This window comes from Arachis hypogaea, chromosome 18, assembly GCF_003086295.3.
Source record: "Arachis hypogaea cultivar Tifrunner chromosome 18, arahy.Tifrunner.gnm2.J5K5, whole genome shotgun sequence".
NCBI lineage: Eukaryota > Viridiplantae > Streptophyta > Magnoliopsida > Fabales > Fabaceae > Arachis > Arachis hypogaea.
The window spans coordinates 113,449,304-113,521,392 of NC_092053.1; the positions used below are offsets into that span (position 1 = coordinate 113,449,304).

The following is a 72,089-nucleotide window of genomic DNA, read 5'->3' on the forward strand; positions in this document are numbered from 1 at the left end:
TTACCCTTGGTCTTGAAATTCATATCTAGGTCTCCCTACAACTTGAAACCTAATATTTGTGGCTCAAAATCGTTGACGAATAAAATGTTTAAGGTGATGAGGTGGTCGTGCAAGAGGTGGGAGGGAGCGAGAAAAAGAGAGGTAACACTTATGGTTCGTAGAGGAAGTGCCACCATCTTCTTTTTTCTCCCTTTCTTTTTTTGAATCCTACTCCTTTCTCTGCTTCCTTTTTTTCTTTTCTTTTTCATTTATTTTTTTAATTTTATGATTATTTTTATCAATGACATTTTGGTCCAAAAATAAAGGTATGAGAAAAAAAGGATCATTTTAAACAATGAGCAAAAGGGACAAAAATGTCCCTCACCCCTCATTAAAAGGCTCACGGCCGTATTTCTCTTTCTTCCTCAAATTCTTTTCTTCTCTATGGAAGCAGACCAGTGAAAGTGAGAGAGGAAAGAAAAAGATTTACTATTCATTATCACCTTCAAATCCACTTTTCTAACAAACCAGAGCTTTAATGATGACTCGTTTGCAACTACACGCTCTCGTCTCCCTCTTTATTTCTATACAACTTTTGCAGTGAGTAACCATGAGAACTCATTTCTATTTCTCATTCTTTTTTTTTTCACGTTATGAGGTGCGAGGGATGAAAATATATGATTTTGATTCCTTAGAGGAATCTCCTCTAGCTCGAATTCGAGAGGGATTTTATCCCAAGTTTATGCAATATAAGGTAAAGAAATCCTTTCTCTCCATTTTATCCCAATTTGTATGAAACCTTAAGTTGAAAATTGAATGAAATTGATTGATAGAGTTTGTTGAGGCTTGGATTGGCCAAAGGCTTAGGATCACTGCATTTAAGGTACGGGTTTTGTTGTCAAATAACCATTATATAATGTTATGTGAAACCCTAGGCTAGTTGACATAAAGATATTGATGAATTGTTGTTGATGATAGTTCAATAAAATATACTTGTTTTAAATGATGAATTTGAATGGTAATGACCGAAGGCCTCGAATATTTGATTATCCTATGGCATGCTATGATGTTGATATTTGTTATTTCCTAAATTATTGAGAATGAGGTTGATGACGATGATAGGCTAAACTTGTTGGGAGTGGACTTATGATGATGATACTAAATTATGATTTTGGGTTTGGTTAAAAATTATATGATGATTGAGATAGTAATTAGATATTTGGTGAGTTATTGAGTGAAGAGATAGATAGAACAGGAATAAAATGAAAGATTATGATTTGGTCTTGAATGTTGGTTGAGTTTTGATGGAAATGATTCCAAGAATTGGTTAAAAGTGGAGTGCCTTGGTGTTGTAGAAAATTCTGCACTCTGGCAGATTTTTTATTAGATTCGACGAGTTATAACTTGGTCTCCAAAGCTTAAAAATTGGTGAGGTTTATTTTGTCATAAAATTGAGAATGTCTAATTTATTGTCTTCAAAAAACAAAGGCAAAATAATTTTTGTAGCTAAAGTTATGGTCTTTTGAAGTTTGGAGGTTAAAATGTGATTCTACAGAAATAGCAGCAGTAGCAGGTACGGTGCTTATACACTATTTTGCTGATTTTTCTAAAATTTTGTTTTTGATGTAATGAGCCTTTCCAGTGAGCCTATGCCTTCCCGTAACACCTATCTTGCGCCTAAGAAATACTCTAAGGCATTTAAATTTGTTGAGGATAGTTTTAATGAATTTAATATGAATAATCTCCCTATAATGGTTGTGATTAATGAACAACGGGTAGTGTTATAATGAAATTGGGTAAAGGAAAGGACTCAGATTCAATGAGTTGAGAGGCATTTTATGTGTTATGTGTTGTTCTCATCGTGAGAAGAGGGTAAGGCCTTGTCAAGAATCCTCTAAATATAATGGTTATTAAATGAGATATGATTAGTGTGAGATGATAGTTTTGTCCCACCCACAATGAGGACGGTGGTTTTGTCCCACTCATAGCTTGAGGATGATTGTTTTGCCGATAAATATGATTATGGAAAATCATGATTATGATTATGATATTGGTTATGACTCTGGTTGTTTTTATTATGATTATGATTGTGATATAATAATTGAATTGGCAAGGATAGAGGATTTGTCCCGCTTGCATGATTATAATTGAGATATGACTATTCATTGACAAGGAAATGTATTTTGTCCCGCTTGCATTACTGATGAGACACATGAACCTAGCAAGGATGGTGGTTTTGTCCCACTTGTTCAGTGCTGCGGTGAGACACTTGCACCTGGCAAGGATGGTGGTTTTGTCTCACTTGCTCAGTGCTTTGGTAGAGATGTTGGGATGGTGATTTTGTCCCGCCCATATTCTTTCTTATCGTAAGGGTGGTTAGGCATGCAATCCCTAGATTAGCTAGCCTCCAAGAGAAGGTGACAGGGCACTCTCCCTCTGAGACCGACTTGTGATAAATGTGGGATGTTCCTCTTGGGGATGCATGATTGAAAGACTATATCCGGATTAGTTACCGGATGTATCGGGTCTGGCAATATAACAGACACATGAGCTCACGGCCAGTACGACAAGCGTGCATCATATGCATTTATTTGGGTGTACATAATTGTTTGGTTTGCCTACATGTTTATCTATTTGCTACTTGTACTAGTTGAACTATTTGTACTTTGTAGTGATTGATGATGGGTGTTTTGCTTGTGTTTGTTTTCCTAAAAGGATGACGTAAGATAAGATGATAGTTTTGATGGGTTTCGTTAATTTTAAGGTTTGAGATGGTCAATTAATGAGAAATGCATTATGGCGATGTTGGATAAATGTTGATGAGTAAGTTGTTTGATCTAGAGTTTTTAGTTTGTATCTTTAAGTGAATTATGATACTAAGGACTTAGTTAATGAATTGACAAATTAAAATGTTAACTCAATTGTAATCAAAATTATAGTACACACTAGAGGTTTTCTTTAAACGGTTTAGTTAAAACCATACGCTTTGAAATCCTATCGAGTTAGAGATTAGGAATGCTTAGAGGCTTCATGTTCCATATATAGTCGTTATTTGGATTCGTTACCCTGCTGGGAACCTTTGGGTTCTTACCTATTGCTATTTACTTCTCTTTTTCAGATCTCGACGGTCTTCTGTGATAACCAAGTTGATCTAGCGAGTTTCTACTTCTTCGGAGTGACTAGTCTAATTTTGGTGGTTTTCTCTCGTTACCTATATAATTACCATGTGTATTTATAATTTGAAAGACATGAATTTCGTGTATTATGATCTATTTTAAAAACTTGTATACATACATATATGTATTATAATTTGTATTAATTGAATTCGAAATTCTTATTTGAAATCTTTTCATTCATCTAGTCATGTCAATTCTATTTTATTTTGGTATAATGTATATGTAAAAAAAAGTATGGCTCATAGGCTCCTACTTATGTATTATCAATATTATTGATATGTTAAATTAAGAATTACAGGTTAAAGATCACTATAATGTTCTAGCTAACAGCCTATTATGACCTAGGCATAATGAGTTCATTAGTTAAAGTGTTACAATTTTACACTGCACCAATTTAATATGAGCTTATACATTGAGTCCAACTATTCTTGTATAGGAAACGACTGCTTCAGTAACATAGCATTCCCCTATATATGATACATCCTTCAAATAGACACATCTAAGTTTGTGGAACTAGATACTTTGTTTCATTGAAAAATTTCCAAGACATCCTTTTCTTTTAATAACTCTCTAATTATCCCGCAATAGATATCAAATTCGATTCGACCCGATCATTCAAATTAGAATACCAGTCATTCGGTCTACTAACTGATTTGAATTATCATTTAAACCTGTTAAGCAATTTACTCAGTCAAATTTGATCAAACTCAGCAAAAACTGGACAATTCCTAGTTAAACTCGAGTTGACCCACTAGGTTAGAGAAATTTGAAGTTACGTCCTCCTAAAAAGAAAAACCAACGTTTATCACTATACTCAGGGCTGGGCGAAAAAATCCCAATCTTGGATTTTAAACCCAATCCAAACCAAATCATTTTAAAAAAACCAGTTTTTTTTAAAAAAAATCCAAACCACATTGCATCAATTTTATGGTTTGGTTTTTTAATCCAAACCATTTAACCAACTTAAATCCAAATCCGGATCCAAATCCGAATTAGGATCCAAAATTGGAAAAACCCTAATTTGGTGAACCAGTTCATAGTTCACACTACACACAAATCATCGCGCTTCTCCTTCAACTGTGGCGTCTTCTCCTTCGGCGCTTCTCCTTCGGTCTTCTCCTTTCTCATTCGCCGTTGTCATTCTTTGGTTTCACCGTCTCCGTTTCCCCGACTTGCCGTCACAAGTGTAGGCTTTCCATTCGCCTCTGCTCGCACTTCTTGCCACTGGGTCATAGCGTTAGTACCATTACCCCTGCTCGTTCTTTTGCTAGAGGAATTTCGAGTTGTCGTGTCTGATTTTGTAATTGATTGCATTGCAAATTTTTTTTCTACCCAGGAGCACATCAAAGTTGGTGAAACTGAACCAGAACAAGCAGTTCCAGCACAAGCAGAACAAGCAGTAGCCCCTGTTCTAGTTTTCTGCTTCCAGGTTTGTGTCCATTTTCCTTTTTATTTTATTAAGTTTGATTAATTTTGGTTAATTAGCTTAGTTAGATTAGTTACTATTAGTTGATTATAGGTGGTTAGGTTAGGATGATTTTTTTTAGATTGTTAGGTTTATGATGGAATTGCTGTTTTGATGAGAAACTGGGCCGAGATGATTTGAACATTGTTTGCTTGTGTGAAAATTTACTATTTTATTGCAAAATTACTGAAATTGTTGCTGGAACTGGGCTGTTTTGATGAGAAGCTGGGCTGGGATGTTTTACTTTTATGTGGTTGCTAATTTGTGCTGAGAACCTTGTATGATTTGAATGCAAGTTCATTTTTTCTTTTCTTTATAATATGAACATATTTGTTATTGGATTATGTTCCTGGGCTCCGACCTCTTCAATGCATAGAACTGTTTCCTAGAGAACTGACAGCTGGTTGGGTTTCTTGGGGGAATGAACCCCTTCACTTCTAAGATTCTAGATATTTTGTCAAAAGATAGATAAATAATAGATACTATACTTCTTTGTAGTAAGGTGCTAACCAAGTGACCACAGGTTTAATTTTTTCTTCTTCTCTCCTCGCGGGGTGGCATAAGGTTATGTGCTAGGCAGGAGTTTTGTGCATTATGGTGTTCAATAGATAGATGATTATTGTACAAGTGAAATATGACCAAATTTTGTTCATGCCTGAATTTGTATCGTCTATTTCTAGTGCTGCTTTTTTGCTGCATGTTATGTTGACTGAATGTTATTTAGTGTTTCAACTTATCTGATTATAGGAATTATGACTGTTGCTCCTATTACATGTTGTTTTTCATCCCTTTATTTTTTAACTCGAGACTATTAAATTTTTCGGAGCTTGTTTGAATATTTGTATCTCTCATCCAATGCCCTATTTTTGTTTTGTCCCTTTTTGTATTCTTTTTCATTCTTATGTGGTTGGGGAAGAAACGTAAGGAGTCAGATGCGTATAGCTTTGGATTGGTTGCTTTAGAGATTGCCACCGGGAAAAAAGGTGTTTGAGCTTATAGAGAATCAAGATAGTCAAAAGGGGTTAGTTGAGTGGGTTTGGGATCATTATGGAAGAGAAGAGCTGCATAAGGTTGTGGATGAGAGACTAAAAAAGGATTTTGATGAGAAACAAGTGAAGTATTTTATGATTGTTGGTATGTGGTGTTGTCATCCTGATAAGAATATGAGACCATCAATAAGACAAGCAATTCAAGTGCTTAATTTAGAATGAAGGTCCACTGGCACAGCTTCCAACAAAGATGCCTATTGCAATTTATTATATCCCTACACCTTCTGTCAGCTCTGATAATGCTTCCATTAGTGTTAGCCTCCAAACTGGTCGTTCAGACCTATTTGTTAGATGTTTCATGAATAATAGATTATGAAATTATGGCCTTCCAAGGTAGAAGTGCAAGAAAGTGTTTTGGTATCATTTCCCAAAGCTTAGTATATTCAGTTGTTCAATAAAATTGTGTTGACCCAGACTATATTATATCATGATTATATGTGAATTATGATATTGATTATCATATTCTTTGGAATTGGCTTCTTTCTTGAAGATAACAATTTTCCTTTTATTAGGTTTTTAATTATTTGATTTAGATTTTGTGATGGTGGATTTTTTCCTTGAGAAAATTTTACATGGCAGTAGCTTATTGAGTGACATAACATACACAATTAATTTTATGTTAAATATTATTGACTATAATATATAGAAATTCTTAGATATAGCTTTTGTTTAGACTGTTTAAGTTTATGTGAAATAGCCTCATAATCCATGTTCATATGTCTCTTTGCAAATATCATGTTATTTTCATAAAATGCAAGAAACTAAGTTGGTACAATCAGTTGTTTGTCTCTCTTTGGGCTGTGTATAGTTTATGAATCATGTTGAAATCATTCTTAATATGAAGTTTTAATTTCATAATCTTTGGGCCGTGTTTTCTTTGCGAGATATATGAACATGGATTAGTTTATGAATCATGCTGAAGTTTTATTAGCTGCTGGACTAGTTTGTGTTAATTTTAGCATGTTTGGCACCAAATTTTGAGTTATGTAAACCTTGCTTTATATGCAGAGCAAGATGACTGAAAACACTAATATTGAAGCAGCAGGGATGTCCGCTAGCACTCAACCATCTTCTCCACCGTCAGGTTTTCATAAGAATCGCTCAGCTGTCTGGGATCATTTTGATGTAGAGAATGCTACCGAGAAGAAGGATAAATGCAAATATTGTAGTAGCTTAATACAATATGGGAATGGAACCACCTCAATGGGTGGTCATTTGAGAAGATGCAAGCAAAATCCTAATAATGATTCGAACAAAAGAAGAAAAACAACAACCACCCCGACTATAGATGAGTGTGATATTTTAAATTCACCCAGTGCTTCCAAATTTTACCAAGAGGAGGCTCGAAGGGCACTTGTGGAAATGTTTATTGGAGAAGAGGTACCATTTCGCTTCGTTGAAAGCCCGAAATTCCGAAGATTTGTACATGCCCTACAAGCAAGATTCGAAGTTTCTTCACGGACTACATTAGCACGTGACATTGGAACTCTTTATGCTGAAGAGAAGATGAAGTTGCAAGATTTTCTCTCCGCAAATTGTGGTAGAGTATGTCTAACCACTGACACTTGGACTTCAATTCAAAATTTTACTTATATGAGTTTGACAGCACACTTTGTTGATTTGGATTGGAAATTACATAAAAAAAATACTTAATTTTTGTCAAGTGACAAGCCATTCAAGAGAGGTTATAGGAGCAACAATTGAATCTTATTTAAATAATTGGAATTCGAATCGGGTATTTAGTGTGACAGTTGATAATGCCTCGTCTAATAATGTTGCAATTAAATATCTGAAGTAGCGATTGAATTCTTGGAATAGCATTATTTTGAATGGTGAATTCATTCATATGAGGTGTTGTGCACATATTATAAATTAAATTGTAAAAGAAGGGTTAAAAGAGATTGATGAATCAGTCTTGAGGATTCGTAGTGCAGTAATATGTTAGATCTTCTCCATCTAGAGCTAGTAGGTTTCAAAAGTGTGTTGAACTAGAAAAACTCCAATATAAAGGCTTGCCTTGCATGGATGTTGAGACTAGGTGGATCTCTACCTATCAAATGTTAGAGGTAGCTTTGAAGCATCGCAAAGCATTTGAGTTGCTTGCTTTGAAAGATAATACCTATATAGGAGAGATGAATGGAGGAAAATGGAGAGGTGTTCCTTCTGATTCAGACTGGGAGTATGCTGAGTCCATTGTACCATTTTTGCGAGTGTCAGTGATGCCACTATACGTGTTTCTGGTACCTTATATGTTACCAGTGATATGTATATGAAGGAAGTATTTGCAATTGGACAATTTATTTGTCATTCTTGTGATTCTGTTGATTTTAGTACTATGTCAATGGCAGAAAGGATGATGGTTAAGTATGAGAAGTATTGGGGCAATCCTGATTTGGTGAATATGTTGTTATTGATTGCTATTGTACTTAATCCAATGCAAAAGATTGAGTATGTCAATTATTTCTTGGATTACTTATTTGGAGAAGAAAAAGGAGGCGAATTGAAGTCAAAGTTGTCCAAGTGCATAAAGTTACTTTATCAATAATACCAAAGTTCTGAGGAAGCAAGTGAAGCTGATACGCAAGATGTTCAAGCCAACAACATTAATACCGATCTTCATGGCATGGGCTTTTTTCTGCAAGCAACCAGTCGTAGAACAAATACAAGATTTGAACTTGATAGATATTTACAAGAAGAATGCGAGCCATAATCCCATAAATTCGATATACTAAACTGGTGGAAGGTCAACTCAACCCGATTTCCAATTCTTGGAAATATGGCTCGTGAGGTATTGGCTATACCTGTTTCTACGGTAGCTTCGGAGTCTGCATTTAGTACTAGAGGAAGAGTCCTCGATCCATACCACAGTTCCTTAACACCTAGAATGGTAGAGGCCTTAGTCTGCACAGGAGATTGGCTTAAGGAAGATCTCTTCTCTGCTTTAGATGATGATGGTGAAGTTCTTCATCAAGTTGATCAAGGTATAGAATTTTTTTCATATTTCTTCTCATTTTATTTTATTTTTGTTTTTGTCGTCTTTCTATTTTAGAATTTAGGTATTAGTTACCAATTAAAAGTTGTTGAATATAGACTTGATAATTAATTTGATTCCCTTGGCAGATATATTTTCCTCTAATGATGGTGCTTGTTCTATGGCGGCATCAATTGATAATCTTGATGATGACTAGGTATGCTTAATATTTTCATTTGGTTTAATACTTTCATTCAAAGATTTGTTTTAAAATGACAAAGGTATATTTTGTTATTTGCATATATATTTTCCTCAAAGGTTGTGGTTGTTTGATAATTTTGTTGGCAACTTGGTATCTTTTGATACTTTGTGGTTGTTGTTTTAGAGAGATTTTTTGGTGGTATTCTTTTGCTATTTTGAGAATGATTAAATGTTATATAGATTAGCTATTGTCATTAGATTTATAAAGAACCAAATTCTAGTTGTAATGAACCTATATACTTTAAAATGATTTAGTATTAATTTTACTTTTTAAAAAATTATGGTTTGAAAATTGATTTTCTAAAAACTGGTTTTAAAAGTAGATTTTTTGTTAAAATATCTGGTTTTAAAATTGGATTTTTGGTTGAAGAAACTGGTTTTAAAACTGGATTTTATAAAAAAAAAAACTGGATTTTAAATTTGAATTAAAAAAATCGGATTTAAAACTGGTTTATAAATAATATCAAATTTAAAATAAGTAAGTAAAATCGGATTGAAATTCTAAAACCGATTTAGAACCGATTTTTATTTTTTCAAACCGATTTAGAAACAATTTCTCTCTTCAATCTATTTCTGGTTTGATTTCATGAACCATAAAACTGGTTCTGAAGTGAATCCAATTTAGATTTATAAAAATCCAAACCATGCCCATCCCTAACTATACTAAGTTGTTCTTTGTTATACATAATGTTTTCTATAAAATATATTCACAAATGGAATTAAATTATATCTATAAATTTAAAAGAAAAAATAAGAATATTTTTATTAATTACAACTATTTCAATGATTATAATTTTATTATCATTTGAATAAATACTTCCAATTTGACCTCCGCCCTTTTCTTTCTTCGTATTTGACAATCTCACTCCACATACACCGAGGAGGATGCTTACCTAAAGAATTAAAATAATAATGGAATACACTAATTTCTCTCAATCCTCAATGTGCATAATTGCATATTATTGAATCATTTATTTGAGATTCTTATATATTCATAGTACAAAGAATGAAATGAGAACAAAGAACAAATTAATAAAGAATAGCTAACAACAAAAAAACGACTATAAACAATGTTTGCTATTTATGAGGGAAATGAAAGAATGAATGGAATGATATATATTATATATAATAATTAATGCCTCCAAGGTTTAATAAAAAATATATTCAGCTTGAAAGTGTGCAAGGCTTCAAGAACCACAACATGTCCAATGGCTTTGTTTCTCCTTTTCCATCAACTATTGTAGCATTACTTCTGCTGTTCATTGCTGGGAACTCTTTTGCGATTTCCTGGTTTTGCTCAACTTCTTGTAGGATTGCTCTTTCCTGTTACATATCAATCAAATGATTCATATTTTTATCTTTCACCAAAACTCAAAGGTTTCTATATACATGTAAGACAAATCAAATCATACTTCAGCACTAATCATACGGTGCACAGTTGTGAACCGTATGTACGAAAAGTTCAAAGTTTCTCAAAGTTTATATTAGCATATCGTCACATTGTGTTGTGCAAACAGTTCATGGACAACATATGAAGCAGCCAATATGAATCATAATGAAACAGAAGAAATTAAAGTTATTGGATGCATCGAAAAGTTCGAAATCCCACCATTTGAGAGATCAAGTATAAACAACAATGGACTGCTTTGTAACTAGAGTATGAATTTAAGCTGTGTAGAGTCAGCAGAATTGACCGCACAACACGGTATTAGTGAAGGAACAAGCAACAAGAAGCACAGAGTACACACAAAAGCATTCTTGCTCTCTCCATATGAAGCAATGAATTTAAGAAGATACTTTCAGGATATTTATCTTTCAGGATATTTATCTTATCATTAGTACACATAGCTTAGTATAGTACTGTCCTGTCAGTTTACTCAATCTGGAGTGTATGTCATCATGTTGTTTTGTGCTTGTGCACGCAAAGAAAAGCATTGGATGCACTGAAATGCTTCAAAATCCTACTTTGGATCAAAATAAAAGGAACGAACACAACTTTGGATCAAAGAACTGCCTTAAAACTAAGATCCCACCCCACTGCATATTCTTGCTCTCTCCATATGAAGCAATGAATTTAAGAAGATACTTTCAGGATATTTATCTTTCAGGATATTTATCTTATCATTAGTACACATAGCTTAGTATAGTACTGTCCTGTCAGTTTACTCAATCTGGAGTGTATGTCATCATGTTGTTTTGTGCTTGTGCACGCAAAGAAAAGCATTGGATGCACTGAAATGCTTCAAAATCCTACTTTGGATCAAAATAAAAGGAACGAACACAACTTTGGATCAAAGAACTGCCTTAAAACTAAGATCCCACCCCACTGCATATTTAGTATGAATGGCACTATTTTTTTACCATTGTCTAAATTCAGCTGAATTGATCTACCACAAAAGAGAAAGGGACACAGAAAAGAATCAGTTATTCTTGCACATTTATTTGGAGCAACATAATGACACTAACATAACTTGTGAGTCGGGTTATGAAAAATCTATGAATGAACACACTATGGTCTTGACAAAATTCTTTTAGGATTAGTTATCATTCATTTTCACTACCTACACAAAATTTCACTAATAAAAAAGTTAATATTGTCTTGTCAGTTATGTAATCACTATGAAGAGTGTGCTACATAAGGGATGGTAGTTACATACCATTAGCCTGGACTTAGGAGCCTTTGAAGGTGTAGCTTTATTCGGTCCGATTCTTGTGGCAGAGAAGCACTGAGGAGAGGGAGGATTCGTTCGAACTTGCTGTTGTAAGAGCTCCTCCCTTTTATGTCTTACATTCTCAATATTAAGAGATATTGGCACATTTTCTGACCCATCAGGTCTTCTGCAGAATACAATAATCCACAAATTGGTGGTTAACTCAAGGACTGCTATAATGGTATAAAACTTGTAGTAGTTGATATTCTAGTTAACCAACAGCTAGGAAAACAACTTTTTTTTTCCTTTGTGTTTTCTTTTTCTTTTATTTTTTTTTTCCTTTTAAGAAAAAGCTGAAACAAATGCATCCTTGATCTATGCACTAACAGTGCATGTTTACTAGCTGAAAGTCTTTACCATTCTTATGGGGATAAAACTATTTTCGAGACATCTATTTTATTTTCGTTTTCTAATGGATTATTTTTCAGGTCTATGACAATGAAGATTAATGCCAGCATAACTGTAAAGTGATGAAGTGAACAGGGACAAAAAGTACTTTTGTTTAAGCTCTTCAACAACATGATCTCATTCAGCAGCTCTAAGTCTGCAGATCATGTAAAACAATGACTCTAATGTGATGAAATGTAAAAAAATAAAATAGTTTTGTTTAATTTTATACAACATTCATAACCCTTGAATAACATGATATCATTTTGTATAGTTTTAATCATGCTATTTGTTCTTAAAGACCTAAATGGCTAACAACATGATATTGCCATTGTTCAATCCTCTGATATTATTCATGTTGTTATTTCCTTGATTCAAGCATTGTATCCAGTGGAATTGAAGAATATTGAGAATAAAACTATCTTCTTGGTGTTCTATGCAGTTACTTGTTGTACAGCCAAATTAGAAACTACAAGTGTCTTAGCATAAAAGAGAAATATTGATCACTAAAATTTCAATAAGGACTAACACTAAACATTCTATAAACAGTTAAACACATAGGCTCTGAGGGAGAAAATGCTTACTTCTTTCTCTGTAGCTTCCCGTTAACACTTGCACCATCCAGTTTTTCAGCCTTTCCCACTTCAATCAGTGGCTTCCTCTCTTTCTCTCTTCTATCTAACTCTGTCAAAGGTTGCACAGGAGATGGGGACTTCTCCACAGCCTCTTCACTCTTCAAAGGGTTCAAATTCTCAGCGTTTTCTCTCTCCCTAGCTCTTGTTGCCAATTTCTTCAACTCGTTGCAGAATTCTGTGATTTGATTCAGAATAGGCCGCCCTGCGAACAAATTCTTTGCAGAAAGAGTTGATCTCAACGAAGGTGCCTTGTTGTTCAGGAATGTGTCATCAGCTGGTTTTTTCTTCTCTTCACTTGACTTGACTGCAGCCTTCATGTACTTGAATGGATTCATTGGAGGTGTAAACACATTTGGGTTTTGGTTTTCGCTATCTTGGTTGAATCTTGATTTGCCATCTGGGGGAGAAGCTGATGGGAGGGTGGGCACCCTTCTCTTAATTTTTGCATCTCTGCACCAAAATTCATCAATATATATGTGTGTGTGCAGCAGGCTAATCAAAGAAATTCAGTGTTTTAACAGAACCTCAAATTGCATGGGAAAAGAAAATAATAGTAAAATAAATTTTTACTAGTAGTAAAGTACCTTCTATTTTGGTCACCAAGAGGAAGATTTTCTGAAACATAAGCCTTCAAGAGAAAAACATAATAAATAGTCAAGAAAATTTCAAGAGAGCAGTAAACAAATACTAATAATTGGAACCTCAGAACAGCAAATACAACCACTCAAAAGTAACATAGCAAGAGGGGAAAAAAAAATTCATCCTCCATAACTGAAACCTCAGAACAATGAACAGATGCATATAAAGTATCATAGCAATAAGAAAAACACGAATCTTTTAAGGAAATTAGCTACTTAAGCTTAAATCTTTAATTGGTGCAGAGACACCCTGAGAACAGAAATTGTCAAGTTTCTTAAACATTTCACACTTCCCCAGCATTCAAACGATAAAAGAACAAATGGACCTCGTGAATCATGCTGAAGAAAAACATGAACAATATAAGAAAATTAGCTAGTCAGATAGATTTTATTTGTTTGGGAGAGACCAAGAATAGAAACCGTCAAGTTTCCTTAATTTCTCACATTTTTCCAGTATCCAAACAATTAAAAAGAAAAGCTACTCGAGCTTAAATCCTTTCCTATTTGGGAAAGACGCAGAATAGAAAGTGTTTAGTTTCTTCAATTTCTCGCACTTTCACAGCATCCAAACATTAAAAGAATAAAATAGGTGAGTAATACATATACATATAAAGAAAGGCTAAAGATGAGAATGGAAAAACCTTGGAAGGAGTCTTTGATCTGAGAAAATCCTCTGCTGTCTTTGGATGCTTGCAATCTTAAACAACCACCACCAAATTAACAAGATAATTATTAACCAACAAAAAAAATTGCAAAATTTTTGGTAAACCCTAAATTGTGATTTGGGGATTACCGGGCCTGCAAAACCAAGCTTCGTCATCAACATGATTGAGGGAGTAATGATCAACGGACAAGAAGTCAACCCATTTGGGGGCGTTGATGTTCTCGTATAGGGCGTCTTCTACGAAGTTCCATTCTTGCGCTACTCTCTTCCAGTCTATCTTCGCAGGTTCCATAGAAAGAGAGAGCGAAAGCAGAAAGCGTTACGCCGTTGAGAGCGAGTGTAAGTGTGAGTGTGTGGTGTGAAATGTGAGTCGGGAGTAGAGTAGTGAAGGAGGGTGCAAATGTGACCGTTATGGGGTTAGAGGGAAAGAAGAGTGAACGTTGGGAACTGGGCTCAGACTCAGCTTGTTCTAGCTATTTATTTATTAATATTATATATTCCATGAGCCGATGACCGTTATCGATTGCTTCATTCATTAATATTATGTTATTGTATTATTATATTATTATTTTGGATAAGAATTTTGTTGTCCTATGTCCTTTGATTAAGTATACTATAAATATTTTTGATGTATTTAATGTATTAAAAATATAAAAAAAAGTTATTTTTATAATAAATAACATTATAACAAACACAAAAAAATAATAACATTAAAATATTTTCTTTTATAATATACTTAACTAATACCCTTAAGGAGACATAATAGCAAAATTCTTTGAATAATACTACAATAAAAAAGGAAATTTTGATAAAAAATAAAGATTATATTTTTTAGTAAAACAAATTTATCAAAAATTTTTTGTCATGTATAATTATAGTTGTAAAAATGGACCAAACCAGCTAGTTCGACTAGTAAACCAAATTCCTAATCGATCCGGTCCAACCTCAAGACCGTTTAAGGTCAAGAACCAATAAAAATCTATCAAAACTAGTGAAAATTGATTCATCTGAACCGCTCGAGAGAAAATTTTAAAATTGATAAAGATGTGATTTGAACATGACTCCTCCATTGCATACTCCCGTTAACACTAAACTATGTTATTCCTTGTTATTTTATATGCTAATTATTAATTATATACTAAAATCGCACAATAATTTTTTTAGATATTATTTTAATTTTATACTCACTTATATTTAAATTAATTATATTTTTTATTATTCATAATTATTAACATAAATGTTAAACATGTATAAATAAAAATATTTGTTAAACATGTATAAATAAAAATATTAAATATTTTTTATTAATTATAATATAATTATTTTTTATGATGGTATGATATTTATTAATATTATTTTTTAATAAATACACATAGTATATAACAATATAATGAATATAAAAATACTTTAATATAAAAATCAAAATTAAAAATTTTTATTATGAAAAAATACTAGAATTTTATATACTTATTTAAAAATTACTGGATTATAACTTATTGATTATAATTAGTTGAAACTTGATTGTTTTTAAAATATTAGTGAAGATGTGTATTTTAAATTTTAATTTTTAATTTTTGACTTTTTATCTTTTATTTACATAAGACTGGTTCTATCGGTTTAACCAATAAATTATCGGTTGAACCAATAAATTATTGAACCAGTAACTTGACTAGTTTGATCACCGGTTCGATTTTAAAAACTATATATGTAGTACACATATCTTTTTTAAATTTTAGTAACAAACTTTATTTTTTACTCAAATTTTTATTTTACTAAAAAAAATTTCTATTATATATAGATATTATATATCATATACACAGTAGAACTAGTGCAGTCTCCCATGCTTTACGTGGCCAAGACATGTTGGTATTCAACGTGGAATTAATTGAATAGATTGCACCTTATTTATTGAATTCATAATTCATGGATGAGAAATTGTAAAATACATGGTGATTGTTTCAACCTAAGTTACGAAAGATTTTTCTGTATACGACATTTATTGTTGTATAGGGAAGTACAAATGAATGATTTTGAATAAAAACTCTCAGCCCTTTCTTCAATTTTACTCGTGATAAAGTAATGTACAATTGCCCATGAGTGAAAACTGATCTAGGTAGGTACAATCCAACTATGTTTAACGTTTACCCTTGTGACTTATTAATAGTCATAGCGAACGAAACGATAATTGAAAACTGTCTCTGCTAAAATTTGAAGGAAAGAGTCTGGTTGTTGGGTATTATGTTCATGCACAAAATTAGTACCACCTGTCCAGTTTTATGTTTGGTCAACGTCATACATTCAATTACATGAGGGCCCAACCTTCTTACCTGTAGCCTTGTTCCGTTACATAACCCACTTGATTGATCAATGTTACGCAAAAGCATAACAAGCACGCCTTCTTTCAATGTTAGTTGGTGTGGAGGTAGTCTGGAGCAATTAATGGCATTTAGGACATCTGGGGTTAGCGTTTCTAACTCGGATTCCATGTTTCCTTCCTCAATGCACAACGTATCGGAGCTAAGATAAGTTTTTTCTTCGCCACTTAAATGTTGCATTATGTATGCATTGACCTCGTTAACCACTTCCAACGTGGGAGCAAGAATTGATCTTTCCTTGAAGTATCCCATGTCATTAATGTTGCTCAACAATTTTGGATAGACAAATATCACCAATTCACGAAATGCATATGCACTATCATGTATTAACATTTCTTTTGGAATCTCCACCTCTGATTTGCCATCCGTTGAGCGGATAATTTATACCCTTTTTGGCATCAATTTTTACATAGTTTTTAGTATGTTTTAGTCATTTTTATTATATTTTTATAATTTTTTATTCAAAAATCACATTTTTGGAGTTTACTATGAGTTTGTGTATTTTTTTGTAATTTCAGGTATTTTCTGGCTGAAATTAAGGGACCTGAGCAAAAATCTGATCCAGAGCCTGAAAAAGGACTGCAGATGCTGTTGGATTCTGACCTCCCAGAACTAGAAGTGGATTTTTTGGAGCTACAGAAACCCAAATGGCGCGCTCTTAATTGCGATGGAAAGTAGACATCCTGGGCTTTCCAGCAATATATAATAGTCCATACTTTCCCCGAGATTTGATGGCCCAAACTGGCGTCCAAAGCCAGCCTAAAACATCTTGGCGTAAAACGCCCAAACTGGCACCAAAGCTAGCGTTTAACTCCAGGAACAGTCTATGTACGAAAAAGCTTCAATGCTCAGCCCAAGCACACACCAAGTGGGTTCCGGAAGTGGATTTCTGTACTATCTGCACTTAGTTACTCATTTTCTGTAACCTTAGGCTACTAGTCTCATATAAAAACTACTTTTAGAGATTCATTTAGCACCTTATGACATTTTTACATTTCATATTGTACCTTTGACGACATGAGTCTCTAAACTCCATAGGTGGAGGTGAGGAGCTCTGCTGTGTTTCAATGAATTATTGCAATTACTACTATTTTCTATTCAATTATGCTTGATTCTATTCTAAGATACTCATTCGTACTTCAGTATGGAGAATATGATGATCCGTGACACTCATCATTATCCTCAACCCTATAAACGTATGCCTGACAACCACTCCATTCTATCTGAGCTCAACGTAGTCATTGGGGGACAGCTTGAGTGCGTATCTCTTGGGTTTCTAATCCACGGACCGAGTCCGGAGGTTAGAACCTTCGTAATATAGGCTAGAATCAATGGCAGCATTCCTGGGATTCGAAAAGTCTAAACCTTGTCTGTGGTATTCCGTGTAGGATCTGGAAGGGGATGACTGTGACGAGCTTCAAACTCGCGAATGTTGGGCACAGTGACAGTGTGCAAAAGGATAATGGTCCTATTCCGACGCTAGTGAGAACCGACAGATGATTAGCCGTGCGGTGACAGCGCTTGGTATTTTTCATCCGAGAGGATCATACAGCTTGCTATGGAAGGAGGCCATGCGTGTTTGGAGAAGAAGACAGTAGGAAAGTTGAAATTCTGATGATAGAGCATCTCCGGAACCTCAGCCTACTTCTCATTACTGAATCACAAGTACTATTTATTTTATGTTATTTATTTTTCATAAATATAATCACTCTTATCATTAATCTCCTGACTAAGATTTACAAAATAACCATAGCTTGCTTCAAGCCGACAATCTCCGTGGAATCGACCCTTACTCACGTAAGGTATTACTTGGATGACCCAATGCACTTGCTGGTTAGTTGTGCGGAGTTGTGAAAGGTGTAATCACAATTTCGTGCACCAAGTTTTTGGCACCGTTGCCGGGGATTGTTCGAGTTTGGACAACTGAAGGTTTATTTTGTTGCTTAGATTAGGAAAAATTTATCTTTTTGGTTTAGAGTCACTATAATTGAGTCTTCTATTATTGTTTTTTTTTTGTCAAAATTTTAAAATCCTTATTTTCTTTTCTTAAATTATTTTCGAAATTTTTTTTAAACCAATAACTTCATAATTTAGTCTTCTATTTGAGTGTAGTTTCATGTTTTAAGTTTGGTGTCAACTGCATGACTTTATTTTTCTTTCAATTTTTTGAATTATTAGTGCCCAAAGTATAAAAAATTTTAAGTTTGGTGTCCTTTTTGTTTTTATTTTCTTAAAAATTTCTAAAGTGTTCTTGGTGTTCATCTTGACATTCAAAGTTTCCTATTTGTTTCCTTTATTTTGATCTAAAAATTCTAAGTTTGGTGTCATTTTATTGTTCTTCTCTTTTCTCATTAAATTCAAAAATATCTTTTCTATTTATTTAATTGAATTTTCGAAAGTTTCATTTAAAAATTTTGATTTTTATTTTAAAATTTTTATTTTATCTTATTTTAGTTTTAAAATTTCAAAATTCAAAATCTTTTTCAAAAATCATATCCAAAGTTTTTCAAATCTTCTTAATTAATTAATTATTTTAGTTTTCGAAACTTATATTTCATTTTCCAATTATTTTATTTTATTTTTTTTTTATTGTTTATTCGGTTTATTTTTAATTAAATAAAATAAAAAAAATAAAAATAAAAATATACTTTATTTGCAATTCACATCAATTCCCTTTTCTCCATCATCGACCTAAGTAGAAATGAACAGTCCAGAAGGACTCTGGGGTCATATGCTAACCCCATTACTACTGCATACGGGAGTAGTATCTGTATATCCCCCATCAGAGCAAGCAGTTCTGAGCTAAATCCTCAGCTCATTATCATGGTGCAGCAAAATTGCTAGTATTCCGGTCTTCCACAAGAAGAACCTACTGAGTTTCTGGCACAGTTTTTACAAATTGCTGACACAGTACGTGATAAAGAAGTGGATCAGGATGTCTACAGACTATTACTGTTTCCATTTGTTGTAAAAGATCAAGCTAAGAGGTGGTGAAATAACCAACCCACAGCAAGCATAAGAACATGGAAACAGTTATCAGATAAATTCCTGAATCAATATTTCCCTCCAAAAAGGATGACACAGCTAAGGCTGGATGGTGCACGAATTGTGAATCACACTTTTCACACTCGTACCACTAACCAGCAAGTGCACTGGGTCGTCCAAGTAATACCTTACGTGAGTAAGGGTCGAATCCCACGGAGATTGTTGGTTTGAACCAATCTATGGTTATCTTGCAATTCTTAGTCAGGAAGTCAATTATATTTATCAGTTGAATTGCGATTAAACAAGAGAGCATGGATTAAAGGTTACTTGTTATGCAGTAATGGAGAATATGTTGGAGTTTTGGAGATGCTTTGTCTTCAGAATCTCTGCTTTCCTCTGTCTTCTGATTCATGCACGCACGTCCTCCTAAGGCAAGCTGTGTGTAGGTGGATCACCGTTGTTAATGGCTACCATCCATCCTTCCAGTGAAAAGGGTCCAGGTGCGCTGTCACCGCACGGCTAATCATCTGCAGGTTCTCAGTCGTACCGGAATAGGATTTATTATCCTTTTGCGTCTGTCACTACGCCCAGCACTCGCGAGTTTGAAGTTCGTCACAGCCATCCAATCCCAGAATCCTACTCGGAATACCACAGACAAGGTTTAGACTTTCCGGATTCTCATGAATGCTGCCATCAATCTAGCTTATACCACGGAGATTCTGATTAAGGAATCTAAGAGATATTCATTCAATCTGATGTAGAACGGAGGTGATTGTCAGACACACGTTCATGGATTAAGGAAGGTGATGAGTGTCACTGATCATCACCTTCTCCATAGTTAGGCGCGAATGGATATCTTAGGTAGGAACACGCATGTTTGAATGGAAAACAGAAATACTTGCATTAATTCATCGAGACACAGCAGAGCTCCTCACCCCCAAAATGGAGTTTAGAGACTCATGCCATCAAAGAGTACAAATTTCAGATCTAAAAATGTCATGAGATACAAAATAAGTCTCTAAAAGTTGTTTAAATACTAAACTAGTAGCCTAGGTTTACAAAAAGTGAGTAGACTATGACAGATGGTGCAGAGATCCACTTCTGGGGCCCACTTGGTGTGTGCTAGGGCTGAGACTTAAACATTTCACGTGCATAAGGCTGTTTTGGGCGTTCAACGCCAGGTTTGGATCCATTTCTGGCATTGAACTCCAACTTTTAATCCTTTTCTGGCGCTGGACGCCAGAATTGGGCAGAGAACTAGCATTGAACACCAGTTTACGTCGTCTATCCTTAAGCAAAGTATAAACTATTATATATTTCTGGAAAGCCCTGGATGTCTACTTTCCAATGCAATTGGAAGCGCGCCATTTAGAGTTCTGTAGCTCCAGAAAATCCACTTTGAGTGCAGGGAGGTCAGAATCCAACAGCATCAGCAGTCCTTTTTCAACCTGAATCAGATTTTTGCTCAGCTCCCTCAATTTCAGCCAGAAAAATACCTGAAATTACAAAAAAACACACAACTCATAGTAAAGTCCAGAAATATGAATTTTTCCTAAAAAATAATGGAAATAAACTAAAAACTAACTAGAATATCCTAAAAACTATATGAAATTAACCCCAAAAAGCGTATAAAATATCCGCTCATCACAACACCAAACTTAAACTGTTGCTTGTCCTCAAGCAACTAGACAAATAAAATAGAAGACTAATAGGTTGAGAAGCAATAATATCTCAGAGTTATTGAGTGAAGCTCAGATTCTAATTAGATGAGCGGGACTAGTAGCTTTTTGCTTCCGAACAGTTTTGGCATCTCACTTTATCCATTGAAGCTCAGAGTGATTGGCATCTATAGGAACTTAGAATTCAGATAATGTTATTGATTCTCCTATTTCAGTATGATGATTCTTGAACACAGCTGTTTCATGAGTCTTGGCCGTGGCCCTAAGCACTTTGTTTTCCAGTATTACCACCGGATACATAAATGCCACAGACACATAATTGGGTGAACCCTTTGGATTGTGACTCAGCTTGCTAAAGTCCCCAATTAGAGGTGTCCAGAGTTCTTAAGCACACTCTTCTTTCTGCTTTGGACCTTGACTTTAACCGCTCAGTCTCAAGTTTTCACTTGACACCTTCACGCCACAAGCACATGGTTAGGGACAGCTCGGTTTAGCCGCTTACGCCAGGATTTTATTCCCTTAGGCTCTCCTATCCACTGATGCTCAAAGCCTTGGGATCCTTTTTATTACCCTTGCCTTTTGGTTTTAAGGGCTATTGGCTTTTTTTTTTGCTGCTTTTTCTTGCTTCAAGAATCATTTTTATGATTTTTCAGATTATCAATAACATGTCTCATGTTCATCATTCTTTCAAGAGCCAACAAATTTAACAGTCTTAAACAACAAATTCAAAAGACATATGCACTGTTCAAGCATTCATTCAGAAGACAAAAAGTATTGCCACCACATGTAACTAATTAGAATTTCTCTTATTAAAAACTCGAAATTTTATTGCTTCTTATTCAAAAGATCTACTATTTTATTCATGTTTGCTGATGATGAGAAAAATAAACTATGGCTTAATTGGAGATAAAATCAAAATAGATACTAATTACTACTATATGACTCCTAAGGTGAACTTTTATAATGACACTATCACAGAGTTAAAGCAGAAATTGGAATTTAACAACCTTTGTTCTGGGAAGTGGATGTTCCTCTGATCTGTGGGGTGCTTGGTCCTTCAAGAGATAACTTCTGGCACTTCAATTCCCTTAAGTCACGCCCTTGCTCCTCTTGTTCTTTAAACATATAGGTGAGAATTTGACTGTGCTCCTTCTATTCTTTTATTATTTGTTCCATAGCTTCTCGTATCTTGGTAACGGACGTCTCAAGATACTCCCAGTATTCAGATTGAGGAATTTCTGGGAGAAATTCCTGTGTTTTCTTCTTGGTGGGATCATCCTATGCTTGTTGTTTTTCCATTGATGCTTTGGTGATTGGTTTCTCAACTGAGATATACTCAGTTATTCCCATTCTTACTCCGGCGTCCTTGCAAGAGTAGAAAAATCACGCTTGGATAAGCCAACCTGGCCTCTTTAGAATTTTTGTTAGCAATTTTGTAGAGTTCAGCTGAGATTAGCTGATGAACTTCCACTTCTTTTCCCATCATAATGCAATGGATCATCACTGCTCTTTTAACAGTGACTTCAGAACGGTTGCTAGTGGGCAACAGAGAATGCCCAATGAAGTCCAGCCATCCTCTGGCGACTGGTTTGAGATCTTCTCTCTTGAGTTGATTTGGGACACCCTTTATGTTGGTGGTTCACCTGGCTCCAGGGATACATATGTCCTCTAGAATCTTATCCAGGCCCTTGTCTGTTCTCATCATTCTCCTGTTGAAGGAGTCTGGATCATCTTTCAGCTGAGGTAGCTTTAAGATCTCCCTGATCCTGTCAGGGTGGGTATGAACAATCTTTCCTCTGACCACGATCCGATAGTCATAGAAAGCAGTCCCAGATAGTTTCTGCTTGTCAGTTTGCCACATATTAGCATAGAATTCTTGAACCATGTTCCTCCCTACTTTCGTTTCAGGATTAGCTAGGACTTCCCAGTTCCTGATTCGAATTTGCTCCTAGATCTCCGGATATTCATCTTCTTTCAGATCGAATCTAACTTCCGGGATCACTGATCTCAGACCCATTATTTTGTTATAATGGTCTGAATGTTCTTTAGATAAGAACTTCCCTTGATTCCAAAGTGGTTTTGGAACGCTCTCTTTCTTGCCTCTTGGGGTGGGTTGTTTTCCTTTAGGAGCCATGATATTAGTGATCGCGGATAAACACACCAAACTTAGAGGTTTGCTTGTCCTCAAGCAAAAGAAAAGAAAGGAGAGGGATAGAAGGAGAGATAGGTGCAATTGTTGATGGAAGGGGAGGGAGGCCGAACCCAAATTTAAAGGGAGGGAGGGTGGGTTTTCGAAAAAAGAGATAAAGATATGATAAAAAAGATTGATTTGGAAAAGATAAGATAGAAGATATGATAAGAGAGGATATACTTTAAAATTGAAAAGATATGAAAGATTTTTGAAAAAGATAGATCTAGATTTTAAAAAAGATAAAGTAGAGATTTTGAAGATGATATTGATGAGTTGAAAAGATAGATTTGTTTTAAAAAAGAGATTTGAAAAGAGTTGGATTGAATTTGCAAAGAGGCTTGGTGCTTATGGATTAAGATACATTTGATATTTTTAAAGAGGGATTTTTAGAAATTAGGGATTTTAGAAATCAGGGTTCTTAACATGTTTATGCAAGAAAACATGAGTTGAAACATGAAAATTAAGATTAAAATGAAAAATATGAAGAAAAATTGAATTTACCTCCTCCCCGCCATCCTGGCGTTTGAACGCCCAAACACTGCCTGTTTTGGGCGTTCAACGCCCAAATGCTGCTCTCCTGGGCGTTCAACGCCCAGTTGTTGCCCTTTTCTGGCGTTGAACGCCAGATTGCTATCCTTACTGGCGTTCAGCGCCCACTGGGTGCCCCTTTTGGGCGTTGAACGCCCAAAACAGGCTCTTAATGGCGTTTTCTTGCCAGTGAGCTCCTTTTCTCTGTTTTGTGTGCAGATTCCTTCTGTAACCCTGTGAACTTATGCAATTGATTCTTTACCTTGTTGTCAATGAACTCTATATAAACAAATAAAAATAAAAATAGAAATAGGGCAGAATGCTTAGAGGATTGATGCCCCATGGCTGGGTTGCCTCCCAGCAAGCGCTTCTTTATTGTCTTTAGCTGGACCTTGCTGAGCTTTTAGTCTAGCTTCAGCCTTGAGCATTCTTGCTCAACGTTGCCTTTAAGATAGTGCTTGATTCTCTGTCCATTGACAATGAACCTCTTATCAGAATCATTATCTTGAAGCTCCACATAACCATATGGTGATACACTTGTGATCACATATGGTCCCTTCTACCGGGATTTCAATTTCCCGGGGAATAGCCTGAGTCTAGAGTTGAACAGCAGAACCTTCTGTCTTGGCTCAAAGATTCTAGATGACAGTTTTCTGTCATGCCACTTTTTTGATTTCTCTTTATAAAGCTTGGCATTTTCGAAAGCTGTGAATCTGAATTCCTCTAGCTTATTTAGCTGGAGCAATCTTTTTTCTCCTGTTAATTTGGCATCAAAGTTTAGGAATCTGGTTGCCCAGTAGGCTTTATGTTCCAGTTGGGCAGGTGACATGCCTTACCATACACCAGTTGGTATGGAGAGGTCCCTATAGGGGTCTTGAATGCTGTTCTGTAAGCCCACAGAGCATCATCCAAGCTCCGTGCCCAATCCTTTCTACGGGTGCTTACTGTCCGTTCTAGGATTCTCTTTAGTTCTCTGTTAGAGACTTCAGCTTGCCCATTAGTTTGTGGATGATATAGAGTAGCCACCTTATGGCGAATTCCATACCGAACCATGGCAGAGTAAAGCTGTTTATTGCAGAAGTGAGTGTCCCCGTCACTGATTAGTACTCTAGGGACACCAAACCTGCTAAAGATATGTTTCTGGAGGAACTTCAGCACTGTTTTAGTATCATTGGTGGGTGTGGCAATGGCCTCAACCCATTTTGATACATAGTCAACTGCCACCAGAATATAAGTGTTTGAGTATGATGGTAGGAAAGGTCCCATGAAGTCAATTCCCCATATATCAAACAACTCAATTTCCAAGATTCTTTGTTGAGGCATGGCGTAACCATGAGGCAGATTACCAGCTCTTTGGCAACTGTCACAGTTACGTACAAACTCTCGAGAATCTTTATAGAGTGTGGGCCAATAGAAGCCACATTGGAGGACCTTGGTGGCTGTTCGCTCACCTCCGAATTGGCCTCCATATTGAGATCCATGGCAATGCCATAGGATCCTCTGTGCTTCTTCTCTAGGCACACACCTACGGATTATTCCGTCTGCACATCTCTTAAAGAGATAGGGTTCATCCCACAAGTAGTACTTTGCATCAGTAATTAATTTCTTTTTTTTGTATCCTGTTGTACTCCTTGGGTATGAACCTTGCAGCTTTATAGTTTGCAATGTCGACAAACCATGGTGTTTCCTGAATGGCAAATAAATGCTCATCCGGAAAAGTCTCAGAGACCTCAAGAGAGGGGAGGGGCGTCCCTTCTACTGGCTCTATCCGGGACAGATGATCAGCCACTTGGTTCTCTGTCCCTTTTCTGTCTCTTATTTCTATATCAAACTCTTGCAGAAGCAACACCCATCTGATGAGCCTGGGTTTTGAATCCTGCTTTATGAGTAAATATTTAAGAGCAGCATGATCAGTATACACAATCACTTTTGATCCTACTAAGTATGATCTGAACTTGTCAATGGCGTAAACCACTGCAAGTAATTCTTTTTCTGTGGTTGTGTAATTCTTCTGGGCATCGTTTAGAACACGACTAGCGTAATAAATGACGTGCAGAAGCTTGTCATGCCTCTGTCCCAACACTGCACCAATGGCATAATCACTGGCATCACACATTAGCTCAAATGGTAATGTCCAGTCTGGTGCAGAAATAACTGGTGCTGTGACCAGCTTAGCTTTCAGCGTTTCAAACGCCTGCAGGCACTCTGTGTCAAATACAAATGGTGTGTCAGCAGCTAGCAGATTGCTTAGAGGTTTTGCGATTTTTGAAAAATCCTTTATAAACCTCCTATAGAATCCTGCATGCCCCAGAAAGCTTCTGATTGCCTTAACATTGGCAGGTGGTGGTAATTTTTCAATTACCTCTATTTTTGCTTGATCTACCTCTATTCCCTTGTTTGAGATTTTATGCCCAAGGACAATCTCTTCAGTCACCATGAAGTGACATCTTTCCCAGTTTAAAACTAGGTTGGTCTCTTGGCATCTTTTCAGAACAAGTTTCAGGTGATCAAGACAGGAGCTGAATGAGTCTCCATATACTGAGAAGCCATCCATGAAGACTTCCAGAAATTTTTCCACCATATCAGAGAAAATAGAGAGCATGCATCTCTGGAAGGTTGCAGGCGCATTACATAGCCCAAATGGCATCCTTCTATAAGCAAACACTCTCGATGGACATGTGAATGCTGTTTTCTCTTGATCCTGGGGATCTACTGCAATCTGGTTATAGCCTGAGTAGCCATCCAAAAAGCAGTAATAATCATGACCTGCTAGTCTTTCTAGCATTTGGTCTATGAATGGTAAAGGAAAATGATCCTTTTTGGTGGCTGTATTGAGCCTTCTGTAGTCAATACACATGCGCCACCCTGTAACTGTTCTTGTAGGAACCAGTTCATTTTTTTCATTATGAATCACTGTCATGCCTCCCTTTTTTGGGACGACTTGGACAGGGCTCACCCAGGGGCTATCAGAAATAGGATATATAATCCCAGCCTCCAGTAATTTGGTGACCTCTTTCTGCACCACTCCCTTCATGGTTGGATTTAGCCGCCTCTGTGGTTGAACCACTGGCTTGGCATTATCCTCCAATAAGATCTTGTACATGCATCTAGCTGGGCTTATGCCCTTAAGGTCACCTATGGACCACCCAAGAGCTGTCTTGTGTGTCCTTAGCACTTGAATAAGTGCTTCCTCTTCCTGTGGATTTAAAGCAGAGCTTATGATCACTGGAAAAGTGTCACCTTCTCCCAGAAATGCATATTTCAAGGATGGTGGTAATGGCTTGATCTCGGGTTTAGGAGGTTTTTCTTCTTCCGGAAGAAATTTCAGAGGCTCTTTCATGTCCTCTGAATCCTCTAAATCAGGCTGAGCATCTTTAAAGATGTTTTCCAACTCTGATTCGAGACTCTCAGCCATGTTGATCTCTTCTACCAAGGAGTCAATAAGATCAACTTTCATGCAGTCTTTTGATGTGTCTGGATGCTGCATGGCTTTGACAGCATTCAACTTAAACTCATTATCATTGACTCTCAGGGTTATTTCCCCCCTGTTGGACATCAATGAGGGTTCGTCCAGTTGCTAGGAAGGGTCTTCCTAGAATGAGAGTAGCACTCTTGTGCTCCTCCATTTCCAGCACTACAAAGTCAGTGGGAAAGGCGAATGGCCCAACTCTGACAATCATGTCTTCAATCACGCCTGATGGGTATTTAGTGGAGCCATCAGCAAGTTGGAGACATATCCTGGTTGGTTTAACTTCGTCAGTCAAGCCAAACTTTCTGATAGTAGATGCAGGTATCAGGTTGATGCTTGCCCCAAGATCGCATAAAACTGTCTTGGTGCAATTACCTTCTAGTGTGCATGGTATCAGAAAACTCCTAGGATCTTTAAGCTTTTCAGGAAAGCTTTTTAGAATGACAGCACTGTATTCTTCAGTGAGGAGAACTCTTTCTGTTTCTCTCCAATCCTTCTTATGACTCAAGATCTCTTTCATGAACTTGGCATAAGAAGGTATTTGCTCAAGTGCCTCTGCAAATGGAATCTTTATTTCAAGAGTCCTGAGATAATCTGCAAAGCGAGCAAATTGCTTATCCTGCTCCTCTTTCCGGAGTTTTTGAGGATAAGGTATCTTGGCTTTATATTCCTCAACCTTAGTTGCTGTAGGTTTATTGCCTACAGAAGTGGTTGAAGAAGCCTTTTTAGAGGGATTGTCATCAGCACTTGTGTGTGTCTGATCCCTCACTGGCAATTGAGTGCCAGAGTTAGAAGCTGGAGTGACGTGGGACGCCAACTCATTGTCTGTTCCTGGCGTCTGAACGCTAGAACTGTGCCCATTGTGGGCGTTCAGCGCCAGATCTTGCCCATTTTGGGCGTTCAACGCCAGATCCTTGCTTGTTTCTGGCGTTGAACGCCAGTCCTTGCTTGTTACTGGCGTTGAACGCCAGTCTTGGGCAGGGTCTGGGCGTTCAGCGCCAACCTTCAACCAAATTTCTGGCGTTTTAACGCTAGAATTACTTTTCCCTGGGCTCTTACTGTCCTCAGGTGAATTTTGGGTGGTTTGCTCATTCCTTAGCTCTTTGTTGCCTTGAGGTGGGGTATTTAGTGTTTTCCCACTTCTTAATTGAACTGCTTGGCATTCTTCTGTTATTTGTCTTGACAGCTGCTGCTTGGTTTGCTTCAATTGTTCTTCCACATTTATATTAGCCATCCTTGTCTCTTGTAGTTTATCCTTGAATTCAGCTAATTGCTTTGTTAGAAAATCCAATTGCTGATTGAATTCAGCAGCTTGTTTCACAGGACTGAGTTCAACAGTTACTATTTTAACCTTTTCTTTCATGGAAGGGTCACTGCTTAGGTACAGATGCTGATTCCTGGCAACTGTATCAATGAGCTCTTGAGCCTCTTCAATTGTCTTTCTCATGTGGATAGATCCACCAGCTGAGTAATCTAGAGACATCTGAGCTCCTTCTGCAAGCCCATAATAGAAGATGTCTAACTGAACCCACTCTAAAAACATTTCAGAGGGGCATTTTCATAGCATCTCTCTGTATCTCTCCCAGGCATCATAAAGAGATTCATTATCTCCTTGTTTAAAGCCTTGGATGTCCAGCCTTAGCTGTGTCATCCGTTTTGGGAGAAAGTATTGATTCAGGAATTTTTCTGTCAGATGTTTCCATGTCCTTATGCTGGCCTTAGGTTGGTTATTTAACCATCTCTTAGCTTGATCTTTCACAGCAAATGGAAATAGTAATAGTTTGTAGACATCCTGATCTATTTCCTTATCATGTATTGTGTCAGCAATTTGTAAAAACTGTGCCAGAAACTCTGTAGGTTCTTCCTGTGGAAGACCGGAATACTGGCAATTTTGCTGCACCATGATAATGAGCTGAGGATTCAACTCAAAGCTACTGACTCCAATGGAGGGTATGCAGATACTACTCCCATATGAAGCAGTAGAGGGGTTAGCATATGACCCCAGAGTCCTCCTAGACTGTTCATTTCCACTTAGATCCATGATGGAGAAAGGAAGATGATGTAAAAAGAATATTTTTATTTTTATTTATTTATTTATTTATTTATTTATTTATTTCAAAAATAAAATAATTTAAAATAAAATAAATAAAAATAGGTGAAGATTTTAGAAAAATTGAGGGGAGAGAAAGTGGTAAGGAAGTTTTGAAAAAGATATGATTTGGAAAAGATTTTAAATTTAAAAAAAAATCTGAATTTTTAAAAATAATTTTCGAAAATTTGTTTTAAAATTAGAGAGAAAAGATATTTTTGAATTTAGTGAGGAAAGAGAAAAACAATAAAATAGCACAAGACTTAAAATTTTTAGATCTAATGCTCCTTGTTTTCGAAAATTTTGGAGGGAAAACACCAAGGAACACCAAACTTAAAATTTTAAGATCAAGACACAAGGAAAACTCAAGAACACTTTGAAGACTCACAAGAACACAAGAACATGAAGAAAGAACACCAAACTTAAAATTTTTAGAAAACCAAACTAAAATTTTCGAAAAACAAAGAAAAATCAACAAGAGAACACCAAACTTAAAGTTTGACACAGAATTTAATAGAAAAATTATTTATATTTTTTTTTTGAAAAAGATTTTTAATAAAACTGGTGCCCAATCATCAAGAACATTAACCAATACTCTAGCCAATTGGGCAATAAATGTAACACTTGTTTTGAAGAAGGATATTTTTAACCAAGAACAATAATAAGAGACTCTAAACCAAAAAGAAAAAATTTTCCTAATCTAAGAAACAAAATAAACCTTCAGTTGTTCAAACACGAACAATCCCCGACAACGGCGCCAAAAACTTGGTGCACGAATTGTGAATCACACTTTTCACACTCGTACCACTAACCAGCAAGTGCACTGGGTCGTCCAAGTAATACCTTACGTGAGTAAGGGTCGAATCCCACGGAGATTGTTGGTTTGAAGCAATCTATGGTTATCTTGCAATTCTTAGTCAGGAAGTCAATTATATTAATCAGTTGAATTGCGATTAAACAAGAGGGCATGGATTAAAGGTTACTTGTTATGCAGTAATGGAGAATATGTTGGAGTTTTGGAGATGCTTTGTCTTCAGAATCTCTGCTTTTCTCTGTCTTCTGATTCATGCACGCACGTCCTCCTATGGCAAGCTGTGTGTAGGTGGATCACCATTGTCAATGGCTACCATCCATCCTTCCAGTGAAAAGGGTCCAGGTGCGCTGTCACCGCACAGCTAATCATCTGCAGGTTCTCAGTCGTACCGGAATAGGATTTACTATCCTTTTGCGTCTGTCACTACGCCCAGCACTCGCGAGTTTGAAGTTCGTCACAGCCATCCAATCCCAGAATCCTACTCGGAATACCACAGACAAGGTTTAGACTTTCCGGATTCTCATGAATGCTGCCATCAATCTAGCTTATACCACGGAGATTCTGATTAAGGAATCTAAGAGATATTCATTCAATCTGATGTAGAACGGAGGTGATTGTCAGACACACGTTCATGGATTAAGGAAGGTGATGAGTGTCACTGATCATCACCTTCTCCATAGTTAGGCGCGAATGGATATCTTAGGTAGGAACACGCATGTTTGAATGGAAAACAGAAATACTTGCATTAATTCATCGAGACACAGCAGAGCTCCTCACCCCCAACAATGGAGTTTAGAGACTCATGCCGTCAAAGAGTACAAAGTTCAGATCTAAAAATGTCATGAGATACAAAATAAGTCTCTAAAAGTTGTTTAAATACTAAACTAGTAGCCTAGGTTTACAAAAAGTGAGTAGACTATGACAGATGGTGCAGAGATCCACTTCTGGGGCCCACTTGGTGTGTGCTGGGGCTGAGACTTAAACATTTCACGTGCATAAGGCTGTTTTGGGCGTTCAACGCCAGGTTTGGATCCATTTCTGGCGTTGAAATCTAACTTTTAATCCTTTTCTGGCGCTGGATGCCAGAATTAGGCAGAGAACTGGCGTTGAATGCCAGTTTACGTCATCTATCCTTGAGCAAAGTATGGACTATTATATATTGCTGGAAAGCCCTGGATGTCTACTTTCCAATGCAATTGGAAGCGCGCCATTTCGAGTTCTGTAGCTCTAGAAAATCCATTTTTGAGTGCAGGGAGGTCAGAATCCAACAGCATCAGCAGTCCTTTTTCAACCTGAATCAGATTTTTGCTTAGCTCCCTCAATTTCAGCCAGAAAAATACCTGAAATTACAGAAAAACACACAACTCGTAGTAAAGTCCAGAAATATGAATTTTTCCTAAAAACTAATGGAAATAAACTAAAAACTAACTAGAATATCCTAAAAACTATATGAAATTAACCCCAAAAAGCGTATAAAATATCCGCTCATCACTGGACATCCAAGGTTTTAAACAAGAGGATCATGAATCTCTTTATATTGCATGGGAGAGGTACAGAGGGATGCTAAAGAAATGTCTCTCTGAAATGTTTTCAGAGTGGGTACAGTTAGACATCTTCTACTATGGGCTTAAAGAATAAGCTCAAATATCTCTAGATCACTCAACTGGTGGATCTATACATATGAGAAAGATGATTGAAGAGGCTCAAGAGCTGATTGACACAGTTGCTAGAAATCAGCATCTGTACTTAAGCAGTGAGTCCTCCTTGAAAGAAGAGGCTAAAGCAGTATCCACTGAACTTAGTCCTCAAGAACAAATTGCTGAACTCAATAAGCAATTGCTTATAATAACAAAACAGTTTGCAGAATTTAAAGAGATGCTCCAAGACAGTAAAAATGCTAATCAAAATATGGAAGCACAATTGGATCAGAAAAGACAGCAGCTATCTAAACAGATAACAGAAGAATGCCAAGCTGTTCAATTAAGGAGTGGAAAAACACTGAATGTATCAATCCAAGGTAGCAGGAAGCCAAGAAAGAAACAGCTGACAAAGGATAACCAAACCATTGCCCAAAATCCCTCTGAGGACAGTAAGAGCCCAGAGAGGAATGATTCTGGCATTCAAACGCCAGAAAGGGTGAAAAAGTGGCGTTAAACGCCCAAGGGACAGCCAATGCTGGTGTCTAAACGCCAGAAAAGGGTGGCAATATGGCGTTAAACGCCCAAGTAGCCCCCAATTCTAGCATTCAAATGCCAATAAGGGGTCAGACACCTGCAAGTGGTGATAACAACCCCCTTAAGCAGGCTTCTCCAACCACTTCTGTAGGAAATAAACCTGCAGCAACTAAGGTTGAAGAATACAAAGCCAAGATGCCTTATCCTCAGAAACTCTGCCAAGTGGAACAGGATAAACAATTTGCCCGCTTTGCAAACTACCTCAGGACTCTTGAAATAAAGATTCCGTTTGTAAAGGCACTTGAGCAAATACACTCTTATGCTAAGTTCATGAAAGAGATCTTAAGCCATAAGAAGGATTGGAGAGAAACTGAAAAAGTTTTTCTCACTGAAGAATGCAGTGCAGTCATTCTGAAAAGCTTACCAGAAAAGCTTAAAGATCCCAGAAGCTTTATGATACCATGCACATTAGAGGGTGCTTGTACCAAGACAGCTCTATGTGACCTTGGGGCAAGCATCAACCTAATACCTGCATCCACTATCAAAAAGCTTGGTTTGACTGATGAAGTTAAACTAACCCGGATATGCCTCCAACTTGCTGATGGCTCTATTAAAATTCCATCAGGCATAATTGAGGACATGATTGTCAAGGTTGGGCCATTTGCCTTTCCTGCTGAATTTGTAGTGCTGGAAATGGAGGAGCACAAGAGTGCAACTCTCATTCTAGGAAGACCTTTCCTAGCAACTGGACGAACCCTCATTGACGTCCAAAGAGGAGAGATAACCCTGAGAGTCAATGAAGATGAGTTTAAGTTGAATGCTGTCAAAGCTATGCAGCATCTAGACACACCAAAAGACTGCCTGAGCGCAGATGTTATTGACTCCTTGGTGGAAGAGATCAATATGACTGAGAGTCTCGAATCAGAGCTAAAGGATATTTTTAAAGATGTTCAGCTTGATCTGGAGGAACCAGAGAGAATATAAGATCCTCTGAAAATTCCTCAGGAAGAGGATAAGCCTCCTAAACCCGAGCTCAAATCACTACCACCATCCCTGAAATATGCATTTCTGGGGGAAGGTGACACTTTTCCAGTGATCATAAGCTCTGCTTTAAATCCATAGGAAGAGAAAGCACTAATTCAGGTGCTAAGGACACACAAGACAGCTCTTGGGTGGTCCATAAGTGATCTTAAGGGCATTAGCCCAGCTAGATACATGCACAAGATCCTATTGGAGGATGATGCTAAGCTGGTGGTTCAACTACAGAGGTGGCTGAATCCAACCATGAAGGAGGTGGTGCAAAAAGAGGTCACTAAGTTACTAGAGGCTGGGATTATTTATCCTATTTCTGATAGCCCCTGGGTGAGCCCTGTCCAAGTTGTCCCCAAGAAGGGAGGCATGACAGTGGTTCATAATGAAAAGAATGAACTGGTTCCTACAAGAATAGTTACAGGGTGGCGTATGTGTATTGACTACAGAAAGCTCAATACAACCACCAGGAAGGATCATTTTCCTTTACCATTCATAGACCAGATGCTAGAGAGATTAGCAGGTCATGAATACTACTGCTTTTTAGATGGCTATTCAGGTTACAACCAAATTGCAGTAGACCCTCAAGACCAAGAGAAAACAGCATTCACATGTCCATCTGGAGTATTTGCCTACAAAATAATGCCATTTGGTCTGTGCAATACACCTGCAACATTTCAGAGGTGCATGCTCTCTATATTCTCTGATATGGTAGAGAAGTTTCTGGAAGTCTTCATGGATGACTTCTCAGTATTTGGAGACTCATTCAACTCCTGCCTTGACCATCTAGCACTTGTTCTAAAAAGGTGCCAAGAGACTAACCTGGTTTTAAACTGGGAAAAATGTCACTTTATGGTGACTGAAGGAATTGTCCTTGGCACAAAATTTCGAACAAGGGAATAGAGGTGGATCAAGCTAATGTAGAGGTAATTGAAAAATTACCACCACTTGCCAATATTAAGGGAATCAGAAGCTTTCTGGGGCTTGCAGGATTCTATAGGAGGTTTATAAAGGATTTTTCAAAAATCACAAAACCTCTAAGCAATCTGCTAGATGCTGACACGCCATTTGTCTTTGACACGGAGTGTCTGCAGGCGTTTAAAACTCTGAAAGCTAAGCTGGTCACAGCACCAGTCATTTCTGCACCAGAATGGACATTATCATTTGAACTAATGTGTGATGCCAGTGACCATGCCATTGGTGCAGTATTGGGACAAAGGCACAACAGGCTTCTGCACGTCATTTACTATGCTAGCCGTGTTTTGAATGACGCACAAAAGAATTACACAACCACAGAAAAAGAGTTACTTGCAGTGGTTTATGCCATTGACAAGTTCAGATCTTATTTAGTAGGATCAAAAGTGATTGTGTACACTGACCATACTGCTCTAAAATATCTCCTCACAAAGCAGGATTCAAAACCCAGACTCATAAGATGGGTGTTGCTTTTGCAAGAATTTAATATAGAAATAAGAGACAGAAAAGGGATAGAGAACCAAGTAGCAGATCACCTGTCCCGGATAGAACCAATAGCAGGAGCGTTCCTCCCTCCTACTGAGATCTCTGAAACCTTCCCGGATGAGCAACTCTTTGCCATTCAGGAAGTACCATGATCTGCAGACATTGCAAACTATAAAACTGTGAGATTCATACCCAAGGAGTATAGCAAGGTGCAAACGAAAAAATTGATTTCTGATGCAAAATACTACTTATGGGATGAACCATATCTCTTTAAGAGGTGTGCAGACGGAATGATCCATAGATGTGTGCCTAGAGAAGAAGCACAGAAGATCCTATGGCATTGCCATCGATCACAATATGGAGGACATTTCGGAGGTGAGCGAACAGCCACCAAAGTTCTCCAGTGTGGCTTCTACTGGCCTACTCTCTATAGAGACTCCCGAGAGTTTGTACGTAACTGTAACAGTTGCCAGAGAGCTGGTAATCTGCCTCACGGTTATGCCATGCCTCAACAAGGGATCTTAGAGATTGAGATGTTTGATGTATTGGGTATTGACTTCATGGGGACTTTTCCACCATCATACTCAAACACTTATATTCTAGTGGCAGTAGACTATGTATCTAAATGGGTAGAGGCAATTCCCACACCCACTAATGATACTAAGACAGTGATGAAGTTCCTCTAGAAGCATATCTTCAGCAGGTTTGGTGTCCCTAGGATACTGATCAGCGATGGAGGCACTCATTTCTGCAATAAACAGCTTGACTCTACTCTGGTCCGATATGAAATTAACCATAAAGTGGCAACTCCATATCATCCACAGACAAATGGGCAGGTTGAAGTCTCAAATAGAGAACTAAAACGAATCCTGGAGCGGACTGTAAATGCCCGTAGAAAGGACTGGGCAAGAGGTCTGGATGATGCTCTGTGGGCATACAGAACAACATTCAAGACTCTTATAGGGACCTCTCCATACCAGCTTGTGTATGGAAAAGCCTATCATCTGCCAGTGGAACTGGAACACAAGGCCTACTGGGCAACCAGATTCCTAAACCTTGATACTAAGGTAGCTGGAGAGAGGAGATTACTCCAGTTGAATGAGCTGGAAGAATTCAGACTCAATGCTTTCGAAAATGCCAAAATTTATAAGGAGAAAGCAAAAATATGGCATGACAAAAGGCTGTCATCTAGAGTCTTTGAGACAGGACAGAAGGTCTTGCTGTTTAACTCTAGGCTCAGATTGTTTCCCGGGAAATTGAAATCTCGGTGGAGGGGCCCATATGTGATTACAAGTGTGTCACCATATGGCTATGTAGAACTTCAAGATATTGATTCTGACAAAAAGTTCATTGTTAATGGATAAAGAATCAAACATTATCTTGAAGGCAATGTTGAGCAAGAATGCTCAAAGCTGAGACTAAGTTAAAAGCTCAATAAAGTCCAGCTAAAGATAGTAAAGAAGCGCTTGCTGGGAGGCAACCCAGCCATTATCAATAATTAGATATTTGTAACAGTTAGATAAGTCTTTTTAATTTTGTTTTCCTTATTAATTAATATATTTTCAGTGAATAAGTCAGGAAAATGGAGGTTCAAGACATAAAACAGAGAAATCACAGAGGAAAGGAGTTCACTAGCGTCAAAACGCCAATAAAGGTATCATTCTGGGCGTTAAACGCCAGAATAGGCAGCATTATAGGCGTTTAACGCCAGAATTGGTAGCATTCTGGGCGTTCAGAAAAACGCCCAGTGAAGAAGGATTTCTGGCATTTAACGCCAGCCAGGGTACCTGGCTGGGCGTTAAACGCCCAAAATGGCCACCAGATGGGCGTTAAACGCCAGAACAGATAGGGGAGAGGTAATTTCGTTTTCAATTCAAATTTTTTCAAATTTTCATGTTTTAAATCAAAATTTTCTACATCAAATTAACACAAACATTCATTTTTCAAGTTCCATTCTCGAAAATTCATAATCTCATAAAATCTTTTTAATTCTTCTCCAAATCTTTTCAATTCTTTTTCAAAAATTCTTTCATCTTTCCAAATCCTTTTCATTTTTTTTGCTAATTCATATTATCTTTTATTTCCTAGAAGCATAAACAAAAATTCAGATTTAACTTCCTCATATCTTTTTCCTATCTTTTAATTTTTTGAAAAGAATCTCATCTTTTTCATATCATGTTTATCTTTTATTAATCATATCTTTCAATCATATCTTTTTCTTTTTTTTTTAAATTTTCGACCCCATTCCCTCCCTCCCCTTTATTTATAAATTCGGCCACCCCCTTTGGTTCATCATTGGAATCCTTCTCTCCATCTATTCATCTTCTTTCTTTCTATTTTGCTTGAGGGCAAGCAAAGCACTAAGTTTGGTGTGATTTTAGTGATCCCTAAGCCAAAACAAACAAAGCTCATGGCTCCCAAAGGAAAATAAACCACTTCAAGAGGCAAGAAAGAAAGCAACTCAAAGCCACTTTGGATGCATGAGAAATTTTGCACCAAAGAACATGCAGACCATTACCTTAAAATAGTATGCAGAAGATCAGTGATCCCGGAAGTTAGATTCAACTTGAAAGAAGATGAATACTCGGAGATCCAAGAGCAGATTCAAAACAGGGGCTGGGAAGTCCTGGCTAATCCTGAGATACCTGTTGGAAGAAACATGGTCCAAGAATTCTATGCAAATCTGTGGATGACAGAGAAGCAAAGATTAGAGGGAACTGCTTTCTACACCTTCCGGACTATGGTCAGAGGGAAGATTATTTACTTCCACCTGGACAAAGTGAGAGAAGTTCTTAAACTTCCTCAACTGCAAGATGATCCAGAGTCCTTTAATAGGAGAATGGCCAAGGATAAAAGGCTAGATCAAGTTCTAGAGGACTTATGCCTCCCTGGAACCAAATGGATTACCAATTCAAAAGGTGTCCCAAACCAGTTAAAGAGAGGAGATCTTAAACCAGTTGCCAGAGGTTGGCTGGATTTCATTGGGCGCTCTATACTCCCAACCAGCAACTGATCTGAAGTCACTGTCAAGAGAGCAGTGATGATTCATTGTATTATGCTAGGGAAGGAGGTAGAGATTCATTAGTTAATCCCCATTGAAATTTACACAATTGCAAACAAAGAATCCACTGAGGCCAGATTGGCCTACCCAAGCTTGATTAGTCTGCTATGCAAAGATGCGGGGGGTACAGATGGGTGTGGATGAATTTATCCCAGTTGAATGCCCAATCACCAAAAAAGTGATGGATGGACCTCAAATTCAAGATAACCCCACCAAGAGGGGGGCGCATGAACTCCTTCCAGAAATTCCTCAATTTGACTATTGGGCTCGCCTAGAAGCATCTATCACCAAGCTGTAAGAAGTTGTGAATCAACTCAAAGAGGAGCAGCAGAATCAAAATAGCATGCTTTGCAAACTGCTCATAGAACAAGAGAAACAAGGGCGTGAGATACAGGAGCTAAAGCGCCAGAAGCTGTCCCTTAAAGAGCCAGGCGTCCCACAAATTGAAGGAGCACTTGGCTCTCCAATTACAGGTTGTTGAGTCCTAAATCTGTGATAACTTTTGTTATTAGAGATCTATTTTAAGAGTCACATGAGCATTAGTATTAGAGTCATTTATTTTTATGTCTTTAATTTTCTTTCTTTTATTATTATTTGTCTGCTTTTATGTTTATTTTATGTCTTATTTTTATTTCATGATCAATAAAATTTAGAGTCCATGTCTTAAGGCTATAAATAAATTCCATGAATCACTCACCCTTCTTAAAAAAATGTTTTTAATTACAAAAGAACAAGAAGTGCATGATTTCATATTTTACCTTGAAGCTAGCTTAATTATTTTGATGTGGTGGCAATACTTTCTGTTTTCTGAATGAATGCTTGAACAGTGCATATTTTTGAATTTGTTATTTTTGAATGTTAAAATTGTTGGCTCTTGAAAGAATAATGAAAAAGGAGAAATGTAATTGATAATCTGAAAAATCATAAAATTGATTCTTGAAGCAAGAAAAAGCAGTGAAAAGCTTGCAGAAAAAAAATGCGAAAAAAGAAAAAAAAAGCCAATAGCCCTTTAAACCAAAAGGCAAGGGTAAAAAGGATCCAAGACTTTGAGCATTAATGGATAGGAGGGCCCAAAGGAATAAAATTCTGGCCTAAGCGGCTAAACTAAGCTGTCCCTAACCATGTGCTTGTGGCGTGAAGGTGTCAAGTGAAAAGCTTGAGATGAGCGGTTAAAGTCATGGTCCAAAGCAAAAAGAGCATGCTTAAGAGCTCTAGACACCTCTAACTGGGGACTCTAGCAAAGCTGAGTCACAATCTGAAAAGGTTCACCCAGTTATGTGTCTGTGGCATTTATGTGTCCGATGGTAATACTGGAAAACAAAATGCTTAGGGTCACGGCCAAGACTCATAAAGTAGCTGTGTTCAAGAATCAACATACTGAAATAAGAGAATCAATAACACTATCTGAATTCTAAGTTCCTATAGATGCCAATCATTCTGAACTTCAAAGAATAAAGTGAGATGCCAAAACTGTTCAGAAGCAGAAAGCTACAAGTCCCGCTCATCTAATTGAAGCTAATCTTCATTGATAATTTTGAAATTCATTGTATATTCTCTTCTTTTTATCCTATTTTGCTTTTAGTTGCTTGGGGACAAGCAACAATTTAAGTTTGGTGTTGTGATGAGCGGATAATTTATACCCTTTTTGGCATCAATTTTACATAGTTTTTAGTATATTTTAGTCATTTTTTATTATATTTTTATAATTTTTTATTCAAAAATCACATTTATGGACTTTACTACGAGTTTGTGTGTTTTTCTGTGATTTCAGGTATTTTCTGGCTGAAATTAAGGGACCTGAGCAAAAATCTGATCCAGACGCTGAAAAAGGACTGCAGATGCTGTTGGATTCTGACCTTTCTGCACTTGAAGTGGATTTTTTGGAGCTACCAAAGCCCAAATGGCACGCTCTCAAATGCGTTGGAAAGTAGACATCCTGGGCTTTCCAGAAATATATAATAGTCCATGCTTTTCTTGAGATTTGATGGCCCAAACTGGCGTCCAAAGCTAGTCTAAAACATCTTGGCGTAAAACGCCCAAACTGGCACCAGAATTGGAGTTAAACGCCCAAACTGGCACCAAAGCTGGCGTTTAACTCCATGAACTGCCTATGCACGAAAAAGCTTCAATGCTCAGCCCAAGCACACACCAAGTGGGTCTCGGAAGTGGATTTCTGCACTATCTGCACTTAGTTACTCATTTTCTGTAACCCTAGGCTACTAGTCTCATATAAAAACTATTTTTAGAGATTCATTTAGCACCTTATGACATTTTTACATTTTATATTGTACCTTTGACGGCATGAGTCTCTAAACTCCATAGGTGGAGGTGAGGAGCTCTGCTGTATTTCAATGAATTAATGCAATTACTACTGTTTTCTATTCAATTACGCTTGATTCTATTCTAAGATACTCACTCGTACTTCAATATGGAGAATATGATGATCCGTGACACTCATCATTATCCTCAACCCTATGAACGCGTGCCTGACAATCACTCCATTCTATCTGAGCTCAACGTAGTCATTGGGCGACAGCTTGAGTGCGTATCTCTTGGGTTTTTAATCCACGGACCGAGTCTGGAGGTTAGAACCTTCGTAGTATAGGCTAGAATCAATGGCAGCATTCCTGGGATCCGAAAAGTCTAAACCTTGTCTGTGGTATTCCGAGTAGGATCTGGAAGGGGATGACTGTGACGAGCTTCAAACTCGCGAATGTTGGGCGCAGTGACAGTGTGCAAAAGGATAATGGTCCTATTCCGACGCTAGTGAGAACCGACAGATGATTAGCCGTGTGGTGACAGCGCTTGATATTTTTCATCCGAGAGGATCATACAGCCTGCTATGGAAGGAGGCCATGCGTGTTTGGAGAAGAAGATAGTAGGAAAGTAGAAATTCAGATGATAGAGCATTTTCGAAACCTCAACCTGTTTCTCATTACTGAATCACAAGTACTATTTATTTTATGTTATTTATTTTTCATAAATATAATCACTCTTATCATTAATCTCCTGACTAAGATTTATAAAATAACCATAGCTTGCTTCAAGCCGACAATCTCCGTGGGATCGACCCTTACTCATGTAAGGTATTACTTGGACGACCCAGTGCACTTGCTGGTTAGTTGTGCAGAGTTGTGAAAAGTGTAATCACAATTTTGTGCACCAGTCCCCTACCAACCCATCACCAATTTTCAGTAGCTAGTCAGCAAATTCCTTGGTCATGCTTACCTCAGATACATTCATTCCCATTGTTAACCGCATGTTTTTTGAAGTATATTAAAGCATGCACAATTTCTTGACATGATCCCATTGGAATGACAGGTAGTATTTGTCTAAAGTCTCCACCTAAGACAACAACCTTCCCCGCGAAAGGCAAATCTGCATTGTAGTAAAGCTCGAACCTATATGTCACACAAGCACTTGTCCAATGATTCATAACAAAGTTTGTTCAACATTAGTGCCTCATCCCAGATGATCAGTTTAGCCCTGCAAACTAACCTTGCCAATGAACTTCCTTGTTTAATGCAACATATTGAGTTCTCATTTATATCCAAAGGTATCTTAAACCTGGAATGCGCAGTACACTTATTTGGAAGGAGTAGAGAGCCAATGCCACTTGATGCAACATTGAGTACAATATGACCTTCACTACGAATTACAGCTGAAAGGGTCTTGTATAGATATGACTTACTGGTCCGACCATACCCATAGACAAAGAAGAAAATGCCTTTATGCTTGTTAACGACATTACTTATGATATGAAATGCCTTTCTTTGAGCTTCATTCATGCTCTGTAAGTTTTTGACAACTCATCTTTTAGAGATGATAAGTCAAAGTTAAGCTCGTCCATCAACATTCTGTCTTATAATCCATCAATAACATCCAGAGTTAGAAAAGGCATCTGATCATACTCTTTGAGAGACCAACCATTGGCCTGTAATTTCTCCTCTATCTTTGTTAACATCATATTCATTATTTGTTCCTCAGATAGATGTATGTCTACACATGAGAATTAGTAGGGTTACTAACCAGAATAATTATCCTGAGTAGATGCATGTTTCATGAGTTTAGAAGAGGCAATACATATAAATTTGGTCTAACCTTCACGTTGCATGTGTTTCCTTTGTGAGTATAGTACATCTTCAGATAGCACATGACAGCATTGCTGCCACACAATTACTGGTCTACCAATGTAATTTGACAACAAGAGCACAACAAAAAGGTCTCGAAGATAGTTTGCAGACGCCTAGGTGCTTGCCTCTAGTAATGCATCAATGAACTCCTTGTCGTCTTACAACAACTCCAGTGCATAACAGGCTTCCTTAAATGTGTCATACACAACATCATCAACAATACACAAATCAACAAAACTTAGGCACCCCTTCTATATATTTAGTAGCAGCCTCAAATAGTAGTCTTCGCCGTTCCCACGTGGAACATGCGTTAGTCTTCCAACTGAAAATCCTTGTTTCCTCGCCATCCACATGAAAATATCCTCCTTCTATACAAACTTGGTTGGAAATTGACTATATGATAAGGATCTATCGAATTTGAATAGTCTATGTGCAAGCATCCATGCCAGAAGCTTTGTCAACTTCCCATCAACTCTGTCGATAACATCTACAATGTTTTTATGGTCTCTAAATACGACTGCGTGCTTATTTGGCAAGTGAAAAGGTAACCTAATAACAGAAGACTCCTTTAGTTGAATTTTATATCCAAAAAGTTTGCCATAATGCCTCACATGATGATATATACCTGCAGTCGTAGTAATTTCATATCTTGTCAACTACTTGTATGGTATCAGCTTCACTTGTGGTTTGGTAGCATATAGCGGTGACCCTATCATTTTCTTTGTAGACATATTTGAATAGGTACTTGATTGCAGATGTTTGGCATGTATGCTCAACATTGATGTGGCAACCGTATTTTAGCAGCAGTGATGGATTATAGGGAACAATATATGAATTGTCATGGGTAATGTTTTTCTTTATGATAGTGCGGCCATTATCTGATCTTTTATATCTAGGGAATCCAGCATCATCAATAGCAGTTCTTGGCCTGAATAGTTTTGGGTAAAATTTTGAGTACCTACCATTTAACATGCACGGGTTACTATTGTTGTACTTGCCGCATGGTCCATGTACCATGAACTTTTCCACAGCTGCATATAGTTTTGGCCTCATTAACTTATCAGGGATCTCAGTTGAGATGTGCTTGTCAATATCATCAGGTGACCTTGGCTTGTCCAACAGATGCATGAACAGCAATATATGCGCGTGTGGTAGTTAACTTGGCTTTTGGAATTCTACTATGCAGACCTCTGTGCATATTATAATAATAAGTTAGTTATAAGCAACAAACCATGCACATAAAATCTATGAAAGTTAACTTACATGCCACAATCTTCCCAAAAAATCTTCCTTGCTTAAAGTCTGTGATTAACTCACTTAGCTTTATGTGGAATACCCTTGAAATGATGTCAGGCCTATCTTCTGGTTTGAAACCAGTGTCCTTTAGCAATCGCTTAACCTCATTCCATTCCGGATTGCACGTAATGGTTATAAAGTAACTTGGATACCCCGCATATTTGCAAATGGCAAATGCATCCTTGTAGTTGTTAAACATGTATCTTAGACCACCTGTGAAGCTACTTGGTAAAATAATTCTTTGACCGGTGGCAATTGCATTAGCTTCCCCCCTCACCAATGATTTATGCAGTGTACTATACTTGTCCACGCGCAGTTTTGGTTGGTTGTTTCTGATGAATTTTAGCCGCTCGGACTCAATCATAGTATATGCATCCACAATGAATTGATGGAACAATCTCCTCGAATGTAATAATAAGGGAGACTCATGTTCCCTCATTTGAATACAAAATGAGAAGCATTCGCGCATGGTGATGTTCTTCCTTTTTTGGTCTCGTTGATGTCGTATCTAGCAGACATGGCAATGTCGATCTTGAAACCATCTTCTCCATATGGGAATACTAAAGGATAGTGTAAGGCCAAGTACAGTGGATGCATTACATCTATCCTTTGCAACTTGTTAGTAGTAGACTCAAGTATAATATCCCTATCAATTAATGATTCGTCAATGTCTCCTACAATAAAAATAGCAAGCTCAGATGTCATTGGTAGGTTGTAAACTCAGCCATCAGTATTTCTCCTCTTGATCAATTTTAATCTAATGTTAGTTCTGTTGACATCGTTGAACCGATCTGTTGTTGATCGAAAGATCTTGGAGAGTGGGTTGTGTGTGTCTAACATTTGCTTCAGTTGATCCATAATATGAGTTTCAATATCGTTACATGATGTAGAAGACCTACCACATAATAAAAAAAATAGTTGTGTTTTAAAATACTTGTTTTTATTTATAGTTATAGGATATTGCATATGGTACGTATCATTAACTGTGCGGCCATGCATAGAGTAATAAGGGAGATATATGTATGTAGTATGCGGTACCTGACAGCATTTATTCGATTCTAAATCTCGTCTGTGTCATAGATATATAGTTGCGTGAATCTTGGCTTGTCATTGTCTTGAGGGATTAGGCTTCTAATAGTATGGTAGTTTTGTCCATTGTTGGTGGCGCAGTACCGTTGTTGATTGATAGATTGATCTTCCCCGCCATTGACGTGAATGCAAACATCGAATTAAACTTTCTTATGATCTTTCTAAAGTATCGACCATTTTCGTGATGACCATAATAAAGGTCATGCAATAGTGCAGGAGGCTCTGTAAGAAATGGCAACTGAATCTTTCCATCCATGCAACAAAGAGCAAACATTGGGATCATATACCTCTTTTTGGCTAATCTCTCTCCATCCCACATACATGAATTACAATGTATACATCGATGCACTAGATCCCTGATGTCCAAGGTATCTATTAATTAAAAAGCGATATGCTCATGGTCAGCAGAAAAAGTAATTTAAAGTAAATGGAATTCCTCAATTAGTCAACATACGTAACAAAATTCTTGTAGTAGATATTATTAACTAATCTTGTTCAGATGTATGCGCTTCTATTTCCAAGTTATCGACTTAATGGTGATCTAAAGAAATGTAATTGAATAATTTAAACAGAAGCATTCTGAAATACATGTTCATATACATTTATACAATATAAGTAAGCTATTAAATAAATAGTAGCTTGCTAATTAGTTGGATTGTAATGATGTACATAGTCAGAGTTTAGAGAAAAATCATCAAATGCGTCTAATGTTGATATATTGATATACATTATACGTTTCACATTAGACATGTTATAAGTTACCTCTGTCTGGTATGTAAGAGAATAAATACAACCCAGCACAATAAATGACTCCATTTAGTACTTACTAACATGCCCCCTCTTAGGTTAGGTACTGTATTCTTTGATCGGGATGGTTGTTCCGTGAGATCGATGACTCCCCACATAAGAATTGTGAGTCGGAAATACGTCTGATGGATACGTTGTTTTCTTTGTTCAGAATCCAATCACGATGATTTGCAGCATGATTGCTTTGCGAAATATTATGGGTTTAGCCAAAAATGTGAAATAGTAAGATAAATCTCGCATGATAAGTGTCTATATAATTAAAGAGTACGTTATGTAAAATAGGTATGCTAGTTTTTCTAATCATGCTTTTAAAAATCTACATCAAAATTCAATATCTAAAGTATTTTTTGATAGATACATATTTAATGTTGGATATTTTTGTCAAGTTTATTAATTATTTGAGGGCATTTTGTCGATAGCAAGATCAAAGTGCATTTTTGTCAATGACGAAATTATTCGAATGCATTTTTGGCAGTTTACACTTTAATATTAATTAAAAAAAATAAATAAAATCTAATAACATGTAAACAAATTTATGTTCTAAACCTAAAGTCTTTTAAATTATGATAGTTATTTAAGTTTTAATCATAGTGTAGAAAACCGAACTGGATTGAACCTTTTGACTGGGTTAATTGGGAACCGGTTATTTGACTGGGTCTGTTGACTCTGAGAACCACCTAGCGAAAAACCGGTTTATAAACCAACCAAATCCCTGATTAACCAGTGAACCGACAGAACTAACCGACCAGGTTTTTTTTAAGATTATTGGTTCAGTGGTAACCCTACAAAACGACGTCGTACTGAATTTAAAAAAAGAAACACAAACCCAATAAGCCAATACCCAGGCCATCCCACCTCTTTCTCTCTCTGAAAGTGCCCAATACCCCAGGCATCCCACCTCTTTCTCTCTCTCTAAAAGTGAAAACTGGAAAAAAAACCCAACCCTAAACCATTAGATACCCAGTGTCCTAGCCACCATCTCAGCCACGAAAGTTCAAACTTATCGCCAAACGGGTGGAGGGTGCTTCTGGCGCCGGGTGGAACTAACCATGGTGGCATTATGCATCATCGCCTATGGAAGGTGAAGGTCTGCTCACGCTATGTCTCTCTCTCTCTCTATCTTATCATTTTTCTTCTTGTCATCGTCGCTGCCGATCTCTCTCGGTTGGCGTCGAGCTCTCTCTTTCTTTCCATGTTGCCGTCAAGCTGTCTGTCTCTGTCACCGTTGAACTCAACAACACCTCCTCTGGTAAACACTGTTGTGTGAATTTATTGTTGATTGATTTTGTACTTTTGTTAATAATGCTGACTGAGTTGCTGGTTTTACTATTTTAGTGATTTTGATTTGCTGAGTTAATAGTATTGAATCACTTTCTTTGATAATTTTTTATTATCTTGAGTTGTTGATTTTTTGAAATATTGTTGTTGCTGATTGTCTAAAATAATATTGTTGCTGATTTTTTGGATGTGGGTATGTCTGATATTGTAAGCAAGGACAGATCCAAGGGTATGGTAAATGGCCTTGGCCCTCTAAGTTTATTGAAGAAGTATATATATCAGATATGTGATTGATAAAATAAAAAATATTTTGTGATTTTATATGTAATTATTTTTAATAATGTGATAGGTTTAAGTTTTAATCATTTCTTTTACTGATATTTTTACTTAATCAATTTTACATCATAGTATCATATACTCAAGTCTTTATACTTTTTAAATTAATTTTTATATACTTATTTCTATGAATATAAATGCTTACATTATTTTGTTTTAATAATCATATTATCTAATTTAGATATTCTTGTAAAAAATACCAAATTTTCTTCTAAACTTATATTGTTGAAAAGAAAATTTTTACCTTACTTTTTCATGGTAACTTATTCCAACTATAGTTTTATTTTCAGATTTGTATTTTATATTCTAAAAGAGTACCAGTATCTTGGAGATAATTAATAATTTATAAATTATTTTCAAGTTTTTGAAACTTTTAAAATAATTGATCTTAATTAAAAAGATATGTAATAACTTCTTAACCAAACATATCATAAAAGTATTGGTATCTTATAATTTTATAGAGTAATATAGAGTACTATGTAATTCTTATATCGAAAACAAAATTATTGAAAAAAATTCTATATTTTTTAATATATATTGATAAAACCTTTAAAAAATAGCAATTCACTAATTGCATATGATGCATAAATTACTTTTATATAATGAAAAAAAAGAACAAAAAATAATGAAAAAGTGATTGTAAGTGAGTCTTTGATGAAAATCTTGAAACTAACACTCAATGATGATTATGATTTTTAATGATTAGAGTTTTGTTTGGTTAAAAATTGTTAGTCAATTTTTTTTTGGTAGATTTATTATATGTTTGTTAAGAGCTTTGATTATTTGTGATTGCGTGGTATGTTGTTAATTTCATTGTTAATTATATATGTCGTTGTTCAATAGTTGCTAATTGATGATTAGAAATTGTGAAATGTTGAGCCATCCTGTGTCTTTTATTTTTCAGGTTAACACTGTATATATAATAAATCTTAAAATGCAATGATTTGAAAAAAATGTATTGTTAGTTATCCATTGATGAGTAATAACGAAAATATTATTCAAATCGGGATGTGTATTACCTTGAAGGATGAAGCGTTGATTGTTGATTGCTTGCATGATCCAGTGGATGGTTAGTAGGGATGTGTTGTGATGAATGACAACTAAATGGAGCATTATTATGTATTAAAAATTATATTGTTGTTCTTTTAAATGAACCAAGTTTCTCCTCTTGACTGCATTTTTCTTGTAATCAGACCCATAGGGATGAAGCTTAGGGGATACATTCAGACGGAGTTCAGCGGTTGTTGTAACGGATTGCTGATCTGATACAACAACAGGGTTGGACATTATATCTAAGGAACTCTTATATGGAAGTAAAGCAGGGAGGAAGTTCCCTATGCAATGAAGTTGATGAATATAAATATATTAGAATGTATAAATAGGAAAACCATAGAGAAATCATACCAAAATCGCAATGTATTTTTCTTATTTTTTGAACTTACCATGGGTGCCTCGATTCGGATTTGAATTTTCATTATTTAGCTATCTCCCCTGGTCTAATATAATCCTCCTTCTCAACCTAGCACGTTTGGGACTTAACATGTAGTCAAGGCTGTTCATCTTAAATCGTTATGTAATTGGCATACTCTAATCAGGTAGGGGTAGATAGTAGTTCAGCAAATTAAATATTATATATGTCAGGCTTTATATATTCTTGTTTAGTGGTTTACAACCATAATTTCTTGTTGTGACTTAGTTAGTCTATGTGTATTGTTCTTTATATAGGCATATCAAAAAAGATTTGCGGAGGTTTTCGAATCTTGACGGCATGAATTATTTGTAGCTATTACATGTTAGGTACACATTGAAGACACCTATCACAATTAAGCTAATGATTTTTAAATGGAGTTTGTCCATTTGCGATGGCTATCCCTACAGATTCATGGATACTCCGTATCTGCCAAAAGGGTCAAGTATTGATGCGGAAAGTAGAACGATCATTAACTGTTAATTTTTTTGGCACATTTTTTATACTATTTATAAAGGCAACCACATAGTAGCATGCCTATATATTCATACTGAAGGTACTATATTTGCTTTGTTGTATTAGTTCACTTTATTATCAGTGTGCGTATTGTGAAAATTTCTGAAATGCAACTTGTTGGACTTCTTCTAATATCTCCTACATATTTCTCCCTATCATGTCTTTATGGCCAGCTTAAAGTGTTAGAGCATGTGTTTTAATGTAATAAGTTGTGCTTAGCACTCTTATCTAATTATCATATGCATCCCACTCACGGCTAAGGTCCAACCTAATGATATTAAATTCAACTACATATATTAATATGTATATAATGTGTAGGATCATGCGTGATGGGTTTATAAAACTCAAGAGTGGACGTAAATTAATGGGAAAATAAGAACTTAAAGCAGTAATATCATTTGGACTTAAGATGTAGGCCACAAATACATCAAGATTAGATAACCCAAAAAATTTACACCTATTTACCCACTAAACTAGTGATAGTTGAGGGTGATGAAAGTAACTTCGTGAACCATCATTTCATTCCATGTCCAAATCCATATTATCCATATCCATATTATAGTAATCAGTAAGCAATTCTTTTAGACCCCCTGCAGTAACTGTTCACAAAGTTACTCCGCATGTACTCAACGTATAGTGATTTATAGCCACTTATACCAAAAAGGAAACTTCAACCTAGATTTATTGGGTGTAGTGATGTTCAAAGCTCCAAGACATCTACATGCATGACTATTTCATCGAAGGACAAAACTGTAAATCATGCTATAGTCCCAGGCCTAAGCAGATTATTAGTTAGAAAACCTCTCCAACCCTTAGCCAATACTGCCTGAAAGGAGTTGTAGTCAAAAGCCCATAGAATTTTCATGTTGTATGAGACCCCACTTCGTTGGACAACCCAAATGTGGCTATCCCTCGAAGGGAATGCATCTGATGCGAAACTCGGTGGCAAAACCTGCACATGTCTCTGGAATACATTAAAGAAGAACTCGAACAAATAAACAACAGATGGGTATTCATTTGAATATAATTAAGATAATAAATTTTCGATCAGAAATGCCACCTACTAGTGCCGATGATGTGGTGTCTTCAATTCTGATGCAGCATATGTGTGACATAATATGACAGATCAGCAGTTCCTTCGGTGGGAAGAGGTTGATAAGGGTTGGTGGATTGAAATGGTCATGTGTTGGAGGGTGAAAAGGTATTTCTACATAAGGATAATTGGTTGGGATGGTGAAGAAGTCTTGAAACTTCGTTGGAGGAACCAAGATATTTGCATAAGTTCCCATAATATCAGCAGTGGTTTTATATTTATTTAGGTCGTGCATTTCTATCTGACTAACGCAAAGCGGAATAGGTTCATCCTCCATAGGAGGCGGGACATTAAGGTCAAATGACAAGGGCTTGAATAATGGCGGTTGATCAACTGAAAGTTGATAAGCATGATTTGACTGGGCTGGATTGTTATTATGGTTTGTTGGTCGTCCATATAAAATATGTGCATGGCTCTTTGGATGATTGTGACAGGTTTTCCTCTACATAGCAAGCATTTTATCTTTCTCTTTTTCTTTTTCTTGTACATAGCATTTTGATATCTTTCAATTTCCATGAAGAATGTATCATCACCCAAAATTTCTTTGCCCTTCACTGAAATTGGTGTAGAAAAGATGGATCTAAAACCATGCACTACAATAGGTATGCTGGCCATATTGTTATCCCTTACCTTTAAGACATAAAAGATGTCATCATATAGGTATCTCAGCTTGAGTGTGCCTCCTTTGGATAGTTTATAAACACTCACTAGATTTTGAAGTCCATGTGAAATATATGATGTGGTGACCCTTGAATAATGGCTAGCTGAAATCGATTCTGGTTACAATCCACAACCTGGAGTTTATCACTCAAGAGATATTTGAATCTTCTATAGAATACACTTGGTATGTCATGTTGTCTCTATGTAAAATAATGAGGAAGACGAAGATTGATTTGCAAGCTCAAATTATCAAAATAAATCACTACTTAAGACTATTGTTACCGACACAGCTATATGATGCAACATAATAAGAATTAGGTATTTGTTGCTGTTTTTGAATATGGAGGTTTTGAAACCGAATCATATCGTGTAAGGATCCACCGTTAGATAAAATACACGATCATCTTCTTCAACGTCATGCTTCTTTCGTATACCATGCATCGTAGATAGTTAATGCACCAGGATATAGGAGAGCCAGTAGTGATTAAATGAGGTTACATTTGATGTTTCTGGACATCACTATGCAAGGTTTTGTCACCCTCAGTCAGGGGAATGTTTTTACCTGCAGGGAAGGAGTTTCATTAATGTGCTACTCTATAAAATATGGGTGTGACTGCATTTTAATTGTTCCATATTTTAACATGTGAACAATTAGAAAATGTCAAGATTTGATACTTAATAATTTATTAATTTTCTTATATATAGAAGATATAGACGATGATTTTCTTGTAGGTCTCCATCACTAGCTGGATTGGTCTCTCTACTTCCCAATGGGATGAGACAAAATAGAAGATGTAAAATAAGAGATAAGCATTTTGGATGTATCCTGGAGGGTATAGTATAGATGTAATGATTGTCTATGTACATGTATGATCAGAGTTGTATAATCAACAGTAAGTCATAAGCAGGCTTTAAAGAAACCAGCAAATGATCTGCATATAAGGCAACTTTGCAGATGTAAATTAATAGTTATCTTACTTTTTTGGCATTATATTAGATTAGTTGATTATTCGGTGCATAAGTTTTATATATTTAATTCAACCCATTCCCGATTGGTTCGGAACACAATAGAACAATAGAGGGTAAGCATACGATTAGGAATTGTCTCGTATATGTGTATCGGACCGCTTCATACAGACCATACAAAGTTAGCACTGCTATCATCATTCCTTTTTTGCATGAAAAGAATAAAAAATTAGGCGTACATGTGGCTCAGGGTACACCATGTTGTGTTATTGATTTGCGGTAAATTTATTGGATTAGACGCAAGCGGTAACTCTACACCAGATAAGGTTAACAATTTTAATAGTATCATAGCTGAATTGCATACTAAAGTAGTAAAATATTATAAGTTACAATGACAGCAAATGATCATTTTCTTACATTAAGTAAAAAGCTAGCAATATTATAGTAACTAATTTCTTTTATTACATAATTTATTTTTATTGTTACCTCTTTTTTTATGGCAACTCATAAGTGAAAGCAAAATATTGTTAAATCACCCGAACACAATGGAACATTATAAGGATTCATGGTCTCATTTGATATTTCAGGAAAATAAATATTTATCAAAGTTGTATAGGATTTTTTCCTTAGATAGTGTAGTTACATATATTAATATACTTGCAATTGTAGAAGAAAAATGATAGCTTTTGATGTTGCGCTAATTTGCCCATAGTGAGTTGTTTCCGTATTTGGTCGCGCACTAAATTACTAAATGGACCATTGAACTGATTTTTTGTGATTGTGATAACTAATTTTAAATTATTCCGTCATCAATATAATTTATTGGATTCTAATGTGAAAACAAAACATAATTGATTGGATTCTAATGGACCATTGGATTCTATGGCTATCATAGATGAAAACAAAACACAGGAGCGAAATAAAAACAGTGATACATAACATAAGTTGTAGAAAGTAAACAAAAATATCTAATTTAACTATTTATTTTTTGACCACTTTGATGTAAAGAGTAGTCTCGTCATTGTTGTATACTAAAAACCTCAACATAGTGCCAACTCTAAATCCATTGATTTTGGCAAGGGCTTTCCAGCCTCTTGTCAAGTATAGTTGTACCTTCCTCTTCCTGCTCCATCATAGTTCCAAACTATAGCAGAACCCGTTGTCCATGACAACTTTGACATGATTTAGTTTCGATGGAAATGTTCCTTGTGCAAATTTAAGTGGTATAACCTGTTAATCGGACCATTTTTTTGTTTGGGTAAATTAGAAAGAAGAAATCTACACCTCTGCTATAGAGACATAGTTTAAATTAAAGGGTAAAGTATATTTTTTGTCCTTAAAGTTTGACAAAAATTTTAAAAATATTCCTAAGTTTTATTTTGTTTCAATTTTGTCCCAAAAATTTTCGATTTGCATCAAATATACCCCTGACAGCTAATTTTTCAAAAAAATTAAGATCGATTCAACAAAAATTTCATAAGAACAACCCCTCAACACAAGCAAATCAAGCATAATTTTTATGCATTATTGTTATATTGGTCTTAAATTTTTTGAAAATTTAGCTCCGATGGTATATTTGATGCAAATCGAAAACTTCTAGGACAAAATTGAAATAAAATAAAAATTAGGAGTATTTTTAAAACTTTTGCCAAACTTCGGGGACAAAAAATATACTTTACCCTAAATTAAAATATTAATTCAAGAGATGGAGATCATACCACTATGCTATTATCAACCTGGTTAGCTGTCAGGAGTTTAAGGCAGGAGTAAATTTCAGGCCCTTGAATCATGACATCAATTTCTTCGATGATGGCGGGGATATGATATTGGGTAACTGGCCTCTTCTGTTTAATATATTCTTCCGATGGACGGAGATATGTTACAGGTGTTTGACTGCAGTGAGCTCCTTCTTAGAAATTAGCTAGACCTCCCTCATGCATTGGATGATTAAAATAGGCAACATTACCTAATACATTGGAAGTGTACTTTAGATTGGAGTTGGAGTGCTTGAACCCAGTTGCCTTTTGAGGATCACTTATTTTCTTATAAGATACCAATTCATTGGCAAGAATAGATTCTTGTGGTTTAGTGTCACCATTTTCGATCCCCTGCATGTAGCTAAGTAGCACATTGTCAGGGAATGAGGATGTTGTATGCTCAACAGGATGCCGGTTCATACCATCAATATTTAGTTGGTGCATTGATGGATCGCATACATTATACAATGCTTGAGGGGTGAGGTCATGAGAATTCTTTCTTATTCATATAGGTATCTTTAAGCTTGATAACCATGAACACGTCTTCTCCTATGAACATTAACTTCATCCAACCACTGTCTGTAAAACCATAGCAAATAACCAAATTGTCAAAGCCACTTATGATGTAGCCAGTCTCATTACCATTTCCAACCTTAAGCTAAATTTGGCTATTACTGAGACTTATGATGAATATCCTATCTTTTCAGTAACTCTGTATTTGTGATAAAATAGAGACGGCAATTCATAGAGAATCTACATATGCATTGTATAGTTATAAGTTATAACGAACACAAAAAGAAGACTTTTGGAGACTTAAATGAAGAAAATATGGAAATGAACCATAAGGAAAAACTCACCGCTAGAGGATCCACATGAAGGTAAAAGATTCTATCATCATCAAAATCGGGGGGAAGCAATCTTCTATTTTCTGCAGGTGGTGGTGCTTGACTCATAATGGAGTTTGAGTTAGTTTCAGGGGATCATGGAAGGACTGGGACGATGATTCTTCAACTATGCTAACTTTATAATTGCTGAAGTGAAGGCATAACTCTCGTGGGTTAAAAACTAATGATCAAGACTAAAAAGGTTAATACTTGTGAAAGAATTAATATCAGAAGAGTAGAGATGTAGTTGCCCTCTTTTGTGTAGGATAGAGATAACAAAATATGTCCGTGTTATCAGAGAAGATTGAGGATGTCCGGGGTATTGGTGGAGATAGGGGACTTAAACCCTTCTTAATAAGCAATGCAATACGCCTCAAAAAAGTAAGATGCGATGAATTAGTGGGGGTTTCGATGGACCTGTTCCTATATGTCAGGGTACATACTCTTATTAAGATGGTATAATTAGTACTTGGTTGTATATCTTTATAATTTATGTACATATATATTATACCATTTCTATATAAATATCTCTCTAGAGAGAGAGAGAGAGAATATAATATATATATATATATATATATAAGTAAAAAAGTATAAGTATGTATGCACATAATTTGTTTTTGTCAATAAGATATTAAGACATGTATTAATTAATGTATCGATAGGCTACATAAAGCACGTTGAATTGAGGGGGGATTGAAAGATTTGTGCGTTCCAGTTTTACAGGAAAGCATGATACAAAGATAAAATAACATGGATTGGTGGCAGTTTATGATGTGGTCTTCTGCACATAAGAACATGGTGTGGATGTTGAAAATCAATTATTGAATTTTTATAGCTATCTACATCTACATATTTAGAGACATGTGCTATTAGAGACCTGTGAAGGTGCTTGCTGTACTTGTTGATGCAGGGAGGTTTTGCGTATCATGAAAAGTCTTGCAAGTTAACATGTAATGGCGACTATTTTATTCAATTACAAAAACAATGACACAACGGGCACACTTTCACTCTCGATACAAAAATGTGCCCATTCTACACATTCCATATTTATGAAGCAAATAAGGGTTGGGTTCAACCACATACACCACTAACTTAGCGATAGATAAACTAAAATATAGCATAGGAACAACCCTATATTAAAAAGAACATAGCAAGACAGACAACAAACTAAATAAAGTCTTCATCAACTGGCTAATGTCGAATTGACCAGCCACAAATAGATTGGTAGTGGCCATTGAAACATTAGATGAACTATTCCTCCACTGTCTTGTTGGCATTAGCATTATCACCATCGACAACCTTCCTGCATTTTGAAAATGACACATTGGAAGAGTCAGGATAAAGTTTGATAAGCTTTTTGGATCAATCACCAGTAATAATTTTCTCCTTTGGGGTGGAGTACCCAAAAGCATCATCAGTGGCCAAAATTTTGACAGATGGGGACCTTGTACCTTATAAAAATGACATAAACTTGTTAAACCAGATCCACATACTATTCATCAGCATGTTATAAATGGTTGGGAATATATGACCAATATTATGAGTCTCGACAAAGTCAGTTTGCATGCTAAGGAGTTCTGAGCTCTGAGCCTACGGACTGCTACAATGTTAAGATAAAAAATAATTTAGTTATCTTTAATTAAAAAATAATGCAAAATATATATACTATCTATTGGCTACCTCGTGCATGTGATGCTTATCCAAAAACTTGGTTAAGACACTCGTCTCCCAGCATAGCTTAGCGACAATTATCTTGAACGGCTGAAAGGCATTCAGATTTTCCATCTTAACAAAAATTTTGAATAGAAAGTTTTGTCCCACCAATGAGTTCAGTTCGGTTGGGTATTCTTTATTTATGCCACCCTGCGTGTATAAAATATGTTAAGTGTCATGGTAAATTTGGATTAATAGTAGGATAATGTAAATTTAATACACAAATTTGATATCCTTATCAATTGAGCTAGCCTAAGATTAAAGGAAGTAACTCCGAGGTATTTGACCGCCTCTTTGTCGTACAGCAAGAATGTAGCTGTGTCTGTATCATCGGCCACTATCATGTTAATGTTGTACCTATAATTGTTGATTTAAAGGTACAGGTTGGAATACTTTGTAAGTGATGTTATTTTAAATATGGAATAGAAAACTTGCAGAACCATACCTAGGAGTGTGAGTGTTTGGATATGTGTCATATTTAGTATAGTAGTATGAATTTCTGTCTCTTTCAATGAGTGAAAGCAATGTTTGCAACTCTTGTACCACCATCCATTCTTAGGATCAATTGCAACAACATCATCAATAGTAGCAAAATTACCACCCTGATTTTGGTTAGGGTCAGATTCCTGTAATTGTGAACAAAATTTTTAAAGGGGAACGAGAAAATCTGTAGCAGCTCACCTCAATTGTGTCTTTGAGCTCTGATATTGACTTGTATGTAAATTGGTTGATAAGTTCATCTTCCAGATTATATACGGGTTCTACAGTAAGTTGGGATAGCCTCTTTGCAGGTGGCATCCCAAACATGATAATACTGCAACAATATGGTGACCCAAATAGTATGGCCAATAGTTTTAGGTACATTACATAATCTTTAACAATGTAACAAATAACTAACTACCAAAACCTTTGGCGAAATTTCTTCACTTCTTTGAGGTCTACATTTATGTGAAGTATTGAGTTGTAATTGGTATTCGATATGCCCATTGTACCTATTAGATTTGAAGGATTATATAGGACAAATAAACAATCAATCTTAATTAAAATATATCCGGAATAAAGACAGTCATGGTAATTAACAACAATTTGTTTTCGAAGTAATTAACCTTTATATAGATTGAATTTTGCAAATTGGAAGATGAGTATATACTCAGTGGTTGGTTGTTCAACCATATGGTTCACCAATTGAGTAGCGAATTCTTTCCACAAAGTGCATCGAATGTTATCTTTGCTCCTGTTTCAAAATGGTTCCATATGAGAGCACTTAGAAGGCATTACATTAAAACAAAAAGTATGTATAAGTTTTTGTACTCACTGCATGTCTTGAAGCTCAACAACTATGTAAATGCAGGTCTTTCCATTCCTTTTGAATTCGATAATGTCACCTTTGCAGTAATTAGTTCAATGACATCTACATGACAATATCCAGTGAGACATCAATGTGATAGTAGTAGCCACAACGAACTAGCCTAAAGTTGTGAATATGCCATACCAATAAGATGGGATTGAGCATTAGTGTGATTAAGTATCAACTCATTGGAAACAAACCAAAACATGTTCATGGGAAATGAATTATCTTGCAGGTCCTAATTTGAGTATCCCTTTTGAAATAAATCCGCTGTGTGTGATTGGTTGGCTTGTACTTCTGATTGTTTGAAAACAATGAAAAATTTGATATGGTGTATATGTTGCCTTCGGCAAGGTCGTCTTCAAACAACTATTTGTGTAGGTTTCTGATGGAGATATGTATGTGATCCCCTGAGACATAATAGTCCAGTTTTCAAATCAACATATTGCAAAACAAATAGGAAATTAGTGTGCACATGGTTTTTGATTACGCAAGTCAATCAGTGAAACCATGATATAAGCTCACCAAGTGATCATAACCACCATGTCCAGCATAGGCTTTTAATATTTCTGTTCGGAATGTCTCACAGACCAGATCTTTGTAAAACTCTAATTACCTTAAGCCTTACCTCACGTCAAAAAGCAAAGGCTAATCAAAGGTTAGGACAATTCTAAAGCTAGTACATATATATATATATAGAAAGAAATAATAATTCTAGAAGCCCGATGAAGAATTAATCTCAAAAACAGAGTTTGAAAAGTGCAAAGCGTTCACACGAAACTACAAACTTAAGGCACAAGATATACATACAGATATCAAGACATATATAGATATATAAGAGCATAATAGTCATAAGGGTCTAGCCGCCGCCCGCGGAGTTTAAGCCGGATAGTTATATACAGACAAATACAGAGTTGTTGGAAGTAAAACAACTTATACAATATTTCTCTCAAAGTAAGCCTCTAAGGCATAGATAAATACAAAAGTGAGAGATCTACACAAAATAAATCAAAAGACTTCCAACACATAGCAAAGATCCTCCGCTCTGTCACTATCAAGCAACTCACCGAGGTGGGTTGCGACCTGCGTCTGAAAAACAACAACAAAGTATGGAATGAGAACCAAAGGTTCTCAGTATGGCAATAGTGCCCAGTGATGTAAGATATAAGACTCCGGGACGCCAGAGACAATCCTAGAACTTCATATCTATCACAAGATTCAAGCTTAAACCATAAGTGAATTTAAAAAATTAACTTTAAAACCACAATGAAAAAGGGTAATCTAAGTGGATTTTTAATCTAATAATTATCCGCTGTCCCACAGCCTTCGCCAGCCTAACCGCCATGCGATCCTATCGCCACCTCCTTCTGAACCTCCTAAAAAATACACAGATAATAACAATGCAAGTAAAGCACAATTATAAGCATGTATATCAAGTAATTCAATAAGCATTTAGGCATGTTAAACACTTAGCTAAAAAATATAAGTCGGCAAAGCAAACAAACCGATAGAATATGCACATGATGAATGCTTGTACTATTTGGCTGTGATATCACATTGTCGGTTCAATTGCCAACCCGACACATCTCCATGGAGATGTCGCCTTTCAATCACGAACATAGATACGAGAACCCCCTACGGCTATAGTGTCAGGCACACTGATGTGATCCGAAAGGATGCGAGTGGGATACTCTCCCTCATACCTCACATCTCAATGTAAGCGGGATTAACCACCATCCTTGCCAAGCGCATAGCGTCTCAACAATCTTAATAAAAATATTACATCAGTGGTTTTCAGAAATCATTTTATTCAGTACTCAGTAGTTCACCACTTCCTCAACTCGTATCATTAATCATCAATACAATACTCCGCCTTTTCACTCAACCATATCTGTCCTCAGTACTCCAGAAACCTAAGTCTCCGTTTTCTAAATTCATGTAAAATTCATCTAATTAAGTCACTAATTCTCTTCTATAGGTCCTTAGGCCTAATTACAAAATATTACCCTCAAACTGCATCTTGGAGAAGTTTAGAAAGTTTGGAGAACCCTTAAAAACAAAGGAAATAATTTTTTAGCAAAACAGGGGTCTTGCGTACGCAAGCCCTTGCCTCGCGTACGCATGCTGTTGAAAAAGGGGTGGTCGCATACGCAACTGCTTGCTCGCATACGCGAGTGTCCCAACCCAAACGGGTTGCTCGCATTACATGTTAAGATTCGCGTACGCAAAGGCTTTATTTTTGATAGCTCGCGTACGCATACAATGCCTTGTGTATGTAAGATGCCCAACCCGAATAGTTTGGTCGCGTCGTGTGCACTGTGTCGCGTACGCAAGGAGTGAAAATCTGTTTGCTTGCGTACGCAGGTAGTGTTCGCGTATGCGAGTTACCCAACTCGAATGGGTTGGTCACGTTGCGTGCTCCCTGTTGCGTACGCAGCCCACACTAGACTTAGAAAATTTTCAAATGTTGCAGAATTCAGGTTTTGGCACAAAACTTCAAACAGTCATAACTTCCTCTATAAAAATCCATTTTTTTCAAACTTTATATCACTTTAAAGCTCTCAAAAAACTTTAATTTAAAACAAATTTCATTCAATTTCAAGCTTTAAGGCTCAAGTTATGATCTGTCAAAGTTCACCAAAAATTGGTTTTTGCCAAAAACAACAAGATTCTCATCATTCCAAAATCCACAACCAAAACCAAATATCCTACACTCAAAATAGTTTCAAATTGACTAATTATTATTCATACACCTTCTATGTCATTCCTTATCCTACCAACATACAATTTCACTCATTTCATCCACAAATTCTCACTCAATGCATCATTCAGCTATCCTCATCTTTCACCAACATCAATAAGCATCAAAATTCACTATGAACTCTCCAAATCATCATGTTCAAACCTCATCCCAATAATGAATAACAATATCAAAGTACAACATCATAATTCATCAAATCAACAATACCATCATACATTATCAAATCCAACAATCAATTCAATCCTTTCCTAAAGTCCACTAGCCTAAGTGTCCAGAAATATCATATATTACATAGAGGAAACCAAAACCATACCTTGGCCGATTCCCAATATGTACAAAACACCAAATATGTGCCCAACAAGCTTCCAATCACAAGAGTTAGCTCCCCAAAGTTCCAATTCCACAAGTTCAACCTCCAATTTGGTTTTTCACCAATAATATTTAATCTGAACCACATATATCACTACAATTAACCCCTAAACTCAAAATTTCAAGAATTTATAAGAAGGTTAGGGTTTTTACCTTCTCTAAAGGTCATAGGATCACAACTCAATACTTTCCTCAAGTTAGATTGATCCTAAACACATCAAAAAATCAAAATCTTAAAATCTCAAGCACTAAATTTTCAAATTTATGGAAGTAAAGACTGAGATGTAAATCGAGATTTCCTTACTAGTTTCTTGGGTGGGTTTTGTAGAGCTCTTCATGGTGATCACGTGGCCGCAAACAGTGCGACGATCGAAGCTCTGTAGCTCAAGTTATGAGCTTGGGAAGTTGCATGCGAATAGTGACAATGGAACCCTCACTCTCTTCTCATTTACAGCTGCAACTCTGACTTAGTGGATGGGGTTCATTTGAGTGTTTATGTATGTTGGGCTTGGGCCCAACTTGGGTCCGATCCAATCCATTAGCGTTTTGGTGGGCCAAACCTTTAAAATTATTGCCCAATTTTCAATTCTAAATGTCTTCCTAAGGTTTTCTACTTTTTTTATTATTCTTGCACAGTACCGGACCGATTTAAGCCGGTACTGCTGGTTAATTTACCGGTTCGTATTTTTATGCGATTTTTCATAGAAAATTACATTTTTTAACTCAGGGAAATCTATTGAGCTAAATATCATACTTAAATTTCCTAATTAATATTATAAATTTTTGGATCCTATTTTGGGCAGTTAATTTAATTTAATTAAGTTGTTAATTAGTCGCGGTTCTTATATTCTCCCCACCATATAAGAAATTTTGTCCCCACAATTTAGTGATTACTTGAGAATAACTCGGGATAATCCTTCCGCATCTCGGACTCCAACTTCCAAGTATGTTCTTCAACTCTTGCTCGTTTCCAAGCCACTTTAACCAACTGAACTTCCTTTCCTCGCAATTTCTTCACACTAGTGTCGTCAATATGTACTGGTGTTACTGGAAACGTCAAGTTCTCCCTCAACTCGATCGACTCAGGATCTAACACATGAGCCGCATCTGACGTGTACTTACGGAGTTGTGATACGTGAAATATGTCATGCAAATTAGACAAGTGAGGCAGCAAAGCTACTTGATATGCCACCGGCCGGAATCACCTAAGAATCTCGAATGGTCCAATGAATCTTGGATTCAGCTTCTTGGTCTTAATTGCTCTTCCAATCCCAGTTGTCGGAGTAACCCTCAGAATACATGCTCTCCCACTTCAAATTCCAACAGTTTCCTTCTCTGATCCGCATAACTTTCCTGTCGGCTCTGTGCAGTTAAAATCCTTTCTCGAATCTTCTTAATCTTCTCAGTAGTCTCTGCTACCAAATCAGGACCCAAAACACTTGCTTCACCGGTTTCATACCAATACAGTAGAGATTGGCACTTCTGTCCATACAAAGCCTCATACGGAGTCATCCCAATGCTCGCATGAAAGCTGTTGTTATACGGCAAACTCAACCAATGGCATGTAACGGTTCCAACTTCCCGGTTGATCCAAAACACACGCCCTTAGCATATCCTCCAACGTCTGAATAGTCCTTTCCGACTGTCCATCCGTTTGTGGATGATATGCCATGCTGAGACACAATCTCGTACCGAAAGCTCTTTGAAAAGCTCCCGAAAATCTTGATGTGAATCGGGGATCACGGTCCGACACTATGCTCGATGGCACACCGTGCAACCTTACAATCTCCTTTATATACAATCTCACCAATTCCTCCATAGAATAGTTCACTCAGACAGGCAGAAAATGAGCGGACTTGGTTAAATGATCCACGATCACCCAAACCGCATCAAATCCCGACCTAGTCCTTGGTAAACCAGTCACAAAATCTATTGCAATTCCTTCCCACTTTCACTGAGAAATCTCAAGTGGCTGTAACATTCCCAACGGTCTCTGGTTCTCTATCTTCACCCTCTGACATGTCAAACACTTAGATACAGCTACAGCTACGTCATTCTTCATCCCAGGCCACAAGAACATCTTCTTTAAATCATAGTACATCTTTGTACTTCCTGGATGAATTGAAAACCCGCTGTTGTGAGCTTTCGACAACAACTCTTGTCTCAGACTTCCGACATCCAGCACACAAATTCTCCCCTTATACCTCCATAACCCTTCATCATCCTTAATAAATTCTCCATGCCTCTTCTTGCTAACCGGTTGAAATACTTGCTGAAGTTCTTGCTCATTTTGATGAGCCCTCTGAATCCCTGACTTAAAGGTACTTGAAATTTGCAACTAGTTCAAATAAGCTCTTCCGGCAACTCTACTAATATCCAACTTTAGTTTCACAAACTTATCTACTAACTCCTCCTCTTTGATTCTCATCCAAGCAATCGTCAAGGACTTCCGACTCAATGCATTTGCCACCACGTTCGCCTTTCCAGGGTGATAACTTAGTTTAAAATCATAATCCTTCAAAAGCTCCATCCACCTCTTTTGACGCATATTGAGCTCTTTCTGATTAAAGATGTACTTGAGACTCTTATGATCAGAAAAGATGCTAAACCTCACTCCGTACAAGTGGTGCCTCTAAATCTTCAACACAAACACAATCGCTACCAATTTCAAGTCATGAGTTGGGTAATTTACCTCATGCGGTCTCCGCTGACGCGATGCGTAAGCCACTACGTTCCGGTGTTGCATCAACACGCGACCCAATCCCTTCAACGAAGCATCACAGTAAATTTCAAATGGTTCGTGCAGTTTCGGCAAAATCAAAATAGGTGCTGACGTTAATTTCTCTTTCAAAGTCTAAAAACTTTCTTCACACTCCGACGTCCAGACAAATGGTACCTCTTTCCTTTTTAACTTAGTCATTGGTAGTGTAATTTGCGAGAAGCCGTGAATAAACCTTCTGTAATATCTGGCTAATCCCAAAAAGCTCCTAACCTCTGTTACCATCGTCGGTCTTTCCCATTCCATCACCGCCTCTGCTTTCGAAGGATCTACGGCTATTACACCTTTACTCACCACGTGACCTAAGAATTTCACTTCCTCCTTCTAGAACTCGCATTTGGACAACTTAGCATACAGTTTCTGCTCCTTCAAGATTTGCAAGACAATTCTTAAGTGCTCTTTATGTTCTTCTGCCATCTTTGAGTAAACTAAAATATCGTCTATGAATACCACCACGAATTTGTCCGAAAAGGGATGAAATACTCTGTTCATGTAATCCACGAACACAGCAGGTGCATTTGTCAACCCAAAGGACATCACCACAAATTCGTAGTGTCCATAGCGCGTCCTAAACGCAGTTTTTGAAATGTCATCCTCCTTCACCCTTATCAGATGGTATCCTGACGTCAAGTCAATCTTCGAAAACACCCGAGCTCCTTGCAATTGATCCATTAAGTCATCGATCCTAGGCAAAGGGTACTTGTTCTTCACAGTCACTTTGTTTAACTGTCGATAATCCATGCAAAGCCGCATTCCTCCATCTTTCTTCTTTACCAACAAAACTGGCGCTCCCCACGGAGATACACTCGGTCGAATGAACCTCTTATTCAGAAGCTCTTCCAACTGAGCCTTTAGTTTAGCCAGATTTATCGGAGCCATTCGATACGACGCAATCGACACTGGTCTGGCCCCCGGCACCAAGTCAATCGCAAATTCAATTTCCCTTTGAGGTGGAAATTCAGGAATATCTTTCGAGAATACTTCTGGAAACTCCTTAACTACTGAAATTTGATCTATCCTCTGATCATCACCTAACACATTCGCAGCCAACAATATATAACCTTGACACTCTTCCCCACTACATTTCACCAACACAGAGTTTAGGTAATAAACCTCAGCTACCACTGCTCCACTTTCTCCTTCCGGTATAAACCGAATCGATCGCTCAAAGCAATCCAACAAAACCCGATTCTTTGACATCCAATCAAATCCCAAAATCATCTCTAACCCAACCATTGGCAAACATATTACGTCATGAACAAATTCTCTATTCTCAAGCTTGAAACCTACTTGCCTACAGCCTGACCTAGTCACAACCGTCTGATGCGAAGTATGTACATGCAGATCAAATGCTAATTTTGACACTTTCAATCCTAGTTCTTCAACATTATCAAATGCAATAAATAAATGCGAAGCTCCAGTATCATATAATGCAATCAATGTTTTACCGCCAATTAAACATATGCCTCTCATCAACGGATCCGCCTTAGCAGCATCCTGGGCATTCACAGCAAACACCCGACCTTGTTGGTTCTGGCCGCATTTGGAGTCTTCCTACGAGGTCAATCCTTCACCATGTGTCCAGGTACTCCACACGTAAAGCACTCACCTATACCCAACTTGCACGAGTCATTCGAATGAAAACATCCACAATGATCACAAGTTAATCTGGAGAAACCTTACTCTGATTTCCTCTTCCTCTAGCATACTAGTACTGATCATAGTTGCTCCTTCTGAAGCCTCCTTGACCGTGAGGCACATATCCTCCTCTCTTGAAGTTGTGAGTTCTTGGGTGAAAGTATTTTCCTCACCCATGGTTATTATTTCCTCCACGAGTATCTCTTGACGAAGCTACTTTCTTTGCACATTCTTCAACTACCCTCGCATTGTTCACAAGCTCGGAAAAGATTCGAATCTCTAAAGGAGCCACCGCAGTCATAATAGCATCCATCAAGCCCCCTTGGTACTTAATACATTTTCAGCTCTCATAGGACTATGGCGCACCTTGACACACCCTAGAGAACCTATAGAACTCCTCAAACCGATTAGTGTAATCCGCCACAAATAAAGAGCCTTGCTTCAGCTACATAAGCTTCAACTCCCTCGCCTCTCTGACTGATTCAAGAAAGTATTTCTTGTAGAAGGCCGTCTGGAATGCATCCCAAAAGATGTCGGCGTTTTGAAGCTATAGTAAGTGGCATTCTCCTTGCCACCAGTGCTGAGCCTCTTTTAAGAGTTGATACGCAGCAAATTCCACAAACTGGTTGTTCGAAACATGCTGGGCTTGTAACGCACGCTCTATAGCCTGGAACCAATTATCCGCTTCAGTGGGGTTGGTCGAACCCCTGAAAGTCGGTGGATGAACCTTGAGAAACGAAGCCAACGTCATCATAGCACCTCCTAAATCATTACCATTTCCGTCCCTATTATCATTCCCGTTTCCATTACCGTTTCCGTTCCTGCTGGTTGACCTAACCTCTGCACGGCTTGCAAAGTCGCAGTAGCATTCGCCGCCATGGTATTAGCAAGATTGGCCATCGCCATCATAAACTCGGCATGGTTATCGGCAAGTTGTTCATTTTGCAGTCTTTCCTCGTGAACGCGTATGACCTCGTCCGCGAGTAACCATTAGGGTTCCTGTCTACACCAAACAATCGATATCAAAGTGATCAGTCTCAATATCAAAATCCTAGTGCTTCAGTTATCCCAAAAATGCACTCACAAACAAGCATGCTATGCAATATAAAGGAGATAACCTAAATAGCATCAAAGAAAAAGACACAGGGTATATAATGAAGCACAATCGGTCCATCCCTCAGGCTCACGAGGATGAACCGCTCTAATACCACTAAATGTAACACCCTAATTATCCTAAGCCTTACCTCGCGTCGTAAAGCAAAGACTAATCAAAGGTTTAGAATATATATATATAAAGAAATAATAATTCTAAAAGCCTGATGAAGAATTACGCTCAAAAATAGAGTTTGAAATGCGCAAAGGGTTCATACAAAGATACAAACTTAAGGCACAAGATATACATACAGATATCAAGACATATATACATATATAAGAGCATAATAGTCATAAGGGTCTAGCCGCCGCCCACAGAGTTTAAGCCGGCTTGTTATATACAGACAAATACAGAGTTGTTGGAAGTAAAACAGCTTATACAATATTTCTCTCAAAGTAAGCCTCTAAGGCATAGATAAATACAAAAGTGAGAGATCTATACAAAATAAACCAAAAGATTTCCAACACATAGCAAGGATCCTCCGCTTTGTCACCATCAAGCAACTCACCGAGGTGGGTTGTGACCTGCATCTAAAAAACAACAACAGAGTATGGAATGAGAACCGGAGGTTCTCAGTATAGTAACAATGCTCAGTGATGTAAGATACAAGACTCCGAGGTACTAGAGGCAATCCTAGAACTTCATATCCGTCACAAGATTCAAGCTTAAACCATAAGTAAATTTAAAACATTAACTTTAAAACCACAATGAAAAAGGGTAATCTAACTTAGTGGATTTCTAATCTAACAATTCTCCACTGTCCCACAGCCTTCGTCAGCCTAACCGCCATGCGATCCCATCGCCACCTCCTTTCGAACCTCCTCAATCCCAGTAAAATACACAGATAATAACAATGCAAGTAAAGCACTAGTATAAGCATGTACATCAAGTAATTCAATAAGCATTTAGGCATGTTAAACACTTAGGCAAACAGTACAAGTCGGCAAAGAAAACAAACAGATAGAATATGCACATGATGAATGTCTGTCCTATTTGGCTGTAATATCACATTGTCGGTTCAACTGCCAACCCGACACATCTCCATGGAGATGTTGCCTTTCAATCACGAACATAGATACGGGAACCCCCCACGGCTATAGTGTGGGGCACACTCATGTGATCCGAAAAGATACGAGCGGGATACTCTACCTCAGACCTCACATCTCAACGTAAGCGGGATTAACCACCGTCCTTGTCAGGCGCTGATAAACCCATATTTCATGAGTTATTTTATGCGTAGTTTGAGTGATTTATTCAATCCTTCACACACTTATTCATATTAATTGCATGGTTTTACTTTCCCTTCCTTATTATGTGATGTATGTGAAAAACATGTTCCTAAGCTTTAAAATTAATTATTTTAATTACCTTTATTTCCATTCGATGCCGTGATTAGTGTGTTGAGTAGTTTCAGATCTTCTAAGGCAGAATGACTTAAAGGACGGAAAAGGAAACGTACAAAAATGGAAGGAAAGTGCGAAACGGAGTTTTGCAGAAACTGGTATCAACGCGATCGCATGGACGACGCGATCGCATGCCAGAAGCGAAGAAGCAGCGACGCGGCCGCATGACTGACGCGACCGCGCGCCTTAAGTAGAACGCATACGACGCGGACGCGTGACTGACGTGACCGCGTGGCAAGGAAAAGCTCCAGATGACGCGACCGCGTGACCCATGCGGACGCGTGACAGAGGCCACGTATCAGAATTCACAGAATACGCCCCCCAGTGATTTTTGAAGCCCTTTTGGCCCAGATCCAAGTACAGAACACACAGATTAGAGGTTATAAAGTGGAGGAATGCATCCATTCAAAGAGAGCTCGCCAATTTTCACTTTCCATGATTTAGATTTAGTTTGAGAGAGGTTCTCTCCTCTTTCTCTTAGGATTAGGATTTAGGACTTCTCTTGGTTTTTAAGAGTAACTCTCGATCCAGGTTTAGTATTTACTTTAATTTATGTTTCCATGCTACTTTTACTTTAATGCTTTTATTCGTATCTATAAATGTTGCCAATTTGGCTTATGAATTATTCCATGTTATGATTTGAATTAATGATTATTTGAGGTATTTCAGTTATTCATTGCTTTCTCTTTAATTTGTGTTACCATTGCTTTCCTTCTAAGGACATTTTTTTTATTCCAGCAATTTTACTTTTTCCCCTTTTGGTCTTGGTTAAGAAATCAGTAACTCAACATTATCAAACTCAACATAACTGATAATCGCCATCTTGCTAATTGAACTGAACTTCAATAATCCCAACTTTTTCTTAGGAATTAAATAGGATTTGAAGGTCAAACTAATTAGTCCCTTGACTTTCCTTTGCTTTAGTAAAGGTTAACTAAGTGGAATTTAGATTCAACTTTCATTATTGTTGAGAGAGATAACTAAGTTGGACTTCTAATTTCTCTTACCTTGCCAGAAGTTTGCTTTACAATATTTATTTATTTTAATTGCCATCTACTTTACTTGTCATTTAAATCACTTGCTTCTCACCTTCTAAACCCCGATTACAACCTTTATAGCCAATAATAAGAACATACTTCCTTGCAGTTCCTTGAGAAGACGACCCGAGGTTTGAATACTCGGTTAACAATTTTTAAAGGGGTTTGTTACTTGTGACACCCAAAACGTTTGTACGAAGGGATTTCTGTCGGTTTAGAGACTATATCTACAACGCGACTGTTTTTTTTGAACTTCTTTACTGGCAAAAATCCTAACGTCAAAATGGCACCGTTGCCGGGGAACTGCTAATGTGTGCCTTATTATTGGTTATTTTAAATATTTTTCTTTTGCTTGTTTATTTATTTTTGTTTTTCCTTTTTATCTTTATTTGTTACCATGAACTCTCACCCCTCTCGCTTTGAGTTTGATTCTAACTTTGTTGAAGGAAATAGAAGTTACAGCAGGAATATGCATCAAGGTCAGACCAATCAAGGATGGATGGAGCCAAGAGGATCTAATCAACCCTTTAAGCAGCAACACCCTCCGAGATATCCTGGACAAAGACCATTCTACCGTGCATACCCAGCTGAAAGATATGGTGGACAACCTTGTAACTACCAACAAGCCCCACCCCGTGCATATAAACCATCCTTTCAGCATAACCTCGAACCACCACACTCACAAGCTTCTCTTCACCATTCGCCACCATATGATCCTTCCCTACCCCAGTACCAATCCAATCACTCCCAAATATCGCCACTTTCCTATGTATCATGTCCAAATCCGGCAACCCGAGAAGCAGAGGATCGCCTAAAGGAAACAGTAAATAAACTTCAAACAACCATTCGACAATTGGAGCAAGCAGTAATTCAATGGGTTTCTAGGCGCTCAAATACACAAGGATCAGCCACAGCCCCATGTGAACAGTCTAACGAAGAGCGTAGCATGAAAGAGATACCAGAAACTCCAGTGGACAAGACAGAGAATGAATTCGTACTAGAACAAGTAGAAGAAGCTGTCATTGTTCAAGAAGAAGAGTTGGTTGAAGATCTAGGAGATGCTGAACCTCCATGGGAATCCAGAACTGAGGAGAACTCCGTCAAGGACGCTACAGTTGATGCTAAGGAGGATATTGTACAATCTCCAAGGCAAGTTGTTTATGAGGAATCAGACGGAATAACCCAGGACACAAATTCCCTTGATGATGATAGTCACAAGTCAAATTCTCTTAGTAACGAACTGGCATTCGCAAGTGAATTCTCTGAGGTCGAAGAATCTTCCCCAAGTAAATATGAAGACGATGCGGAGGTAGATTTCTCTCAACCTCCAATCTATGACTCAAGTGATGAGGAAGACATAGAAGACTTTGACCAGGACACAGATACAATTGTAGAACCTTGCAAGGAAGTGGAGGAATTCACAGAAGAGCACAAGGGAGTAGAACTTACAGAACCACCGGAAACACCTATCCCAAGGCCATTACCACCTAATACAAGCTTCAAGTGGGTACAATCCTTAACCTATAACTTTACTTATTCACTTGAATATGGTTTGCTTGAAACAGATGGCCAGCTTAGAGCTCTTTGCGACTTTAAGAGTAAGAGGGAAATGGCTCGTACTCAGAGTTGGTTCACAAGGTTCAATAAGGTTCCACGCTTCACCTCGAAGTACACGGATTGGTATCATGCTCAATTGCATGGATCACAGAGAACGTTTGGTCACCATGGTGAGATTTTACTCTTTAAACCGCCCGGATGGAGACATGTAGATCAAGACGGAGGCGGATTTAAAAGCAAGGCTTGGGATCCTAGAGTTTATTCTGACGTTTGTCACCCCGGGAGCCTAACAATCTGTTTAAAGCTGTTCAGAAGCTTTGCATGCCTAGTTTGGGATCCCGGAGGCTATTGGCATTCTAAGCACTAGTGGAGATTTTTGGACGAATTTAAACATAAGCCGCCATAGCAGGAAGCTCCTCCAATGTCCAACTTAAGGACTTTAACTAAAAGTGCTAGGTGGGAGACAACCCACCATGGTATGGTCGCTTCTTTTTCAATTTAATTCTTGTTAATTGCTTTCATTTTTATTTTCTTTTCATTTTACTTTATTGAACCTGGAATCATGCATAGCATTCATATTAATCATTGCATTCTGCATTTATCTTACATAAAAAAAGGGATGCACGACGCGACCGCATGCCCCATGCGATCGCGTCCTATTGCGAAAACACTATCCACACGACCGCGTCATCCACGCGGCCGCATGACCTGGAGATCGGCGTAAATATCCAATGTCCAGAATGTTAGGCTGGAATCGTGCGGCCCTTGTGCGTTTTGCACAAATTGGCCCACGCGATCGCATGCCCCATGCGATCGCGTCACTTGCACAATACCAATCCCACGCGACCGCGTGAGCGACGCGATCGCGTCGCATGGATTGCACATCACCCCAGAAGGAGACAGAGAGTTGCGCTGAAACGGTGCTGGAGTCGTGCATTTAGCACAATTTCCAGCGACGCGATCGCGCGACCCACGCGATCGTGCGACCCACGCGATCGCGTCATCCCCTCTTCCACCCCTTTCATGCGATCGCGCGACCCACGCGATCGCGTCACCCCATTATCACCCCCACCACGCGACCGCGTCCCCCACGCGATCGTGTGGATTTGAAAATATAACCCCCCCAACCACGCGAACCCTATCAGTCACGCAGCCCCCAACCCTCTTCTCCCTCTCTTCTTCTTCTACTCTCAACCACCACCCAGCTACCATTGCCGCCGCCCCGACCACCGCCCCTAGACGCCACCGCCACCTACACCCTTCCTTCCCCTTCCCTTCTTTCTTCTTCTTTCTTACTCCTCCACCCCCTTTCCCGCCACTACCCTCCGCGAACCACCACCCACCACCGCCGGCCATCCCAGCCGTGCCACCCCCTCCCCTATTTCACCCATTACCCTTCCCAAAGCCCCTACCCCCTAACAGCAGCAACCGCTGTGCCCAACACCGCCAGCCGCCGTGCCGGACGTCACCGCCAGCCACCGTGCCAACCACCGGATGCCACCATCACCACCACCCAACCACCTTCCTGCCTACTCTCCTTATTCAGCCTTCCAGGTTCCGCAACACGCAATCCCTTTTATCTGTTCATAGTTCTTCTTATTTTTTTCCGTTTCTGTTCATAATTAGGATAGATAGTCTTGCATGTTGTAGTGGATTTTAGGTTGTTAGGTAGATTAGGCTGTGGTTAGTGGCTCTAGGTCTGTTTATTTGCACTGTTCTTGCTTCTGTTTTATCATTTTTGCACATCTGCTGTTGCCGTAATCTTGTTCATATGCTGTATTTCTTGTATATTGCTGCTCTTTACATTGAATTTTCATGTTTATATTATATATTTGTACCTGCAGCTTGACTTTTTAATTCATATGAACTGCCTTGTTTGCTGTTTATTTTTCGGGATAATCCAATTTTAGCCGGAATGCTGCCCAAATTTCTATAAAAATGTTTTCATTCATATTTCAGTTTGGCAATTTGAACTCTGTTTTCCACTGCTTTAACCAAACCATTTCATAATTGCCAGGGCATGCTTTCTTATCCTTTTTGATTTCCTAGTTTATAAACCGCATTTGTGATGTTTTGATTCCAATTTTTGCTTTCTTTATATCTATTTGAATCATCATCTACTTATTTTTCTTGTTTGGTTATGAGTCACTATAGTTCCTACCTGTGAATCCTTGTTACATGGAATATTTTCTTTATGCCACTTACCTTAACCCACTTTTTACTGACTCACCAATTTTAATTTACTAACTCCTCTTTC

At 37.3% G+C, this 72,089-nt stretch overlaps 4 protein-coding genes across 4 annotated transcripts; 1 reads left to right on the forward strand and 3 right to left on the reverse strand.

The window, feature by feature from the left end:
* Positions 1-4,177: 4,177 nt before the first annotated feature.
* On the forward strand, positions 4,178-7,427 carry LOC112771010 (zinc finger BED domain-containing protein DAYSLEEPER-like). Its single transcript, XM_029295091.2, has 3 exons — positions 4,178-4,391; positions 4,492-4,584; positions 6,678-7,427. Exon 3 carries the CDS (start codon positions 6,684-6,686, stop codon positions 7,320-7,322), a length of 639 nt encoding a protein of 212 aa, XP_029150924.1. The 5' UTR covers positions 4,178-4,391; positions 4,492-4,584; positions 6,678-6,683; the 3' UTR covers positions 7,323-7,427.
* A 2,400-nt stretch (positions 7,428-9,827) lies between these two features.
* Positions 9,828-14,466, reverse strand: LOC112771009 (uncharacterized). Its single transcript, XM_025815543.3, has 6 exons — positions 14,066-14,466; positions 13,914-13,969; positions 13,219-13,262; positions 12,584-13,084; positions 11,559-11,739; positions 9,828-10,224 (listed from the first exon to the last, which is right to left on the reverse strand). Exons 1-6 carry the CDS (start codon positions 14,226-14,228, stop codon positions 10,066-10,068), a joined length of 1,104 nt encoding a protein of 367 aa, XP_025671328.1. The 5' UTR covers positions 14,229-14,466; the 3' UTR covers positions 9,828-10,065.
* A 26,554-nt stretch (positions 14,467-41,020) lies between these two features.
* LOC140181421 (uncharacterized) lies at positions 41,021-41,579 on the reverse strand. The gene is made up of 2 exons (XM_072224981.1): positions 41,290-41,579; positions 41,021-41,192 (listed from the first exon to the last, which is right to left on the reverse strand). The coding sequence occupies exons 1-2, from the start codon at positions 41,577-41,579 to the stop codon at positions 41,021-41,023; spliced, it is 462 nt and encodes a 153-aa protein (XP_072081082.1).
* A 987-nt stretch (positions 41,580-42,566) lies between these two features.
* LOC140181422 (uncharacterized) lies at positions 42,567-43,052 on the reverse strand. The gene has a single exon (XM_072224982.1). It carries the CDS (start codon positions 43,050-43,052, stop codon positions 42,567-42,569), a length of 486 nt encoding a protein of 161 aa, XP_072081083.1.
* Between the last annotated feature and the right edge of the window lie 29,037 nt (positions 43,053-72,089).

Coding starts and splice junctions, on each gene's coding strand:
- LOC112771010 (XM_029295091.2), top strand. CDS start 6,684: ATGACTGAAAACACTAATATTGAAGCAGCAGGGATGTCCGCTAGCACT.
- LOC112771009 (XM_025815543.3), bottom strand. CDS start 14,228: ATGGAACCTGCGAAGATAGACTGGAAGAGAGTAGCGCAAGAATGGAAC. Junction 13,970..14,065: donor AGCTTGGTTTTGCAGGCCCG/GTAATCCCCAAA, acceptor TGGTTGTTTAAG/ATTGCAAGCATCCAAAGACA. Junction 11,740..12,583: donor GGGAAGCTACAGAGAAAGAA/GTAAGCATTTTC, acceptor TGTATTCTGCAG/AAGACCTGATGGGTCAGAAA.
- LOC140181421 (XM_072224981.1), bottom strand. CDS start 41,579: ATGAATGAAGCTCAAAGAAAGGCATTTCATATCATAAGTAATGTCGTT. Junction 41,193..41,289: donor CAAGGAAGTTCATTGGCAAG/GTTAGTTTGCAG, acceptor TGTGACATATAG/GTTCGAGCTTTACTACAATG.
- LOC140181422 (XM_072224982.1), bottom strand. CDS start 43,052: ATGCATCTGTTGGACAAGCCAAGGTCACCTGATGATATTGACAAGCAC.